This window comes from Lathyrus oleraceus, chromosome 6, assembly GCF_024323335.1.
Source record: "Lathyrus oleraceus cultivar Zhongwan6 chromosome 6, CAAS_Psat_ZW6_1.0, whole genome shotgun sequence".
In the NCBI taxonomy this organism is placed as follows: Eukaryota; Viridiplantae; Streptophyta; class Magnoliopsida; order Fabales; family Fabaceae; genus Lathyrus; species Lathyrus oleraceus.
The window spans coordinates 285,842,392-285,914,480 of record NC_066584.1 but is presented as its reverse complement, the minus strand read 5'-3'; the positions used below and the strand labels follow the sequence as shown (position 1 = coordinate 285,914,480).

The 72,089-nt window shown below is 36.5% G+C and overlaps 2 protein-coding genes and 2 long non-coding RNA genes across 6 annotated transcripts; 3 read left to right on the top strand and 1 right to left on the bottom strand.

Annotated features, from left to right (window-relative positions):
- Nucleotides 1–45,722: 45,722 nt before the first annotated feature.
- On the top strand, nucleotides 45,723–65,542 carry LOC127095780 (40S ribosomal protein S3-3). Of its 2 annotated transcripts, none has more exons than XM_051034421.1 (6): nucleotides 45,723–45,889; nucleotides 45,968–46,115; nucleotides 46,376–46,547; nucleotides 47,478–47,532; nucleotides 47,619–47,750; nucleotides 65,085–65,542. In XM_051034421.1, the coding sequence occupies exons 1-6, from the start codon at nucleotides 45,860–45,862 to the stop codon at nucleotides 65,295–65,297; spliced, it is 750 nt and encodes a 249-aa protein (XP_050890378.1). In that variant the 5' UTR covers nucleotides 45,723–45,859; the 3' UTR covers nucleotides 65,298–65,542. The 2 variants fall into 2 exon arrangements, with proteins under 2 accessions (XP_050890378.1, XP_050890379.1); XM_051034422.1 differs by lacking the exon at nucleotides 65,085–65,542 and adding an exon at nucleotides 47,859–48,207.
- Nucleotides 53,421–55,738, bottom strand: LOC127095781 (uncharacterized). The gene is made up of 4 exons (XR_007792683.1): nucleotides 55,292–55,738; nucleotides 54,395–54,559; nucleotides 53,989–54,197; nucleotides 53,421–53,875 (listed from the first exon to the last, which is right to left on the bottom strand). It is a non-coding gene; the product is annotated as an uncharacterized LOC127095781 (long non-coding RNA).
- LOC127095782 (uncharacterized) lies at nucleotides 55,741–59,504 on the top strand. 2 transcript variants are annotated; one of them, XR_007792685.1, is made up of 4 exons: nucleotides 55,741–57,900; nucleotides 58,019–58,755; nucleotides 58,841–58,931; nucleotides 59,015–59,504. It is a non-coding gene; the product is annotated as an uncharacterized LOC127095782 (long non-coding RNA). The 2 variants fall into 2 exon arrangements; XR_007792684.1 differs by having other exon boundaries at nucleotides 55,741–58,755; nucleotides 59,015–59,500.
- On the top strand, nucleotides 60,931–63,892 carry LOC127095779 (pentatricopeptide repeat-containing protein At2g32630). Its single transcript, XM_051034420.1, has 2 exons — nucleotides 60,931–63,288; nucleotides 63,503–63,892. The coding sequence occupies exon 1, from the start codon at nucleotides 61,166–61,168 to the stop codon at nucleotides 63,080–63,082; it is 1,917 nt and encodes a 638-aa protein (XP_050890377.1). The 5' UTR covers nucleotides 60,931–61,165; the 3' UTR covers nucleotides 63,083–63,288; nucleotides 63,503–63,892.
- Nucleotides 65,543–72,089: the final 6,547 nt, after the last annotated feature.

Here is a 72,089-nt window from a genome sequence, read left to right as displayed (position 1 = left end):
GTGGTTCCAATGGCCACCTTTGCCAAAGCTTTTCATAAACATTATCTATTATGTTTGAGTTATCATAATGGTTGATGTAAACCTCACCTTATCCTTAGTGATTGGACTATAAGTCTTCCATACTTATTATAGGGTGGATCCCTCACTAGTATGTTGAAGCTCTCCTCACATGGTGGATTGTTGGTTTAGGTTGAGTTTTCTCCCTTTGATAACAAAAGACCTTAAGGATTTTGTCCAAATCAATTCACCAACTTATTTTGAGATTTTTACCCCGAACTACGAGGTTTTAATCCTACCTTTGTGATGGTACGTAGGCAATGGGTTTATCCATTCAAACAACAAAAATTGTAAATAATTTGTATATTCTTTTCTCATCTCCCCAATCATGTCTGCACAAAGATTTTCACAAATACCAACCTACCATACAACATTTGCAAAAAGGGCTCCCTTAGAGTACTAAGGATGTTTTGGGTGCTTAAAACCTTCTCATTGCATAACCAACCCCCTTACCCAGATCTCTAACATTTTTATTAGTTTTTGATTTGATAAAACTTCTCAATTTTTGTTCGCTTTCTAACCTTTCCTTTGGATAAATAGAAGTGCGGTGGCGACTCAAATTGTATGATTTACTTTTGATTTAGTCAATAAATCTAAAGGTAACAAATACCCCGCTACAGAGAAGATTGATGATGAAGATAAAGCTTTGAAACTTACATGGTCTCTTCCATCTTCCTATGAGCATATTAAACATGTTTTGGTATATGGGAAGGAAACTTTGAGTTTTGAAGAAATTGATAGTAAAATTATTTCTAAAGAAATAAGATTGAATGGTGAGGATAATACTTCATCAAACTCAGTGTTGGTTGCTAGATGAAGGTTTTATGTGAATAAAGATAATGAAATGAGTGCGAGATGTTGGAAAAGTTGGAGATTTGGCATGTAAAGTATATGTGTCATGATAGGGCATCATCTTAGAAAAGCATTGAGTCAAATGCTAACAATGTTTCCCTCGCTATGGGAGGTGATGATCTTATCTGAAAATTGAGAAATGTGTCCTCGTGAAATTTATGTTGCTATGGAAATGGACGAGTTATTGCTAGTGAATTAACACACGGGCATTGGTGCAAAGTGTGTTATGAGATTATGTTAATGGTTGAAGAGCTTCCTGCCAACATAGAAGTTGCACCATAAAGTTTCAATCTGGATTTTCACATGTGAAAATTCTTGAAGTGGTTTATCTTCAAGTGAAGTATACTATTTTTTAGTACGAGTATAATAGTTTTTAAAACTATGATTGTCGGTGAAGACAATGTGAAAATTCTTGGAGTGGTATAACTTCAAGTGACTATACTCTTTATGATGGATTATGATTTTCGATGAAGACAATGAAAGTTAACGTATTATTTTCAATCAAGGTGGAGACTGTTGGAGTTGGTTGAAAATATACATGTTGAAGAAGTCTCACATCGTTGTTTTATGAAGGAATAGGGATTCCAAGGATATATATATAGGATTCAAGTTCTTCGAAGTTCCACATCACTTTGTTATATGAAGGAAGAGGGAGTCAAAGGCTATATAAAGGATTCAAGTTCTTTGTCGTAAGATGTACCTGTCAAAAACACTTTAAGCTTGTATTTGACTTTTAATATTTTCTCTTATACTCTCATGTTAGAGTCATGTGAGGGGTGGTTAAATATTTTCTTTGGAGAATGCGGGTGTATTAGGGTCTTAGGTTGGTTGAGGACAGTCTATGTGTTGTAACAATTTTCACATATTGTTATTATTTGGTTGTCATTTGACAATAGTCGTGGTTTTTTCTCCAGTATTGGAGTTTATGCGTTAATCTCCCATGTTGTTATTATGTTCCTATTTTTTCTCTATGCATTTATTTTTTACCTAACATATGTTTGGTCCTTGCATGGTACACCTCATTGCTTTCTAAATAAATGACACTTTGACTGTCACAATGCAATTGAATTTCACTTTGCTCAACACTCGATTCTCTCATAAATCATGTTAACCATAAGGCTGAAGGGGAAGAGCGATCCAAAACGCAGCGGATTTAAAAATTTCTCCTTTAGTGATCCTTAAGAATGTGCATGATCAGTGATAAAATCGTTACCTCTTGTGGCGATTGAATCCTTTGATGCAGATCTACAGAGTAATCACGAATGTTGAATGGTGACAACGCCTCTACTCAAACCACACGAACGAATTCCTTCAATCTCAATGCTAGCTGCTACGAATGAAGGCTTTGTGTGTGTGTGTGTGTGTGTGTGAGAGAGAGAGAGAGAGAGAGAGAGAAACGAAATTTCAACTGCACAAATGCTTCTGCACAAGGGTTCTATTTATAGAACCACTTGTGTGGGCTGCAAGCTAAAAAGCCTACTTAAGTGTATGTTGCCCATATCTTATGATATGCCAAAATCACTCAAGTGTCTGGTACCTTACCATATTTTCTATTCTACTTAAGTACACTGTACCTTACGATGTTATATAATTCACTTAAGTGCATCGTACCTTACGGTGTTCCTTAGTTACTTTATCTCTCATCAATCCGTCCTTTTGTGTGTGACCCCGTAGGTTTTCGTGACATTAGAAATTATATTAAATCACGTATTTAACATAATAAACAGTGAGCGATATCTAGAAACACATCATTGTTACCCAAGACACGAAAATGTCATGTGATATGACAAATCCTTTTGTGATAATATTTATGTGTATAATTACCCTTTTTCCCTTATGTCTATATCGAACACAAGGCATAGACCGTGTCATCCTTGTCCAGTTCAATATTGGGCCCGTAGACATTTATCCTGTTACGCAGAATGGGCAAATTCCATCTATGTCACTCATAGGCATGGCGATAGGGCGGGTCGGGGACAATTTTTACCTCCCCCAAACCCAAACTCGAATCCCAAAACAATCCCTGTTCCCCGCCTCAAACCCAAACGATGATGGAAAATCAAAACCCAAACCCGTCCCAAACGGGTTCGGGTATCCCCGCCCCCGCCACCATTCATTTAGTAAAATCAATTTTTTAATAAAAATAGTTATTTTTTCCAAAATTAAATTACATTACAAATAATAAAATAAAGCATTCTAAAAAAAATTCATACATACATTTCAAATATTTTAAATAATAAATTAAAATTAAAAGATCAAAACATTGATCACATATTTAATATTTTAAATTATCAAAAATAAATAATAATATACATAATGAAATAAATGGGGCGGGTTCGGGGTGGGTACTAGTGTCCTCATTACCCGACCCATCCCCATATTTTTTAATCGGGGAAAATCCAAATCCGAACCCAAACCCAGTCAAAACGGGTTTTACCCGTCAACTTCGGGGCGAGTTCAGGTGGATACCCGCGGGTACGGGTTATGTTGCCATGCCTAGTCACTCATGTCCCTCAGCATGCTTGGTGGAGTACCCGTCAACTGTCTTTATGGTCATCCAGTTACGGACAACGTTTGATCAGCAATAAGGCACCCGACTCTACATCTAGGGTCCATAGTTGTTTCAGGTCGAAGGGTGGTATACACCACTATCACCATGAGAATAACTTATGACACTTTGCATAACATTCTATATAGTATTCTCATTGCGGGTCAATCTAGTATAAATATTACTCTTAATATTCATACCTATGTTTAAGACTTGATAACTCCTTATCCATGATCCATGAGATGTGATCATCAGTATATATACATAATAGTCTTAATGTTTTAATATTATCCCACTTTACAATAAATATCGACTACAGATACTTTAAGAATAGTGTCCTTATGTTTAATGTGATCTCATGATTAAGTCACACTTGATACATTAAACGGATTAGCTATTCTAGAGACTTTATTAAACAAACATAATAAAGAAAAAGCCTTTTATTATTAATAAATAATTCGATACAAGTACCAACAGTATTGGCCTCTAGGGCTTACACCAACAATCTCCCACTAGCACTAGAGCCAATCAGGCATACCCTAATGCCCATAGATCTAGTATAGCCATCATGTTTTTGCTGCGCAAAAGGCTTTGTCAGTGGGTCATCAATATTGTCAAGTGTAGGTACTCTACATATTTTCACATCTCCTCTATCTATTATCTCTCGAATGAGGTGATAACGCCTAAGTATGTGTTTGGATCGTTAGTGAGATCTAGGCTCCTTAGCTTGTGCGATAGCACCATTGTTATCACAATAGAGACCATGGGATCCACAATGCTAGGAACTATGCCAAGTTCACTAATGAACTTTTTGATCCAAACAGCTTCCTTTGCTGCACTTGAGGCAGCAATATACTCGACCTCAGTTGTAGAATCAACAATTTTATCTTGCTTTGAACTTTTCCAACTCACAACGCCACTGTTTAAGCAAAACACATAACCAGATTGCAATCTAAAGTCATTCTTATCTATCTGGAAGCTAGCATCGGTGTATCCAATTACAGCAAGCTCTTCCTAACCTCGATATATCAAGAATGAGTCCTTAGTCCTTCTCAAATACTTAAGGATATTCTTGACAGCTACCCAATAAGCATCATCGGGATCATATTGGTACCTACTTGTTGCACTTAAAGCATACGAGACATTTGGTTGAGTACATAACATGGCATACATGATAGATCCTATTGCAGATGCATATGGAATCTTATTCATGCGATCCCTTTCTTCCTTATTTGAAGGGGATTGTATTTTTGATAGACACAAGCCATGTTGCATAGGTATGAATCCTTTCTTGGAATCATGCATATTAAAGCATCTCAGCACTTTGTCTATGTATGTACTCTGACTTAGGCCAAACGGTTTTTGTAATCTATCTCTATAGATCCTGATTCCTAATATATAGGTTGCTTCACCCAGGTCCTTCATAGAAAAGCATTTCCCCAACCAAGACTTTACTTGTTGTAGGGTAGGGACATCGTTTCCAATGAGTAATATGTCATCTACATATAATACCAGGAAGACAATCATGCTCCCACTAACCTTCTTGTAAACACAAGGCTCATCTTCATTCTTGATGAATCCATATTGTTTTACTGTTTCATCAAAACAAAGATTCCAGCTTCTGGAAGCTTGCTTCAATCCATAAATTGATCTTTGTAACTTACATATCTTTTGGGCTTCTTCTGGTATGTCAAATCCTTCAGGTTGTGTCATGTACACATCTTCAAAAAGATTCCCGTTAAGGAAAGCAGTTTTGACATCCATCTGCCATATTTCATAATCATGATATGCAGCGATAGCAACTAAAATCCGAACAGATTTAAGCATTGCAACTGGTGAAAAGGTTTCATCATAGTCAACCCCATGAATTTGTTTATATCCTTTTGCAACCAGTCTTGCCTTATAGGTATGTACCTTACCATCCATGTCAGTCTTCTTTTTGAAGACCCACTTGCATCCTATAGGGTTAACTTCTACAAGAGGCTCTACCAAGGTCCAAACCTGGTTTGTGTACATGGAATCCATTTCAGAATTCATGGCTTCTAGCCACTTCTCAGACTCGGGACCAGTTATGGCCTCTTGGTAGGTCACAGGCTCATCTTGATCCATGAGTAATACATCACCTTGATCAGTTATGAGATATCCATATCTCTTAGGTAGGTGACGTATCCTGCTTGACCTACGTTGGTCTTGTTCTACTTGAGCAGGTTGCTCTTCCACAACTACTTGTGTTTCCTTCTCTAATTCCTCCATAGGTATATCAATGCTTTGTGATTCTTGAATTTATTCAAGCTCTACTTTCCTCCCACTGATTCCTTTGGAAATAAAATCCTTTTTTAGGAAAACTCCAATTCGAGTGACAAACACTTTGCCCTCAAAAGGATTGTAGAAGTAATATCCTCATGTTTCTTTAGGATACCCCACAAATAAGCATTTGTCAGATTTTGGCTCAAGCTTAGTTGAAATTTGTTGTTTCACACAAACTTCGCAACCTCAAATCTTCATGTAAGACATATGTGGTTTCTTACCATTCCATATCTCATATGGTGTCTTCTCAACCTTTTTGGATGGAACATGGTTAAGTGTGTAAGCTGCTGTTAATAGTGCATGTCCCCAAAAGGAGTTTGGAAGATCGGCGTGACTCATCATAGATCGGACCATGTCTAACAAGGTTCGATTTCTTCTCTCAGATACATCGTTCCATTGGGGTGTTCCAGGAGGAGTAAGTTGGGATAAGATCCCACACTCTTTCAGATGGTCATCAAACTCTAGGCTTAAATACTCACCACCTCGATCTGATCGAAGAGTTTTAATATTCTTACCTAGTTGGTTTTATTCTTGAATTCCTTTAACTTTTCAAAGAACTCTGATTTATGTTTCATTAAATACACATAACCATATCTACTGAAATCATCAGTAAATGTGATGAAGTACTGAAAACCTCCTTTGGCTGGTATGTTCAGTGGTCCACATACATCAGTATGTATGAGGGCCAAAAGATCATTAGCTCTTTCACCTTTTCATATGAATGGAGACTTTGTCATCTTTCCAATTAAACAAGATCTGCATGTCTCATATGATTCATAATCAAAAGATTCCAAGAGTCCATCTTTATGGAGTTTGGAAATGCGTTTCTCACTTATGTGGCTTAATCGACAATGCCAAAGGTAAGTTGGATTGAACTCATTAGGTTTCATCCTTTTAGTATTAATGTTATAAGTAGGCATTTCAAGATCAAGGACATATAGTCCATTGTTCATTTGTGCAGTAACATAGAATATATCATTCAAATAAATTGAGCAACAATTGTTCTTTATTATAAATGAAAAACCAAACTTGTCTAAACAAGAAAAGAAAATAATATTCCTGCTAATCGCAGATACATAATAACAGTTCTCTAACTGAATTATTAAACCACTAGGTAAAGTCAATACATAAGTTCCTACGACTAAAGTAGCAACCTTTGCTCCATTGCAAACTTGTAGGTCAACTTCACCTTTTGCCAAATCTCTACTCCTTTTTAGCCCCTGCACATTATTACAAATATGAGAACTGTATCCAGTATCTAATACCCATGATGCAGGAGTAGATAAATTAATTTCAATAACAAAAATACCTGAAGTTGAAGTCTCTACTCCATTCTTCTTATCTTCCAGGTACCTTGGGGAGTTTCTCTTCCAGTGTCCGGTCTTACCGTAATGGAAGCAGGTGTCTTCCTTTGATATGCCTCCACTAGGCTTCAAAGTAGAAGTTGTGGGTTTGGGTTTGGAAACTTCCTTACCTTTCCCTTTATGAGCCTGCTTGGTGGGTCTTTTGTTCTGTCTCTTTCCATTTCCGATCATCAGAATGGACTTCCTTTTTGACTTCAGATTCTGGTCAGCAGTTCTTAACATGGCTAGCAGTTCAGAAAGAGATTTGTCCATATCATTCATATTGAAATTAAGGACAAATTGACTGAATCTATTTGGAAACGATTGCAAGATCAAATCAATCGCAAGTTCCTTTCCGAGGGGAAAACCCAACCTCTCAAGGTTCTCCATATACCCAATCATCTTGAGCACATGGGGACCTACAGGGGCTCCCTCAACTAACTTGCCTTGAAAAAGGGCTTTTGAGACTTTAAATCTTTCATGTCTTGCCTGATCTTGATAGAGCATCTTCAGGTGTTCGATCATATCGAACGCTGCCATGTTCTCATGTTGCTTTTGCAACTCTGAGTTCATGGTAGCCAGCATGAGGCAAGCAGTTTCATTGGCATCATCAACATGCTTCTTATAAGCATCTCTTTCTACCTTAGGTGCAGAACTAGGAGGTTCCTCTTCAAGAACAGGTTTCTCCAAGACATATAGCTTTTTATCATGTTTGAGGGTAATCCTCAGATTTCGGTGTCAATCCATAAAATTTGTCCCAGACAATTTTTCCTTATCAAGGATTGATCGTAAAATGTTGTTAAAGGTGTTTGTTGTCATGGTAATCTACATGAAAATAATGAAAATATAAGTATCAATAACATATTTAATTAGGCCTTTAATTAAATATGCTCCCACTATTTTACTCAAAACAAATGACCCTCACCATTTGATTCGGAAAATCTCGTTGGAAGATTTTCTAGTGGGTCGAGATCAACATTTCACTTTGTTTTAAGTCCGCGTAGGCGGATTACACAAAACTAGGTTATTTAGGTAGGAACTCCTTCCAATTGTATCTAATATAACTCTCGAATATTTTAGTTGGGTGAATAACTCCTTATTTCAATCCATCACATGGATCATTTCCAACTCTTGCTTCTAAACATATATAATCTTATTATAATTTGTTTAGTTAAGTTTGACCCATTATTTTAGCATTTGGATATTACAATTATCCCATCGCACCTTACTAATATAGAATATGCACCTCGCGTAAGCGAAACCTACATTATTCGATACTAGTCTTTATGAGTGTTAAAACTTGGAAAGCATAAACTTAATATTTAATTTGAGGAAATTTGCAATTTTTCGGATCTCACCGACTTATTTATCATATAAATCGTCTCTCACATGCATCAACATATATTCACATGCATCAACATATATAATGAAACAGTTATGGCCCCTAGTGCAATTGTTCTCCCAAGCCAATGAGAGAACCTAAGCTAACATAATAACGATCTAAGCTTCTCCAAGCAAGATCTTCAAGGTTGTCCTCCTTTGATATTGTATTCTTCTCTTTCTTCATAACATTACATTACATAAAAGAAACTCATTTTACATACGAGGGAATGAGATGAGAAAAGAAGTTACATTAAGAGATTAAAAGAGAGGCACGATACGCAGGTCGTATTTTAAAATCCCAAAACAAAATAAAGGAAAACTAAGGCCATAACCGATCACCACAAGACAGTAATAATAAACACATTATTATTATTAATTTAAATTTTTTTAATTAATTAAAACCAAATTAAATTTTAGCGACCGATCACACTACGCAGAGTTAGCCGAGGGTTCCACTGCCCGGTCAGCGGACGGGGGTCAAGGGGGCAGCGCCCCCTTGCGGGGTTGTTAGGGGCGGCACCCCGACGCAAATTTTTTAATGAACAAGTCATTTGAAATCGACGTTGTTTTTCGCATCAACACTTAATAGTGTAAAGCACAACTCTTGCGCAGTCACAACCCTAATTGTATAACTCTTTAACAACACAACCCTTGTGCCGTCATGAACCCTAATGTACCAATTTCAGACCGTCAAACACACCTCGATTGTTAATTAAGTATAATTGATCAATATGTCATTGCTTCACCATACTAATGTCGGATCAAGAAGCAAATGATCATTGATCTCTCAAAGGAAAACAATCATTAAGTGTTTGAATGAACGAAACAGAAACAATATAACATATATACCGTATTTTTCATCAGGATTACTTATATCATATATATAACTTGATCGATCTCAATTGCGTAACCTATGGACGATCAATGTATTGCGGCTTTACCATACTAACGTCGGATTACAAAGCATAGTCAACATCAATCATCCAAATCATACAAACACGATGCCAAATTTAATTACTCGTTTATTCTTTGATTCATTCTGTCTTTTTATTGTATTAATACATAAAATAAATAGCTATCAGATGCATGGTTTCGTAAGTGGCTCTGATACCACTGAAGGAGAAGAGTAATCCAAAATGCAGCGGAATTTAAAAATTTCTCCTTCAGTGATCCTTACGAATGGGCATGATCAGTGATAGAATCATTACCTCTTATGGCGATTGAAACCTTTGATGCAGATCTACAGAGCGACCATGAACGTTGAATGGTGACAACGCCTCTACTCAAACCACACGAACGAATTCCTTCAATCTCAGTGCTAGCTGCTACGAATGAAGGCTTTGAGTGAGTGAGAGAGAGAGAGAGAGAGAGAGAGAGAGAGAGAAATGAAATTTCAACTGCACAAATGCTTGTGCATAAGGGTTCTATTTATAAAACTACTTGTGTAGACTGCAAGCTAAAAACCCACTTAAGTGTATGTGGCCCATCACTTAATTATATTAAATCACGTATTTAACATAATAAACAGTGAGCGATATCTAGCAACACATCACTGCTACCCAAGACATGAAAATGTCATGTGATCTGACAAATCCTTTTGTGATAATACTTATGTGTATGATTATCCTTTTGCCCTTATGTCTATATTGAACACAAGGCATAGACCGTGTCATCCTTGTCCAGTTTAATATTGGGCCCGTAGACATTTATCCTGTTATGCATGATAGGCAAATTCCATCTAGGTCACTCATGTCCCTCAACATGCTTCATGGAGTACCCATAAACTGTCTTTATGGTCATCCAGTTACGGATAATGTTTGATCAGCAATAAGGCACCCGACTCTACATCTAGGGTCCATAGTGGTTTCAAGTCGAAGGGTGGTATACACCACTATCACCATGAGAACAACTTATGACATTTTGCATAACATTCTATATAGTATTCTCATTGTGGGTCAATCCAGTATAAATATTACTCTTAGTATTTATACCTATGTTTAAGACTTGATAACTCCTTATCCATGATCCATGAGATGTGATCATCAGTCTATATACATAATAGTCTTGATGCTTTAATGTTATCCCACTTTACAACAAAGCTCGATTACGGATACTTTAAGAATAATGTCCTTACGTTTAATGGGATCTCATGATTAAGTCACACTTGATACATTAAACGGACTAGCTATTTTAGGGACTTTATTAAACAAACATAATAAAGAAAAACCTTTTATTATTAATAAATAATTTGATACAAGTACCAAAAGTATTGACCTCCAGGGCTTACACCAACAAAGGCTTCTTTAGTAGTGTCGCATCCTGCGAAAAATCAACCGGCGAGCTAAAAACAAAACACACACAGAGCCGCCACTGCGCGTTATTTATCCCAAGATAGGGAAAGGAAACGCTCAGAGAAACCTGGAAAGACATGGTCTCGCGACCAAAGAGAAAGGGTAAGGGAGTCGGTTACGCAAGGGGAAGGTATTAGCACCCCTCACGTTCGTCGTACTCGACGGGATCCACGTCCTAGAATAAAGAATAGGTTGCTAAACATCACACACACACGGGGAACGCAGGTGGGGTTAAGAGGAACGAGCTCGATAAGGTATCGCACCTTATGCCTACATATCTTGTCTGGAACAAGAATCAGAGCCACTGTAGTTCGGCTTACGCACGCCAAACAACACAGAACATACAAACAAACAAGAGTGGCAAACATGGAGCCCGACAACCACTGAATGGAATTACGTCGGCATCCGAACCAAAACACACTCAAAAGGGCAAACGTGGAGCCCGACTGCCAATCACTGGGCTTACGTCGGCATCCGAGCCAAAACACAATCAGACAACAAGTAAACACACGCAAAAAAAACAAAAGGTTGCCCGGAGTGGTCTCGCACGACCACCTGCCTACATACCTTGTCTGGAACAAGGATCAGGGCGATGTAGTTCCCCTGAAAGGGACTGAATTGCTAACCAGAAACCGGGGAAAGACACGACACTAGGGAGCTGAGACTCGAGCCTAATGTTGTCATGCAAAGTCACCCTAAGTTCAGGTTTCTACCTACTTGCATCAGTGCGATCTAATCCTAACCAGGAAAGAAGAAAGCATACAAGCATACATCATATATCAAATGAGAACAGGCATCTCAAACAAGCATGTCAATCAGAGATTCACAGAGCACACGCTATAACCAAACAAGAGGCTCAATCAAAGGGGTTTGACCGCCGAAGCGAGTCGTCTGTACATGGTTTTGATTTGCTCTTAACCTTGCCATTACGAGGCTAAGGTGAAGCAGATGAAGAGGTGAAGTGAGGATCAGACCTCACAGCTCATATCCCTAACCAGGGAGAGCGTCTGACAAATGAGCATGGGTCCAGAATGGGGGAACCCTTCTATACTCGATGACTCTGACACAATGTGCACTGCACAGATCTTGGGCTTTTGATCTCAATGCTACAACCATGTAATGGGAGCAAGGAGAAGACTCAACTGAATAGTGGGGGGTAGACTGCGTACCCCTACCTTCCACCAATTGCCTTATTTAAAGGACTTTCACCTGCTTGGGCTTAAAAATAAACAACCACAATCATTGCCTCTTAAGGAGGACTTCAGACATTTATTTGCCCGGCCCGGTAACAGCCGGGTCTCCAGACTACATGAAGTTTAGAAAGTTATACCTCTATGCAAATTGCTTTAAGCAAAGCAAAGCAAAAGTTCACAAGGAACTGAGCAACTAAAGGTACCTGGAAACAATCAAACACAGTTAGTAATCAGACAGACAAGCCATAAACAACAAGTTCAATCAATCAGTCTATACAACTCAATACACAACAAAGCAAGCTCAAAGCTTAAGCCCAAGCTTCAAAACCTACAAAACAATGTTATGTTAGTGTACAAACATCAACAACACCAATTAAAATTGATTTGGATCATTCTCCATAAGCATTGCTTTTCTTGTCCTGAAAAACCAAGCAAACATTAGCAACTAGACCACTAGGCCAAGCCTAGGGTCCAAAACAAGAAAAATCCTTAAACAGCAAGGCATTCACAAACCAATCTCCAATTAAAGTCAAACAAGAGCAAACATCATTGGTCTCATGTTTATATCATTCATTATGCTCATGCTATGCACAAAATAAGGCAAACTAGTTCAAATGAGGCACCAAGCATATAAACAGAACTATTGCATTCAAATCCACATCAAAACAAATCCAAAAATTCTCAAATTAATTACACCTAAACAGGGGATCACCAAGGTCTACCATGTCAAATTTGAGCTCATTTGGGCAAATGGAACCATGTCAATGAAAATCAACAAAAACAGACACAATTTCATGCTTCAAACCACAACATCAATGTATACATTCACTTCAAAAATTCATAACTCAATGAAAACAATAAAGAAATGGATGAGACCAAAACAGGGAGGTCCTAACATGTGTCTATTACAAGCATGCCAAATTTCATGATCATACAATATAATGTGAGCATTTCTCAATCAATCTACCAACATGTATCATATGAGCTTGCAATTGTGACCAACAGAGATGAAAAATCATGATCAAATTGAAAATGCAATGTAAAATTCCACAAAAATTCTCATAGCTTCCTAACATGTTAACTAAGCATCATGCAAAATTTCAATCAATTTCAACATGTATAGGTCACTCAAATAATTCCAGCAAATTGACATCAAGAGGTGTGACACAAATTGTCACACCTAACTTCCAAAATTCATAACTACATGACCAGGTATCAAAAATGCATGAAATTTACATGGAAATAAACCTCAGCCAGTCAACAATCATCACAAAAATTGCCAAGAATTTATTTTACAATATGTGCATTTCATGAATCAATTGGCAAAGTGTAGCAAAAATGGATACATGTGAAACAAGCCTATGCCAAATGGAATTTCTACCAAGCACAACTTTGACCAATAGGTCAAAAAAGTCCTAAAGTCAACAAGGAAGTCATAGAAAAAATCTCCATATTTTTCTGAATTTTCTACTATTTTTTATGCATTTTTTAAGGTGTTAAAATATTTGTTAATAATTAATTAAAATTAATTAAAATGCCAATGGCAGTTTTGTAATATTGCTTGGCGCGGGAGGGAAACCTCTTATTCAAATTTTTAAACAATTTTTTTGGATCAAATGCGCTTCCAGCTTCATCTTCAACCAAACCTTTTCCAGAATTTCAGAAAAATGACGAACACAAAACCATCATGGAAATGAGCAAATGAGCAACCGTTCGAACCGTCTCAACCTCTACAATCCAAATATGAACCTCATTTTAACCAATTCTTCCTATGTTCTATGGATCGAGCAAGTTAGGGTTTGTGTTCATAACTTCAAACCTAGATTTCTCAAGCTACAGTTAATCATTTTCTAAACCACAAGCAGCATTAGAACCTACGTTTCATGCTCTTTCTAACGCATATAAGCATTAATAGAATCGTGACGGTCGAAAAGTTGACATACCTGCTACGGCAGTGCTTGTGCGCGCGGCTTTCACGTGTTTCAGCTCCAAACAGGTGAGCTAGGATGATTAAGAAGATGTTTGATGCGCTTGCTTCGAGTCCAGGTTGCCTCTAATGCCTCAAATCACGATTTGCCATGAACGGATGAATTTTGGACAGCTGCGTTTTCAAGCTCTTTAAGCTCCAATCTCCAAAACAGTTTGAGAAGATGATTATAGGAGTTGAATGCAAAAGAAATCTCGAAGATTGGTTGAGATTTGAGGAAGATTGATGGATTTGAGGGTTTGGTGTTCTTGATGAAAATTGAGAGAATGTGAGAGGTTTAGATCTGAATTTTGGTGAAAATGAAATTTCGTTATGATTAACAAGTGTTTAGGTTTATATACATGAGCTTAATTATCCCTTAATCCACTTAATTAGCCAAAAGCATTATTAGTGTAAATGGTAATTTGTAAGAAAGGGCAAAAATGTAATTCCACTATGACAGCTCATGCCACCTGTTTTGACAGCACATACACCTTCCAATTATCATATGTGAGCTGTAGAAACTTGCCTCATGCTCATTGGTTGTGTAATTCTCAAATTCACCTTGTGTTTGCATTTTGTCCATTTTCACACTTCCATTTTTCAAGCCAAATCTCAAACCATGAAGCCTAGCCATGAAGTGATGATTCCAACACATTTCAAATGCCATTCATGAGGTGTTGCAAAAATCCCCACTCAAAAATTCCAATTATTTTGAGAGTTGGACAATTTTGCCCCTGATCCAATTCAGCTGTCCAGTTGAAAAGTGACTTTTTGCCTTGGCCATTTTAGGGAAAATCCAATTATGCACCATGAAAGTACATGTCAAATGGAGTTTGTGCATATAAAGAACTTGCAATTTGGACAAAGTATGTGGAAATTATGGCCTCCTGATTACAGGTCATTTTTGAATTTCACTGAGCCATAACTTTCCAACCATACATTGGATTTTCAAGTTCTTGGACTTTTTGGAAAGGTGAGAACAAGATCTACAACTTTCATGTTGAACAAATTTTCATTTGAAGCTTCCTTGGACACGTGGCTTTGAGGTCAAAAACTTTCCATTTTTGGAAACTTCAATTACAAGTCACTTTCTATTTTTGGCAGTTTTTGTCCTGACTTGATTTTCTTCATTTTTAAGCTTTGAGATGCCATTTAACACTTGTTCCAACATGCATGAAGTAGGTCTAACTCATTTTCACCTCCACATCCATCAGATCATGTACAGTTGACCACAGTTGACTTTTTCAACTGACAGATGAATCAGGCAATGCATTGATCAATTTAAGCTCCAATCTTCAACTGAAATGCCTCAAGGGTGATACCCTAGCCTCAATAAGCACAATATAATCAAAGAATGAACCCCATATCCTCCATAAACCCCATCTCCTGATTATGCCCTGATTGGCCCAATGCAACTGATTAGGGTTGACCAGTGGTCAAAACCCTAATCTCAAGGAATATGCTTCAACACTTGATTCTTCTGATGATATCCAACCATGATGATGATGATGTATCATTGCAATCAATATGAAGACCAACATCCTTGAAGAATCATGAAACCCTAATTCACAGCCCAATCCTCAGATGGCCAATGATCAGTCAATAAACCCTAGGCTTGCACTTAGACTTCTCCATCTTCTGATCAAGACTTGAGAAGATAGCTTGCACAATGTAACCACATGATATGCAATATGAAATGCCTAATGCCCTAAAATGAAATGCAAATATGTTAATGCTAGTCCCAAGAGAGGAGGGCAAATTTTGAGGTGTTACAGCTGCCCCTATTCAATCCACTGTGAACCTGTCGATACGAAATAGCCTCAGCTTTCGGATGATCAGGATGAAGAGTGATTGAATACCAAGAACAGACGAATAATTTGCACTCTGATGGGATAATAATTAACAACGCCTGTCAGCATCGGCAACGAAACAAACTCAAAACGTCGACCTGGATACCCAAAATAAATGGTAACTCAGGGATAACTATGGTCTGATCACCACACATCCACTCACGATTATTATTCTCTCTTTTTATTCTCTTTTTTTTTTTTACTTTTCTTGAACCCCGAAATTTTCTTTTCTTCTTCTTGGTCTGAAAACCACTTCGGTCTGACCACCGGGACACTGGCCTGAATACCACAAGTGCTTCAACCTGATTGTCGGAAACTTCTTCGATCTGAGCATCGGAAACTGGGCCTGATTGCCGCCTCGGTCTGATCACCGCCTTGGTCTGAACACCGGAAAAAGTACTTCAACCTGATTGTCGGAAACTTCTTCGATCTGAAAATCGGAAACTGGGCCTGAGCGCCACTTCGGTCTGGATACCGCCTCGGTCTGAACTCCGGAAAACTGGTCTGAATACCACAAGTACTTCAACCTGATTGTCGGAAACTTCTTCGATCTGAGAATCGGAAACTAGGCCTGAACGCCACGTCGGTCTGGACACCGCCTCGGTCTGAACTCCGGAAAACTGGTCTGAATACCACAAGTACTTCAACCTGATTGTCGGAAACTTCTTCGATCTGAGAATCGGAAACTGGGCCTGAGCGCCACTTCGGTCTGGACACCGCCTCGGTCTGAACTCCGGAAAACTTGGATTATCATTCCCATCTCCGCTCGACAGAAACCTTGATGCAACATTACCTCTCAAACGGTAACCACAGCTTGAGACTAACACATGCTTTTAATGATGCATGATCGATTTTTCCTGCGTAATGCTCCATAATTATGGAAATGCTACGCGACCATTTATTTTTCCATGCAATATGCCATGCTATTTTTCACATGATGAATGCACAAAAATAAAAACATCCCCCTCAAGGGACTCCTCTGGGGAATACGAGACTCTCTGCTGAGGAACTCGTCACTGCTCCAACTCCACCCTGCTGGGGAATAACACTGCTGCTGGGAAATAGGCAACCCTTGCTGGGGAAGAACCTCCTTTGCACCCCATCCGCTCGAGAAACTGCTGGGGATAAACACCACCAACACTCTGTGGGGATACAACAGTCTTTGACTTGTTGAGGACATCAATCCTGACCCTGCATTGGGAAAACCCTCACAGATACCTGTTGACTTCACTGGGGAAACACTCACAGAGACTCTGCTAGGGGAATAGCAATCTCCAGACTCATCTGGGGAAACACCACTCTATCACCTGCTGGGGATAACCATCCTGACCCGGCTAGGGAAACGCATACTACTCCGCTGGGGATACCCATGCAATCCATAGGTAGAATCAGCTCAGCTGGAGATGCAAAAATCCGTCCGCTACGGGAACTTGTTCAACCCACTGGTAGGATGAACACTGCTGGAGATATATTTCATTGAAACCCGCTCCACTCGGGGAACTGCTGGAGATATATTTCATTGAAACCCGCTCCACTCGGGGAACTGCTGGAGATATATTTCATTGAAACCCGCTCCACTCGGGGATCTGCTGGAGATATATTTCATTGAAACCCGCTCCACTCGGGGAACTGCTGGAGATATTTTCTTTGCAAAAGACCCGCTCCACTCGGGGAATAGCAACCTTCAGGTCTGGCAACTGAGGAAACATCGTCTTAACCTGTCCGGGATAACCATCCTGACTCGGCTGGGATCCACAGACCTTGGATCTGCTGGGGAGCTAGTCCTATGACTCTGCTTGGGGACCTAGCTGAGGAAATGAGAAAAGTTGGTACAGAACACCCGTCGACTCGTCGAACCACGGTATCCACCTCCCAATCTCGTATCGACCTTCCACTTTTGAGAATTCCCAGACTCGTCTGGACCTTTTCTGCTCCATCATCTTGTATTCCAAATCGTTCCGCGCTCGACGAGAAACGTACTCCTGGGATTTATACAGAATTTTCAATCTTTCGACTTTGAAGAGTCTTCTTGATTAATTCCAAAGGTCGTCGGACGTCTCGACGTCTCTCACTGCTTCTCTACCCATCCATTCGTTTCTGGTCAAACTCTGCGGGGAATTTCTACAGACTTCCAAATCTTCCGACTTTGAAGAGTCTTCTTGATTATCATCAAGGATCGTCGTACGCCTCAACGTCACTTCGTCGTTTTTCATTCATTCGTTCCTGAGCGAACTCTCTGGGGATCTGTTACAAAGCTTCCACATCACAACATGCAAGTGAGTGAAAATATCCAACAGTTCCTGCAAAACAGACCGTTAGATAAAACCGTGCCCCAGGCGTGTCAAGATTTCAACACTTGGGTCACTCAACCTTCCAAATAAGATTTCAAGCTTTCAATCTCATAAACATGCATTGGAAGGGACCTGTATGTCTTAAAAATGCAAGATTCTTTATCAAAAATATCTGGATGTTTTTGCAATCAAAGCGGTTATGAAAAACAAAAACAAAATTATTTGACTGAATATGCATTTTATTGATTAGAAAAGTGTGTGGCTCAAATGAGTAATACAAAAGGAAGCAATTCCTGAAAAGAGGTAATTGCGCAAAAAAGGAAAAATCTATCCTAATGGCAATGTGAAACCCGTGATCTCATCAAGTTCCAACTCGGTTACACCCCATATGTCCTCAGACTCTCCATGCTTTCTGCCTTCTGAACAAGACGCTTCTGATTGATCCTTACCGGGTATTCATGTTGCTTTAACCAAAGCGCAAACGATCATGCTGGACGCAGTTGTTCGTTTCAATCCCTCTCTTTCCTGGACCGCCCTTTCGGATTTTCAGTCCACCGGGATACCCATTTTTGCCCAAGTCGCCTTTTCAGGTTCTCGACTTGCCGGGTGTACAGTCTTTCATTTTATCCCTAATTTTTGCCCGAACCTTTCTTTCTGTTTTTTGGTTCGCCGGGATGCCCATTTTTGCCTGGACTATTTTCTTCTTTTCGTCCAGTGGGTCAATTATACGAAGTATTTTTTAACTGCGTCCGCATTCACAGGGGATGGAAAATCCTCGCCATCCATGGTCGTTAACAACAAGGCTCCACCAGAGAAGACCTTCTTGACCACGAATGGACCTTCATAATTCGGTGTCCATTTGCCCCTTCGATCGTTTTGAGGAGGAAGGATCCTTTTCAGCACCATATCACCTACGTGATATACCCGAGGTCGCACCTTCTTGTCAAAAGCACGCTTCATCCTTTGCTAGTATAGCTGCCCATGACAGATGGCTGCCAGCCTCTTTTCCTCTATCAGGCTCAATTCTTCATACCGGGTCCTTACCCATTCAGCCTCTTGCAACTTCACGTCCATCAGGACTCTCAAAGAGGGAATCTGAACTTCAACCGGTAATACCGCTTCCATCCCATACCAATGAGAAAGGACTTTGCCCCAGTAGATGTGCGCACCGACGTGCGATACCCATGCAACGCAAACGGCAACATTTCATGCCAGTCTTTGTAGGTTACCACCATTTTCTGCACAATCACACCGTCGGTGCATTCAGACGTTATCCAGGCAACAACAGCTCATTCACCTTAACCTCCCCATCAGACATCAGAATCCGTTCGGATTCAGGGTCAGGCCCCTCCTCCGAGATCGGTTACTCTCAATCTTTCGATTTGAGTACCTCGAGATGCCCTCATCAGGGAACTCAAACTTCATCGGTTGATAATCCTCAATGGGTTGCAGAGAGATGTAATCAGACAACACATCCCTTGATTGCTTTCTGAGCGGATCACAAATCAGTCAACATTCTTTTGCTCTCCCGCCACTCGTCCGGTCGATGCTGGCTTCTCAAACACATACCCGATCGGATCCATCTCGGAAATCCACAAAGTGGCATGAATCAGCATATACTGTCTCAGTCGGCGAGCAGCCTATGCCAAAGTACAACAAGTTTTCTCCGAGCAGTGAATGTATTGTTTCACAGTCGGTAAACTTTTTGCTTAGGTAAATTGCATGCTCTTTTCGACAAGACGCGTCATGCTGACCCAATACACCTCGTAGACCCCTCGAAGGCCGTCAAGTACCAGATTAACAGTCTCTTTCCATAGGGAGGCATCGGAATCGGAGGTTCCTGCAACTTAATCTTTCATTTTTTCAATGCCCCTTGGCAATCCTTATTTCACCTGACCGTTTGATATCTTTTCAACAACTTGAATATTGGTTCACACGTGGCTGTTAGATGAGATGTGAACCATGACAGGTAGTTCAATCTATCCAGGAGACCACGAACCTCTCTTTCCATTCTCGGTTCAGGCACATTTTTTTTTTTTTTTTTTTTTTTTTTTGCAGGATCAACCTCGATTCCTCTCTTACAATGAACCCCAACATCTTACCGGACCACACTCTGATAGTGCACTTATCTGAATTCAACCTCAGTTTGAATTGTCTCAACCAGTCAACCGACTTGCCCCGGTCAGCCAGATGCCCCACTTCCATATGGGACTTTGCTATCATGTCATATCATTCGATTTCATGATGAATCATATCATGAAACAAAGTCACCATGGCTCTCTGATAAGTAGTACCGGCGTTTCGCCTCTCTAGAGGACAGTCTCCTTTCCATGGTAGCTGATACACAACGACATCGGTACCCGGCCCTGGCATATCCTGACATGACCAGGTGAAGGTATCCACATGCTCTTTTCAACCGGACTACCATTCTGCTCTCGACTTGCCCCTGAAGCGGCTCCAACTTTCACTTCCTGACCTCGGTGGTGCTTGGAATAACAATCTCAACTCGCTCCTCAAGCGGCTGAATCACCTTCTCCTCTTGTTTCAACAACCTGGCTAATTCCAGCAGATCACAATCTTCTTCGCCTTCTTCTTCAGCAAGATAGATCGGTTTGTCGAAGTCATATGAGGGGTAACCAAATTGTTATCAACGAGATCCGGAAACTTGTTTTTGAAGTCGGAACGAGACAAAACAAAAGGATAAAAAATGAAAATAAACATTGCCATTTTTATTTGTTTTTAAACTGCAAAAATAAATGAAAAACAGGGAACACCGCTTTTTTGACTGAAAAACATCCATTTATTAATGATGCAGAAAATGCAAATTTAAACATGAGGTGGCCCTTACAATGGACCATTACGTGTCGGGCAGCACATATGGCTTTCATGCATATAAACTGAAAACAAGAAATTATTACTCTTCAGGACGAGTGTCAGTGATGATCTTGTTTAAGCCTTCCAGCTTCCTGGTACGCACGGCTTTATCCAACCATCAAACCTGCAGTTACTGTCATTCTCTTCCCCCATCACACAGACGTGATCCGAATCTTCAGCAATTGCACTTACCATCGCCTGACCATGTGCCGGCATGGGATTAGCATTAACATTTGGAGACGGTGCAAAGTTAATAGCCTTGGAGTCCACCAGGTCCTGGACAACATTCTTGAATGCTCTACAGCCCTCAATGTTATGCCCCGGTGTTCCAGAATGAAATTCACACTGGGCGTTCTCGTCATAGTTAGGTGGCCTCTGATCTGTTCTCATCGGAACCATCGCCCTCGGCTGAACCAAACCAAGATCCATCAACTTTTTGAACAGAACCGCATAGGTCACGGGTGGCTTGTCAAAATAGCGATCAATCCCTTTCCCTTTCACCTGGTACCTGGCTCTCTGTTGAGGTGGCTGACGTTGCTGTTGCTGTTGTGCAGGCTGATTGTCAGCAGGAATAGTTACCGCAGCGGTGTGCTGGTAGTAACGACCCCTACCGTGCCCTCTCTGGGCGTACACAGCACTCGATTCACCCTCATCCTTGTGCTGGTCATTACCAAAAGATTTCTTCGGTCCAGATGACGAAGCGTTTCCTTGCATGTTCCCCATCTTCAGCCAGTCTTCAATCCTCCCCACCTTTTCGGCAATTACTTTCTGCCCCAAGGCGAACTCTTGCATGACATGAATCAGCTCTCTCATCTTCTCTTTCAGTTCGAGGATGTCGGCGTTGGGAGGATCCATCAGTCTGGGAGTATTGCGCCTGGTGTAATATCTGTGAGGGCGTGTTGAGTGCAAAGGTACGGTTCTGCGAGCACGAGCAATGATTCCTGCAAAACAGCAAACAGGTTAATATGCATGAATGCAACGTCTATCCATATGAGGAAGATTCTGTCCTGGATTCTGGTTTCATCGAGACAGATAACATTTCACCAATAACAATTTTGACATCCAGATGTCTCTCAACCAGATTCTCAATCAATAATACTCCCCATATGGCTAGACATAGGTTCGATGCAGATGAATGCAAAATGAGAATGATGCAGATGAATGCAATGGGCCATCCTCCAAGTCATCTGATCATCTGTTGCTCTGAACCACAACTCGGATCCCTGGACTGATCACAACCATCTGAAGTCTGACTAACCACAAATCCGACTCAAGGGTTCCGAAATAAACGGAAGACTGATACACCATCATCATCATCTGACAATCTCTGAGCAGATACCCATCATCATCTGAATCGGCCCGGGGAATCCTGAAATAAACGGATCCCCACTGATAAATAACTCGGCCCGGGGAATCCTGAAATAAACGGATCCCCATTGATAAATCACGGACAGCACTCCGGCGCCTCGGCAATAAATGACCATAATTCCGACTTATAAATAGAACTCTGATCCACAGAACAAAAAGTCACCACCTGAGTCACCATCTGAAAGAATCACCCTCCCCTCACAGGCAAATTCTAAACAGGTCATCCTAAGGCGGATAATAGTCTCGATAATCGGGCAGAGATACTCAATGGGTTTGCCCTTTCGGGTGTGCCATTGTAGCTCCCTTAAGATCGTCTAAACCAAAGATCCGGGAAATGATCGGTCACCAGAGTCAACAACTCAGATGGAGTAACTCAAACAAAGCGGAATATCCACAGAGATGAGCACTACCAAATGAGCCTCGTCCGGCTTGTGGTATGTCACGTTACAACATCATGCTGATTTAGCAAATGAGGAACGTGAGACCCACACTAATCCTAGGTGTATACTCGGGCCTGGGTTTTAGCCCCACTCAGAACACCCACCCCAAACAGAAGAACCACCTGCACAGAGGACGGCAACAACATGATAGTATGATGCATGCAGACATTAATGCAAATATAGATACACACTGGTTAGAATAATAAATGCAATAAATAACACAAAACAAGCAACCTAAACTATCCTAGAACGCTAGGAAGGACTCGCTTAGGGACGATGGACCAGCATAGGTCTACATCGTGTCCCCAGCAGAGTCGCCAACTGTCGCATCCTGCGAAAAATCAACCGGCGAGCTAAAAACAAAACACACACAGAGCCGCCACTGCGCGTTATTTATCCCAAGATAGGGAAAGGAAACGCTCAGAGAAACCTGGAAAGACATGGTCTCGCGACCAAAGAGAAAGGGTAAGGGAGTCGGTTACGCAAGGGGAAGGTATTAGCACCCCTCACGTCCGTCGTACTCGACGGGATCCACGTCCTAGAATAAAGAATAGGTTGCTAAACATCACACACACACACGGGGAACGCAGGTGGGGTTAAGAGGAACGAGTTCGATAAGGTATCGCACCTTATGCCTACATATCTTGTCTGGAACAAGAATCAGAGCCACTGTAGTTCGGCTTACGCACGCCAAACAACACAGAACATACAAACAAACAAGAGTGGCAAACATGGAGCCCGACAACCACTGAATGGAATTACGTCGGCATCCGAACCAAAACACACTCAAAAGGGCAAACGTGGAGCCCGACTGCCAATCACTGGGCTTACGTCGGCATCCGAGCCAAAACACAATCAGACAACAAGTAAACACACGCAAAAAAAAAAAAGTTGCCCGGAGTGGTCTCGCACGACCACCTGCTTACATACCTTGTCTGGAACAAGGATCAGGGCGATGTAGTTCCCCTGAAAGGGACTGAATTGCAAACCAGAAACCGGGGAAAGACACGACACTAGGGAGCTGAGACTCGAGCCTAATGTTGTCATGCAAAGTCACCCTAAGTTCAGGTTTCTACCTACTTGCATCAGTGCGATCTAATCCTAACCAGGAAAGAAGAAAGCATACAAGCATACATCATATATCAAATGAGAACAGGCATCTCAAACAAGCATGTCAATCAGAGATTCACAGAGCACACGCTATAACCAAACAAGAGGCTCAATCAAAGGGGTTTGACCGCCGAAGCGAGTCGTCTGTACATGGTTTTGATTTGCTCTTAACCTTGCCATTGCGAGGCTAAGGTGAAGCAGATGAAGAGGTGAAGTGAGGATCAGACCTCACAGCTCATATCCCTAACCAGGGAGAGCGTCTGACAAATGAGCATGGGTCCAGAATGGGGGAACCCTTCTATACTCGATGACTCTGACACAATGTGCACTGCACAGATCTTGGGCTTTTGATCTCAATGCTACAACCATGTAATGGGAGCAAGGAGAAGACTCAACTGAATAGTGGGGGGTAGACTGCGTACCCCTACCTTCCACCAATTGCCTTATTTAAAGGACTTTCACCTGCTTGGGCTTAAAAATAAACAACCACAATCATTGCCTCTTAAGGAGGACTTCAGACATTTATTTGCCCGGCCCGGTAACAGCCGGGTCTCCAGACTACATGAAGTTTAGAAAGTTATACCTCTATGCAAATTGCTTTAAGCAAAGCAAAGCAAAAGTTCACAAGGAACTGAGCAACTAAAGGTACCTGGAAACAATCAAACACAGTTAGTAATCAGACAGACAAGCCATAAACAACAAGTTCAATCAATCAGTCTATACAACTCAATACACAACAAAGCAAGCTCAAAGCTTAAGCCCAAGCTTCAAAACCTACAAAACAATGTTATGTTAGTGTACAAACATCAACAACACCAATTAAAATTGATTTGGATCATTCTCCATAAGCATTGCTTTTCTTGTCCTGAAAAACCAAGCAAACATTAGCAACTAGACCACTAGGCCAAGCCTAGGGTCCAAAACAAGAAAAATCCTTAAACAGCAAGGCATTCACAAACCAATCTCCAATTAAAGTCAAACAAGAGCAAACATCATTGGTCTCATGTTTATATCATTCATTATGCTCATGCTATGCACAAAATAAGGCAAACTAGTTCAAATGAGGCACCAAGCATATAAACAGAACTATTGCATTCAAATCCACATCAAAACAAATCCAAAAATTCTCAAATTAATTACACCTAAACAGGGGATCACCAAGGTCTACCATGTCAAATTTGAGCTCATTTGGGCAAATGGAACCATGTCAATGAAAATCAACAAAAACAGACACAATTTCATGCTTCAAACCACAACATCAATGCATACATTCACTTCAAAAATTCATAACTCAATGAAAACAATAAAGAAATGGATGAGACCAAAACAGGGAGGTCCTAACATGTGTCTATTACAAGCATGCCAAATTTCATGATCATACAATATAATGTGAGCATTTCTCAATCAATCTACCAACATGTATCATATGAGCTTGCAATTGTGACCAACAGAGATGAAAAATCATGATCAAATTGAAAATGCAATGTAAAATTCCACAAAAATTCTCATAGCTTCCTAACATGTTAACTAAGCATCATGCAAAATTTCAATCAATTTCAACATGTATAGGTCACTCAAATAATTCCAGCAAATTGACATCAAGAGGTGTGACACAAATTGTCACACCTAACTTCCAAAATTCATAACTACATGACCAGGTATCAAAAATGCATGAAATTTACATGGAAATAAACCTCAGCCAATCAACAATCATCACAAAAATTGCCAAGAATTTATTTTACAATATGTGCATTTCATGAATCAATTGGCAAAGTGTAGCAAAAATGGATACATGTGAAACAAGCCTATGCCAAATGGAATTTCTACCAAGCACAACTTTGACCAATAGGTCAAAAAAGTCCTAAAGTCAACAAGGAAGTCATAGAAAAAATCTCCATATTTTTCTGAATTTTCTACTATTTTTATGCATTTTTTAAGGTGTTAAAATATTTGTTAATAATTAATTAAAATTAATTAAAATGCCAATGGCAGTTTTGTAATATTGCTTGGCGCGGGAGGGAAACCTCTTATTCAAATTTTTAAACAATTTTTTTGGATCAAATGCGCTTCCAACTTCATCTTCAACCAAACCTTTTCCAGAATTTCAGAAAAATGACGAACACAAAATCATCATGGAAATGAGCAAATGAGCAACCGTTCGAACCGTCTCAACCTCTACAATCCAAATATGAACCTCATTTTAACCAATTCTTCCTATGTTCTATGGATCGAGCAAGTTAGGGTTTGTGTTCATAACTTCAAACCTAGATTTCTCAAGCTACAGTTAATCATTTTCTAAACCACAAGCAGCATTAGAACCTACGTTTCATGCTCTTTCTAACGCATATAAGCATTAATAGAATCGTGACGGTCGAAAAGTTGACATACCTGCTACGGCAGTGCTTGTGCGCGCGGCTTTCACGTGTTTCAGCTCCAAACAGGTGAGCTAGGATGATTAAGAAGATGTTTGATGCGCTTGCTTCGAGTCCAGGTTGCCTCTAATGCCTCAAATCACGATTTGCCATGAACGGATGAATTTTGGACAGCTGCGTTTTCAAGCTCTTTAAGCTCCAATCTCCAAAACAGTTTGAGAAGATGATTATAGGAGTTGAATGCAAAAGAAATCTCGAAGATTGGTTGAGATTTGAGGAAGATTGATGGATTTGAGGGTTTGGTGTTCTTGATGAAAATTGAGAGAATGTGAGAGGTTTAGATCTGAATTTTGGTGAAAATGAAATTTCGTTATGATTAACAAGTGTTTAGGTTTATATACATGAGCTTAATTATCCCTTAATCCACTTAATTAGCCAAAAGCATTATTAGTGTAAATGGTAATTTGTAAGAAAGGGCAAAAATGTAATTCCACTATGACAACTCATGCCACCTGTTTTGACAGCACATACACCTTCCAATTATCATATGTGAGCTGTAGAAACTTGCCTCATGCTCATTGGTTGTGTAATTCTCAAATTCACCTTGTGTTTGCATTTTGTCCATTTTCACACTTCCATTTTTCAAGCCAAATCTCAAACCATGAAGCCTAGCCATGAAGTGATGATTCCAACACATTTCAAATGCCATTCATGAGGTGTTGCAAAAATCCCCACTCAAAAATTCCAATTATTTTGAGAGTTGGACAATTTTGCCCCTGATCCAATTCAGCTGTCCAGTTGAAAAGTGACTTTTTGCCTTGGCCATTTTAGGGAAAATCCAATTATGCACCATGAAAGTACATGTCAAATGGAGTTTGTGCATATAAAGAACTTGCAATTTGGACAAAGTATGTGGAAATTATGGCCTCCTGATTACAGGTCATTTTTGAATTTCACTGAGCCATAACTTTCCAACCATACATTGGATTTTCAAGTTCTTGGACTTTTTGGAAAGGTGAGAACAAGATCTACAACTTTCATGTTGAACAAATTTTCATTTGAAGCTTCCTTGGACACGTGGCTTTGAGGTCAAAAACTTTCCATTTTTGGAAACTTCAATTACAAGTCACTTTCTATTTTTGGCAGTTTTTGTCCTGACTTGATTTTCTTCATTTTTAAGCTTTGAGATGCCATTTAACACTTGTTCCAACATGCATGAAGTAGGTCTAACTCATTTTCACCTCCACATCCATCAGATCATGTACAGTTGACCACAGTTGACTTTTTCAACTGACAGATGAATCAGGCAATGCATTGATCAATTTAAGCTCCAATCTTCAACTGAAATGCCTCAAGGGTGATACCCTAGCCTCAATAAGCACAATATAATCAAAGAATGAACCCCATATCCTCCATAAACCCCATCTCCTGATTATGCCCTGATTGGCCCAATGCAACTGATTAGGGTTGACCAGTGGTCAAAACCCTAATCTCAAGGAATATGCTTCAACACTTGATTCTTCTGATGATATCCAACCATGATGATGATGATGTATCATTGCAATCAATATGAAGACCAACATCCTTGAAGAATCATGAAACCCTAATTCACAGCCCAATCCTCAGATGGCCAATGATCAGTCAATAAACCCTAGGCTTGCACTTAGACTTCTCCATCTTCTGATCAAGACTTGAGAAGATAGCTTGCACAATGTAACCACATGATATGCAATATGAAATGCCTAATGCCCTAAAATGAAATGCAAATATGTTAATGCTAGTCCCAAGAGAGGAGGGCAAATTTTGAGGTGTTACAAGTAGCTTCAACTGTTTCCATATAATATACTTAAATTGCCAACATGGTCACTAAGGATTGAACCAATGATTTATAACAAATAGGTTTTCCTGCTAAAGTAAAGACACACCCTATTGTAGAACTCATGTCATTCATATCTTCGACATGGTTTGAATCAACATATCATACAACTAAAGGATAACCATTTCACTACTAAACAAGATACCATAAATCATAATACCCTTCAAGTAAACCTCCAGGTGTTGGCCTAATTGTGAAAGCTTGGGTCTTGAGAATATGATCCTCTCAAGGTCTCAAGTTTGAATTCAGTTAGGTGTAAACAATTCATATGTTGAGCCAAGTCCATACAAAGCTTTATTTTGCCATTAAATGCCCTTTACAAGTGGTAACTGGGATTGGTCCCCTTAGATTAGTCGTTCGCAAGATCGGATACCAAGATTTCAAAAAAAAAACTCAAGTACATGAAAATCCACTTGATTACTTCTTAGTGGTGCTCTCCTAGTTCAAACATAAACTTACAAACTTGACTTATAACTTGCACCAAATAGGGTATAGAACAAGCCATAACATACATTAAACAACCAACAACACTAGCATAAGAGGCCTTTGACATATAATCAACTTTTGCACATGTCTTTGAACACCAAACTAGTGAGAGCTTAAAGTGATTCACCAATGGAGTATTCATAACCTTCTAATTACTCATGTCCAACTTACCTCACGCCTTTCTAACATAGATCTTATAAGAGAGCCATGGATTTCCATGTAAATTATTAGTAGCAATTAATAAATCATCAACATACAATAATATGAAAATAAAAGAGTCATAATAAAGGCTCGTAACATAAACACAACAGTCATACTCACTCCTTTTGTAGCCAATAATAAGCATGTATGAGTAAGAGCATTTATATCATTACCTTAAAGACTACTTTAAACCATACAAAGACCTCTTCAAGTTACAATTTAGTTTGTCGTGTCTAGTGTCGTTGAGTCCCTCTTACCGCTCCATGTAAATTTGCTCATCTAGATTATCATAAAGAAATGTCGTCTTCACATCCATCTGCCCTAAATGCATGTCTTAATTGGCTATCAATGCTAACACTACCCTGATAGAAGTACATATGGAGATCAAAGAGAAAATATTGTCATAATCAACCCCATTATGTTGTGAGTAGGGATGGGAATAAACCATGTCGGCTTATAGGGGCCTATAACTTGGACTATTTAAGTTTGGCCTGGTCTAACCTATCTCATATAATAAAAAGTTTAGGCTTAGGCTTTTTTAAACGCCTATTTAATTAAATAGGTCGGACTTAAGCTATTAAAAAAGCATACAAAGCCTTTTAAGTTCGTCTATATATGCATATTTATTAGAAAAATAAACTAAATATTATATGACATGTCGTGTTGTTTATTTAAAAAATAGGTAAAATAAACTATTTGAAAGTCTTAATGTGAAATAAGCTTTCCAAATAGACTTTCATGCTAGACTAAAATTTTAAAAAGGCTAAACCAGGAAAAAATCCTATAATAAGCCATAGACCAGGCTCATACCTTTTAAGACCTGACTTACTCTCATCCATAGTTGTGAGTACCTCGTTTGTTACAAAATGGACATTAAACTTTTCCCGTTCTTTTTGTGTTACTATTGGTTTTATCTTGAACACTAGGCATGACAACATGGCAGGTCCAAGACATTTTTTACCTCCCTTAAACTCAAACCAAAATCCCAAAATAATCCTCGTTCCCCGCCCCAATCCCCATAGGATATGGAGAATTAAAACCCAAACTTGTCCCCAATGGGTTCGGGTATCCCCACTCCACCACCATCTATTTAGTGAAATCAATTTTTTTAATAAAAATATTTATTTTTCTAAAGTCAAATTACATTACAAATAATAAACTAAAAAATATCAAAATTTTCCATACATGCATTTTAAATATTTTAAATAACAAAGACAAATTAAAATAACAAAATATTAATCATATATTTAATATTCTAAATTATCAAAACTAAAATAATAAAGTACATAATGAAATAAACGAGGCGGGTTCGGGGTGGGTATTATTGTCCCCATATTTTTTAATTGGGGAAAACCCAAACCCGGATCTAAACATAGTTAAAACAGGTTTTCCCGTCAAATTCAGAGCGAGTTTGGGTGGGTATCGACGAGTATGAGTTATGTTTTTATGCCTATTGAACACCCACTTACAGTTGATGACTTTTTTCCCTTATGAAACTGAACAAGCTCCCATGTCTAGTTTTTCTTGAAGGATTCCATCTCATCCACCATTATACATATCCACCAATCTTTCTCCTGGCTAGCTATATCCACTCGAAAAGTATAAGGGTCTCCAGAACTAGTAAGAAATGCATAGGTTGCCAAGTCTTCATACTCATTTCTCTTTAGTGGCTTGCTTGAATGACACTATCGATCATGTGCACATATATAATCATGTACTCCATCTGAAACTTTAGGTTTATTGTCAATTTCAACATCAGATCTCGGTTCTTCCTATTGTTTAAGCACTACATGCATATTGTTCATTTGTGGCAGATCAACATACACCTAAATAACTTGTTTGCTAGAAGTTTCTCCTTTAGATGTTGATAGATTTATTGTAATTTCTTGCTTCAACATTAACTGCTCATAAAAAACAATATCTATGTTGATTACTGTCATACCCCAAAATTCACCCTACCTTTCATAATGATCATCTAGGTCATTAAACCTAATCATTTGCATATCATCATAAGCATTCATTTCATTTGCATAAGCATGGTTCAACATAAGAAGACATGTGACTTGAATCCAGAGTTTTGTGCTTGTACCTAGTGAAAAATAGGGTTTCTCAGCAATATGAGGGGTGACCCCTAATCAATCCCTAACTTGGAGATAACTCTTGATGTTTGGATAATATGCCTATGTTTGGTGTGTTAACTGTGGCCTCTTGTGAAAGCAAAATCGTAGTTTGGGGATCCATACTTGACCATGAGGGCCCCTAACCCCAATTTTATCCTTCATGCCACTATGACTTGGTTCTCTTACTTGATCAAGTTTCACTCAACCTCTTGTGCATAGTTCATGCTTGTATGTCCTCTTACTCCTGATCCCATATACTTCATGATTCCCACATGTACATTGTATGTTTGTCAATGTCCATTGGTTTTGGAAGCAAGGTCCTGGTCCCACCATCTTTATTAGCTACTAGCCTTAGTCTTTCACTTGGCTCTTCTTTATACCTAGAGTCTAGTTCATAGCTTACCTAGGCCTATTTCATCCGGTCAATACAATTTCATGGCATTATCATTGCTTGGTGTTTGGTCATAACTCATCTTGTGCCATTCTTTCATGTTTCATTTGTGGGATTTTGATTCACCAATGGCCAATGTTCATTGCTTGATTCATGTTATTATGTTCATTATTCAAATTCAAGTCATGGTCATAGTAAGGTGTTCATCCATTTCAAAACCTTGCATCCTCTTCATTTTTCAATTCTTGTTTAAGTCAGGCAATGGTTCATGTTCAAATTCATTAATTCAGTTCAATATCAAAATCAAGGTCATTCATTCAAATTCCAGTCAAGGTGTTAATTTCATTCACAAATAACAAATTCCACTTATTCAATCCATTACAAATGTTCATTACATGGGGAAAATACAAAAAATAAAGGTTTGACCACATGTTGCCTTTGGTCAACAATTGACTTTTTGGTCAACTTTAACCAAAGTCAACAAAAGCCCCTTAAACCCTAAATACTCATCTTAAACCCTAAACTTCTCTCATAACCATTCAAGATGCATGGTGCCTTGTTCAAGTGTTGTCATGTGTACATGACCAAAACTTGTATTCCACAAGCTTGTCAGAGTGAGCCACAAATTAGGATTCAAAGTAATGAACACAAAAGGGAAGAACAACTATGAATTTCCATCAAAAGAAAAACCATGAGCAAACATAGGCTAATAAAATTCAAAATTCCAAGCCACAAGATCCTTGCATGCCCTATTGATTTGCTATGCACCAACAAAACCACTTGCAGCATAATGTGATTTTGCAGAATCACATGAAACCAATGCCTACACAATGTCATCGTGTCAACATTTATAGACATCATGCCAACACAAGAACTTGTAATTTAAACTTGTAAGGCAGCCATAAACATCCAAACAAATTGTGCCAGTCAAACCCTGCTGCAATCATAACCTCAAACCCACATGCAATGCTATTTCCCCCAGCCTAGCAAATAACCATTTAACTGTCAGCATAGGCATCCTGCAGTAGCGCCTGTGTAGACCTGCAGAAGCATATAAATAGACAACAACAAAAAGCAAGGCATCATAAACAAAAGTGAAACCTATAGAGAAAACATGGCAAAGATGTTGAACCATATGGCAATGTGGCAAATCAAGCACATTTCAGAGGGCACACCACAATCACATGTTGCAGAAAACCATCAGGAAATGGACATTGAACATGCTGCAGAACCACAATCTCCTTGCAAATCACTATGTCCTGCTTCACAAGACCATTATGCAAGCAATCAGCAGCTGAACCATTCATCAAGTCAGAATTGCTGCAAGCCTTGAGACTATGAACTGCTACACCTAAGTCAGAATGCACATGAGTAAAATCTGTAAGCAAACTATCAAACTGATCACAATTAAACCAAAAAAAGGGCAATGCAAACTCAAAACCATAATTACTTGGTGCAGAATCACAGGAAACCAGGGTTGCACATCAAGGTCAATAGAAGCATGGAATACAAGCCAAGTAAAGCAAGTCCATTACCAAATGTTCAAATCTAAACTGGAATAAAAAAAGTGCAAATCAATACAACACCACAATTCCAAGTGCAAACTTCATGTATCATGCAAAACCCAAGTATGCAATGCATCAGAAGTAGCCATACAAAATTGATTCAAACATTGGCGCACCATAGTAAACTAACAAGCATCATGGTAAGCCATCATCACTTACCATGAACCTGCAGCATTCCAATACAAGTTAGGAACCAACCATCATCAAGCAGGCATGAACATGTGCATTAAAGTTCACCTCACCAAAACATAGGCTAGCCAAATTTGGACAAAGAACCAAGATCTACATTCACTACCAGCATTGCTAACAAGCCTGCAAGTGCATAAGTCAGAAGAATATAAACCCAGTTACATCATAATGCAAAATCAATTCCAATGCAGTACAAATGAGGCTATAACCCAAGTTGCAGTACAACAACTAGCTAAATAAGTGAACCACTTCATAAACCTAAACCAAGTTTCCTACAAGATGAACCAGGTTCATCACTTATAGCAGTTCAAATGGCTAATGAGTTAGGTACAAATGATCTTTCCATTTTATTAGCTAACACCCTGCAAAAATGTCAAACCAATCCAAGAAAACCTGTTGCAGGATGTACATTCGAGCTTGCATCCAACTCACACCAGCAAGAAGAGATCGAAAACAAGTCACAAGAATTATTGCCAGCTCATTCAATGTGGCATAGGGATTTCACGTAACCTTATTCCAAATTAAACTCACATTTTATTTTCAAAAATTCACCTATTTTCCAGCTGGATAAAAGGCAACAAACTCACACTCTAATTCCCTAAATTACCCTATCTTGGATCCCTATATAAAAGCAACCATTGCCCAATCATCAAGGCTCTGAAAAATCAGCATTTCTCTGACACCTTTTCCACTCACTTGAATACTCACAATCTCACTATGAAGTTCTATATTCCTTCAATCTCATAAGGATAAGAAGCTTGAAAGAAGGGGAGGAACACTAAGGAAGAAGAACGAGGAGGAAATACAAGTACTTGAGCACTTCCGATCACCTTCTCTAGCGAGGTAGAGTTTCAACTTCCATGGTTTCTTCAACTGTGCATACTCTAAGACCCCAATTTTGACCCTAAGACCCCTCATGCAATTACATCATAAGCATTAACATTGGGATCATATCTTGGCATCCTCCTTACCCCTCTTTCATTGGGTTTGTTTTGGGAGAGATCACCAAGCATTTTGTGATTATATCATACTTGTATATTATCATTTTACTAACTAAAATACCAAAAATATGTCTTTGCATTTGCTTAACTCTTTTGTAGGAAGGGCATGATCATATTGATTCATCAAGTCCACATCTAGGGTTTTGAGACCCTCATGAACAAAGAGTACAACTAAGAATTAATTCAAGAGTGGTTATGAATATCATATATGAGTCCCAATGATCTCTACATGCTATATTGATCAAGTTTGCTTCAAGAGTTTGAGGGTGATTTGCCTTGGAAACCCTAGTTTGACTGGGTATCTTGAGTAACTTCTCCAACAAGCTATCTCACCAATTGATAAAATTTATCAAGGGACACTTAAATTTTTTTTATCATATTATGCATATATGATATACCATGATCCAAGAAAGTCAAGAAGATTGGAAGTTAGCAAGTTGGTTGATGGTGGTTGGCCAGATGAATTCATCTGATCAAAACTGGGTCTCCCTAGACCCTATCTCCTACAATTTTCAGCATATGAAAATGATTCCAAGAGAAAACTTACTCTAAATGACATTATAAACAACTTTCATGTTTATACCTATATCTAGTTTTGCTTGTAAAATCATTTTCTATGTTGAAACATTATAGGTCATTTTGTTTAAACCCTAATTTGAAAGTCAACTTCCCAAGGCCATAACTTGCTCAATTTTTATGAGATAAAAGATTTCCAAGTTGCACAATAAAATTAAATATGTCTAATTCAACTTTGATGTTTGGAGTGGGAGCTAATTCAACTTTCTTGAGCATGTGACATGAGGCTACATTATAGGTCACTTTTGACCTATACCATTGATCAAGTATTTTTTCCAAACTTTAAAAATGCATAACTCTATCATTTCAAATCCAAATGACATGAAATTGGTTAACATTTTGAAGGTCTTTGAGAGATATACAACTTTGATGAAGATAATTTTCTCATTTGAAGCTCCTATAAAAAGTTAAGCAAGGTGGAATATTGAGACATATGGCTTGACACTTAGAAAAAATTTGATATGTCAAATTTTTCCAAACTTCCACCTCAAATTTCTCCAAGTTCCAAGATCCAAATGAAAAAGTGTTCAACATCAAACTTGATCCTATTGATCTCACCTTTCCAAAGAGCTCAAATTAATTCATTTTGAATAAGAAATGTATAGGCTGCACATGGCTTAAACAGGTTGATATCATTTGGCATGGATCAATCTTCAAGCATCCATGTACATGTGCCTTGCAATCTAAGCTAACTTCAAACCATCTGATATGCAATTTTGGACCTTTAGCTATCATTTCATGGGCCTATGCGTGCCCATGCACCATTGCATCATCATGTGCCAATTTTGGAAAGTGGAAGTGAGTGTGCAAATATCACTTGATTCTTCTATAAATAAAGCTTCATTTGCTCAGAATTGAGGGGACCATTGCGCCAACTTTGATTCCCCATTGAAAACCCTTCACTCTCATAGGATAAACTTGGAAAATTCATTTGAATTTGAGCTTGAATCTCCACTATTTTGGAATTCAATTCTCCAAGAGTCCATTGCTTCTAAACCTTTCCATTCTCTTCCTGCAAGCAATTGAAGCGAGTCCAAGCACAAGCCAGATCAAGATTCATCGTGTTCAGACCTCCATTTAAGGTAATTTGCAGAAATTTTTAACTCTTCGATTCTCTCAATTCCTTGCTCAATTCCATTGATTCTTTGGTTGTCTGAAGTCCTACCAATGTAGGCAAGAAAATTGAGTTGCTTTGAGGTCAAATCGAAGCAACTCAGTTCATGTACCTCGATTTTCAATTCCACATATCTCAATACATTTGGAATTGGAGTGAATGGAGGTCAGATTCAAGCTCAATGCCATTTTTTCTTCAAGATCATGTCCTTGTTTTTCTTTTTGGTGATGGTTCATCTTGACCAGTCCGGGGAGTGCCACCGGAGAAGATGACCGGAGCTCTGGCTCTGGCGATGACTTGGCAAGGCTGAGAACCACAAGATCCATCCTCTACGTTTTAATCTTGATCATTCCTTGTAATTACCATTGGTACAACGCAGTTGACTATGACACATGTGGAACGCGCTTTTTGGATCATCAGATCTACCACCTCAATTAATGAGGGAGATCAGATGGTCCACGTATTTTTGAATTTCTGATATTTTGTTTTAATTGCATTTTCTTCAATAATTCATATTAAATTCAATATTGATCCAAAAAATATGGGACTTTCACAAAAAAAAATCAAATATTTTTCTCTTTCATATTCTGAATTAAAATTATTTTTTGGATCATTATTAATATTTTTCATGAATTAATTGATTTTGCATTTGTTTTTAATTGTTTAAAAATATTTTTAAATGTCCAAAAATTATGAAATTTTTTCTCCAAGGTCCTTTGACCTTGTTTGACTTATGATAAATCTCATGGCCATTTCTTTGGTGTTTTGATTAGATTTTAAGATTTGGACAAAACATATTTGAATTAAATGCACTATTTTATTATTTTTAATTGAATAGACATCATTTTAATTTTGTTGACCATTTGTATTTACTTATTTGAGTTTGCTTGTTTGTTGATTGGCCTTGGTCAAGGTTGATTTGACTTTGTCCATTCATTTGTGATCTCATTCATCCCCTTCCCACTTCATCCCATTCCTCTTCTTTATCCATTCATTTCATTTGGCCAATGACATCTCTAAATCTTAATGCTAGTTGATTGAAAAATTGACATGAGTATGGATGAGATTATGCCATACCTTTTGCATATTCTTTTTGTGTGTGGTATGTTTCATGAGCATAGTTCATTATACTATGTCTCTAACATGCATTAACACCAAAATTATATTGCCCAGCCTCAAATAGTTGTGACTTCTACATAAGTCCAATTACGATTGCTTAACATAGCGTTAAATTTGTGACATAAAATGCATAAGCATTCTAGTTAGTGAGATTGTAAGTCTCCCCTCTTTCATGGTATTGTGTGGAAACTTGACCTTCTTTCCTTCCTTTGGAAGATGTTTTGGTTCAAGGATCTATGCTTGTGATAAGTGGGTTGAGTGTTCTCCAAAGAATGTCTTGAAAAAGTAAAAGCAAAGCAAAACTAACTCCTAACTTACTAACCATTAACTTTTAATTTCAAGCTTTTACTTTAATGCAATTTATTTTTAGCACTTTATTTCATTTGCCATTGTTCATATCATTCTAATTGTTTATGTTAGTGCAATTTTCACTTTGTGTATTTGGGCCATATTGTGTGATATATTTTGTTTGTATATAATTTGTGTGTTTGTGTGGTCTTTGACCATTAATATACATAATAATCATAAAAACCATAAAAAAAACTTTTGAGTGGACTGTTGGTTTGATCTTGGACAAATGGACTTAGAATCTAGGCAACCTCCCTAAGCTAAAGGACTTAGCCAATGCCAATTTGTGAAGAACCAAGTGCTAGCAATTTGAAAATTCATCTGATACATCTTTGAAGATCTCTCTAAGAGTTCATCTGCAACATGATCATTGTGAAACTGTCATTTTGAACTTGTGAAATTCATCTGTTACATGGGCTATTTTTGAAGAAGATCATGGAATGGATAAGCTTGGATGAGGCCATCTTTATTTGATGTATTTCTCTTCAAGATAATATAATTGTGCATTTGTGTGTTGTTTGATTCTAAAAGTCCAAGGGAATTCTGGGTTTCTATTGACATACTTGTCTATTGGATTGCTACCCATTTGGTTAGATCTTTTCAACTCTAAACTTTTAAATTTTGTGCATAGGGTAGTCTCTTCATCTTTCCCCTATTTCTTTAATTTCAAAATCTCTCCCTCCATTTTCAAACTCTTCTTTGTATGAACTATTTTTGTTCTAAAACTTTGACCATTTTTTTGCAAAAAAGGTAGAAACTTTGGCCTTATGCCATTGCATTTTCAAACTTATTTTCTTGAATCAAACTTGTGAACAAACTTAACAAATATTTGACTTAAACTTTCAAAAAGCCGAAAAGAACTAACTCATTCTAACCATTTTAGGTCTTTGTGCCTTTCAAACTTAAATTTTGTTAAAATCAACACACTCATTTTGAAATTTGTAGCACGAACTACGAGGTTTTGATCCCTCATTTTTATGTTGGTACGTAGGCACAAGTCCAAAGATCTTGTCAAACACAAAAATATAATTAATAAATTCTTTTCTCATCCCCCCATTCTATTTATTTGTAAACATCACTTTGTACAAAATACATACGCACATAAAAAGGGTTCCCTAGGAGTACCTATGACACTTTGGGTGCTAACATCTTCCCTCTATGTAACCAACCCCCTTACCTATGATCTCGAATTTTTATTAGTTCTTATTTGAAAACTTCTTACTACTTGGGTTTTGTTTGTACTTTTCCCTTTTCCCTTGGAAATAATAAAAGCACGGTGGCGACTCTTGTTAATTGATCTTTAGCTTGTCAATAGCTTGATGATCATGAATTTCCCGCTACAGATACCACCATGTAGGGCAAGGTCTGGAGAAGCAAAGCCCCATGACTAGAGGCTCTGATTCTCCTTCTTCGGCATTTAATTTTTGTTAAAAAACTCTAGGATTCTTAAATTATTCTATTTCGATTTGAATTTTGTTTGATGTTTCTGTTTATTTGGTGGACGGATTTGTAACCTTGAGATGGAGACGATTCTATTGGTGGTCTGGTGTTATAGTTTGAGCTCCACCACGACCAGCGATGAGGCTGCTCCGGTGGTTCATTCAGAATGGAGTCTTCATTCAGAACAGAGTCATCATGAGGAACACGTGAATTTGATCAGTAATATGACCATGTAGATTTGGATCCTTTAGCCTTGGGCATCTTTCTATCAGAGGCCCAATCCTTTGCTGATTGCACTATTCTTTAACTACTGCACCCCCATGTAGGGAGAACAAGGCTAGTGGGCCTTGGAGTGGGCCTCAATCCCCTTTTTCTGGTTTCGCACGCGTGGTCCATTGGTGCCCCCCTTCAGAGTGGGCCTTCTCATTCCCATTCCATTGGAGGCTCATTCTGGTTGCTTCTTTTATTTTATTTTATGCGTCCTTTTGTTAATTGCAAGTTGATTAATATTAGAGTATTGTTTGATTTTATTTTAGAATTTTATTTTAGAATATTATTTTAGATATTGCTTGGATCTTTTTGAATTGATTTTTGAAAAATATTTTAGATATTGATTTTTGATATTATTTTAGATATTGTTTTGATCTTTTAGATTGATTTTGGAATGTTGTTTTGATTGATTTTGGAATGTTACTTTAGGTATTGTTTTTTTGATATATTTTTAGAGATTGATATTTTAGACTTAATTCTAGTTATTTGTTTTTCTAGATTTAATTATAGTATTGATTTTAATTCTCTTATATTTCTCTATTTCTTTTTAATCCTAATTTCTAATTTCTAACATCTAACTCCTAACTTTTACGTTTTCGCATTCCAATTTCTAACTTTTTACATTCTTGTACCTAACTTCTAACATTTAATTTTTTGTCATATACTTACTTTGCCTTTACTTTGCTTTATATCATATTGTACATTCATCATTATTATTCTCCACTTCATCTTAATAATCAACTAAAAAGTGGACTAAACATAAAAAATGGAAAAGATAAAAGAGACTTGATTAAGACCTAAGCAAGGACTATGAACTATGGATTTATAGAACTCTTTTAGGACCTTTGCATTGAACCTTTAATCATTGATTGACCTAAGCATGATTTGGAGTATTTTGGACTTTGTGATCTTTTATTACAAGGGAGCACTCATGGAATCATCCACAAAGAAGAAAATGAGCTATGTTTGTAATATCATTATGCTTTTTAGTTTAGGACACAATGCACGCACAAGACTTTCTCTTGGGCTACCTTATAACGAGCCCCTTTATTTCTTGCAAGTCCCTTGTATTTTTCATGTATCCCTCCCCCCTTTTGATGTACTTTTTACTCGCTTTTCTTTGTCTTGTTATTGCTTGCTAGCTAATTATTAGACCTTAGGATCGTTCACCATTTCACCATCAATAAACAAACCCTTGATCCAACGCCAAGCGGTATTTTCTCAAACCAAATTCAAAAACATAATAAAATACAATTAGGATTGTACGCCACAAGACTTAAGTGGTAAAGAATGAATGAGAATGGAACTTTCCTACACTCATTCAAAGCGCTTTGAACATAAGACGCTTGACTTGGTAGTTCAAGATATTCACCTTTATCCATAGTCTTTAGTGCAATTCGAAATCAAGAACATTCATTTCAAAAACCTAAGAACAACATCAACCCATCAAGCCTTTTGTTTAAGCCTTAGGGAATCACTTCGAAAACCTTTTTTCAAGGTATAAAATGAACAAAATAAACAAATATTTTGTATCCACGAATTACAGGGCTCTGATTTCTCACTTCAACAAGTGAGCATACGTAGACACGAGGACCCAAATCATTGGCGAGCACACTAATTAAAAATCCATCTCCAGTCCGCAAACCTTTAGCAAGTAAACATTAAGATAACGATACCCATTCAAGTGTAGGCATCCTAGATTATTCCCATGGAGTACCATGGATGTTAGGGGTGCTAATACCTTCCCCTTGCATAACCAACTTCCGAACATATTTGTGGTTGCGATGACCATTCTTTTGGGGTTTTCTCGATATTTTCCCTTTCCTTTGGAATAAATAAAAACTGATGGCGACTCTGTATTTTTCGTGTAGTGACAACTGACGACTCTACTAGGGACTCTTCCCTAAGCAAGTCAAGCCTAGTCTAGGTTGCTTCCTCGCATGTGTGGGTGTTTATCGTTTTGAATTGCTTGCCTTATTTATTTCCTTTTGCTTTAAATTTTCATTGGATATCTGTTATATGGTCTTATGCCATGGTATTGACAGATACTACCCTGATTGCGAGAAACCTCGTGGAAAAGACTCTCTACCCAAGTCTAGAGTGGAAACCTGAGATATGAGAGGTTGAGTAGTATGGGCCACCGAGAAGCTTTTCTCGTAAGGGTCGATACGAGAACCTCACTTGGAGTAAATTCTTTTGAGAATGTTGACAACCGTCAAACTTTTAGCGTAAGCGATCAATATTTTAATTAGGATTAATGACTCTAAGGACCATTGTAGAACATTGAACCTTTGGCCAATTAAGATGGATGATCGCGTAATGCGGGTCCCCGAGAAGCTTTTCTCGCGAGGGTCGGTACAAATATCTCACTCAAAGTAGATTTTCTTGATGGAGTTGCCGACCGACATGCTTTTACTATAAGCGACAAACAATCAAGGAAGTCCATGACTTTGATACCTTTGTCTAAAACCAAATGTTGATGGTCGCGTAGTGATGGTCCCCGAGAAGCCTTTCTCGCGAGGATCAGTTCGAAGATCTCACCCAGAATATACCTATTTGATGGAGTTGTCGACATACATGCTTTTGCCATAAGCGACAAACATTCAAATGAATCAATGACTATGGGGTTCATATCTATAACCCTAGACCACATCCGATGAGATCTCTAATATGGAAAGCAATCAGCGTTATCCTCCATCTGTACCTCGAACATGTGATACTATGCTTGCTTGTGTGTTTAACTTGTGAACACCATGCTTATGCACCGTACATTCATGCATTCATACATTCATGCATCATACACATAAACAACACAACAACAAAGCTATTAGTATCTAGTATTTATTGCATGAAACTACAAGGCTTTTTGCTAAAGCAATCATGAATCCTCTTGTCATGAAAAGCACATTCATATTCCGGTACTAAGAACCTCGATTGGACAGTTTGAAAGCTTTAAGCTCCGAGTTGGCGCCTGTAAAGTACAAATGTTGTGCAGCTTATGGAAACATTCTGGACCTAGTGAACGAGAATGTGGACTATGGAGCCCTCACTACATTGGCTCAGTACTATGACATCCTGTTATGTTGCTTCACTTTCCCAGACTTCCAAATAGCTCCCACTTTGGAAGAGTTTGAGAGAATCCTGAATCGCTTCATCAAAGATCATAACCCGTTCCCAAAGATTGAAGAAGACTTCACTATGCCCAAATTAGCAGTGGTATTGGTATTGGCGTAGGTGAACTAGCAGCCAGTTGGGCTCCAAAAGGGGTTGACAAATGGTTCACAAGGAAGTTTTTGAAAGGTCATGCTTAGAAATTTGCTAAAAAAGAAAAATGTGAATTTTGTATTGCGGTATTGGCATTGTTGATTTATGGGATTGTCCTATTCTCAAACACCGACAACTTCATAGATCGTTCGACAATAGAGGTTTTCTTATTTGGCAACCCAGTGTCATTCCTCCTGGCAGACTTCTACCACACCTTCCACACTCGCCACGAGAAAAAGGGCGAGACTTTCTTATGTTGTGCTCCATTATTGTGTATATGGATGAAGACTCATATGCCACAAAAGGGTCCCTTTGTATCCAAAGATCTCCCATGGTGTCAGAAATTTGCATCACTCTCCGTCGGTGTCATCCAGTGGTACAAGAGGGAATGGGAAACCCAAGAAATTATCCTCAGATGTGGAGGATTTCCAAACGTACCCTTGGTAGGTACACATGGGTGTATCAATTACAATCCCGTGTTATGCATGAGGCAGTTTGGGCATGCAATGGATGGTCCTCCTAGAGATGAAGACTTGGTTCCTTTTGTTATCAACAATGTCGATCCACTTAACCCTGCTGTAAGGAAAATGAGAAAAGCTTGGACGAAGATTGTCAAAAGTGGTCCAAAACTTGGGAAGAAGAATGTCACCACCAAATAGCCATATGTGTAGTGGGCAAAAGAAAGAGCCCAAGTAGCCAAGATCCTTTTCTACTTTAAGTCCTCATCTCTCCCTCAAGTACCCGAGTCTGAGCCAATCTTACAAGAAGATATTGATAAACTTACTAGTAAGATTAGTGAACTTGAACTAGAGAACACTCTCTTGCGACTCCAAATCATCAAGGAGGAAGCAAATGGGTGATGACTTGGAAGACGAAGACGAGAAAGTAAAAACCTTGTATGAAAGTAGCAAGAAGAGAGCTATGGAAGAGAAAGGAAAGAAGGAATGGGTCAGTGGTGCTCTCTTAGGAGCAAATTCAGAACTCAATGGTCGTAATAATGAATTGAACCGAGCTTGGTGCGTTATCCGAGACTTGGAAAGGACTCTAGAGTTGTCCAACATGGACAAGAAGAGTGCAAGAGAATACTATGAAGCTCAAATCAGTGAGCTAAGGAAGACCATCAAAGAGTATCAGGAACATGTCTTCCGTGAAAGATTGGAAAAGGAGAAGATACACCGAACTTGCCTTCATGAGAAGTTCTAGGTGGGAAGAGCCCAAGAGAAAATCCAAAGTATGAAGGCAAGCATTATTGATGAAGCCTACCAAGAGTTAAGGAATAACTGTCTGTATTGGGAAGATTCCTATAGAAAAACCGAAGGTGTTATAGTTGAAAGAGACACCATAATCAGGAACTTGCAAGGGATCCACACAGAATGAAAGAACAAGTATGCGAATATGACAACTCTGACTAACTACGTTCTTCAGGATTTCCCCGACATGATGAAAGAGGCTGATCTGATCATGTGTCCAGAGAACACTCATCACCAAGTCTACAACTTTGTTAAGTTCTATAAGAAGACTCTAGTCGAGCTAATCATTGATGTTGAAGCTCTTCGAAAGTCTCAGGGGATCATATTCCAAGTCAACTTGTAGTTTGTATTTGTTTTAATGTAAAAATGGTTGTCTCTTTAGTTTGCTTGTACTTGTTGTGTTCAAAGAAAAAATGAATGAATGAATGAGATTTTATGATTCCACCTTGTGTGTGCTTTTATTTTTTATTGTAATACCAATTATCTAAATTTTCTCGCAATAAATAACACGACAACTAAGAGCTTTGCCAAATAATAATAATAATAGTAATAATATTAAAACTAAATCATGCATCATTTTGCATGACACAAAAGCAAAACAAGAAACTTACCACTTGACATTTTTCCATCCAGAAACAACAAACTAACTTCTCAACATCGATACAATACCTGAAGCAAGCAAAAATCACTCATGGATCAGCTTGAGCAGAACCAGAGCGCTTTGAGGGAAGAAATGTTTGGTACGCGTGCCCAAATGGGGCAACTGATGGAGACCATCCAAGCTGTGACCAAAGGCCAAAAAGTTATTGCTAGGGGTCATGAGGAACTTCGCCAAGCCAATCAGAGGGTTACTATTGACCTGGCAATCCTGTTGTACAGATCCCTGTGGCCCCCAGGGGGCGTACCTCCAAATATGGGAGGAGGTCCGGTGAATCAGAACACAGTCAATCCTCCCGTCTTCGAGGTGGAGGATCAAAACGATGCCTTATTCAATCCTAGAGATGAATCGGTCTATGATGCTTTTGGACCAACCAATGCTGAGATACAAAGGAAGTTCTGTGCCATAGAAGAAAAGATGAAGACTATGAAAAAAATAATTTTATATATTTATTAAAACAATATTATTTTCTTTAGTTTTAAGGGCACAAGTAAACATTATCCTAAAAATGAAAATCATAATAATAAATAAGTTAGGAGGGTTTTAGTTATAAAATATTTTAAAATTTAAAGATTTAGGGCCCATTTGAAAAGGTTTTAAAAAACAGTTTTATGATTTTTTAAAATTGAAAAACAAAAAACTTGTTTGATACATTTGTTTCTCAAAACTATTTCTAAAAACACTTTCAAAATCCAGTGTTTTAAAATCTAAAAAACTGAAACTATTAAAATATGTTTTGATTTTCAATTTTCAGTTTTACTTTTTAATTTTCAATTTTCAATTGAGGTAAGTTGGAAAAAAAATACGGTTTCATTAATCGGATTATAGTAATTACTTGCAATATTTTTTAATTGTAATATTTCACTCTCAATCTATTGTTAATCCTCATATATTGTTAATGAAAATTAAAATTCTCACTCTCAATTATTCTCTCTCTAATTAATCCTCATTAAGTGAATAGTATATTTTTATACATTAAATGAATTGTGCATATATATTCAAACCAACACTCAAATATAATTTTTATACATTAAGTGAATTGTATATTTTATCATTAATTATTAAAAATATTTTAATAAACTTAAATGTATATTAGCTGAATTTTAATATTTTCAAATAATATATCGCAATTATTTTTATTTAGTAAAATAGATTTTTAAAATATAGAATATCAAACAAGCTATATTGTCCTATTAAAAAAAACAGTTTCTACAAATTATACTATCAAACATATTTTTTCACTTTTTAATTTTTAAAATAGTTTTCAAAAATTGAATAACCAAATCAATTTTTTTTATTTTATTTTCTCAAAAACAAATTTACAAAATAGATTTGTAAAACAGATTTTAAAAACTAAAATTGAGAATAGATCCAACCACCCTTAATTAAAAAACTTTGTTAAGTGACATCTAAACATTTTTTTTGATAACAAAACAATTAAACCTAAAAAGAATACTAAAATAATTTTTAATCATAAGTTAAAGTAATATCATATCATCCGTCGATTGCCTAAATCTATTTCCACCGTTGGATCGATCAAGCCATCCCATTGTCCCATATAAATTCCATCCTTAACAATTTTTCAGCACTCATCAAACACTAGGGTTTTTGCTGTAGCTGTTCCTTTGTGCCCCTCTTCCCTTCCATAGCTGCGGATTGCAGTTTTTCTTCCGTTTCTCAATCATGGCTACACAAATGAGCAAAAAGCGAAAAGTTAGTGCCATGATTCGTTAATCGTATTCGAATTCATCTCTGTTAGAAATTCTTAATTTGATTTGATTTGTGTTGCAGTTCGTCGCAGACGGAGTTTTTTTCGCTGAATTGAATGAAGTTTTGACCAGAGAGTTGGCAGAGGATGGTTATTCAGGTGTTGAGGTCAGGGTTACCCCGATGCGCACTGAAATCATCATCAGAGCTACTCGTACCCAAGCTGTTCTTGGTAAGTGGTTTCATCAATCTTCGAATTTTAACTGATTTGGTTGAATCTCAATATATGATATAATGATTATAATTGTTGGTTCTATACATGTTATATGATAATGTTATAAATGGATTTATGATTTCTGTTTTATGTTATACATGATATGATTTTTGTGTTATGTTGGGTTTTAATCTTCTGTTTTATTGGGTTTTAATCTTGTTATATATGAAATGATGTATAGTTTTTGTAGTTTGATTTTGGATTGTTATGATATTTAGGTGAGAAAGGAAGGAGGATAAGAGAACTTACCTCAGTGGTACAGAAGAGGTTTAAGTTTCCCGAGAACAGTGTGGAGCTTTATGCTGAGAAGGTTAACAACAGAGGACTCTGTGCCATTGCTCAGGCTGAGTCTCTTCGTTACAAACTCCTCGGGGGTCTTGCTGTCCGCAGGTAACTACAGAATATGTTGTGGGCTTTTAATTACTGATTTGTTTGTCAAATGAATCTCAAAGTGCTATATATTGATGTACTGTGGCAATTTGATTATTGAAAGAGTCTATGTTCTATACTTGAATTCCAAAACTATTGGAGAAACTATTGGAACTGAATTTTTCTTCCTTCTATTTGTGAATTGGTACCACTATATTTGATTATGTTTGCCATGGTGGAAAGATGGTTGATTTTATGCTATGATTTATCCAATAGTGGAATCCCATAATTTATGCTGTAACCTGCAGCCAGTTAAGCTTTTATAAGAAAGAAAATATATATAATAAGGGACTCATGTTTCTTTGATTTTGTAATTTTTACGGAGTACTTGTGAGATTAAATTGCGTTCTGCATCTTTCTTTGGGGACTATAATAAGTCTTTAGCTTGATTTACACTAGACTTCCTCACAGTGGAGTCTAAACTTACATGGGTGTTGTTCAAATCTATGTGTGACTACTGGTACTTTGATTGAATATTAGGTAGGTCACTTGCCATTTTTGTAGCACGATTTTCTCTTGTTCAAAACATTACAGACCTTTTCCTCATAACACGTTGTCTGCTTATTGTCTGACATCTGACTCTTGTTTTATATTGATCTGTACGATTGAATTCATGTTTATATTTTATTCCTATGTTCATTGAATAATTTAATTGCACTAAGTTTCCGTTATCATGGTGGTGGCCTACTTTTTGGGGAATGTATGTGCTATAGTTCCAAATCATAAGTCTGTCTTTCTATAACAGACACATTTCCATTTTCCAATGACCGGTGTTAATTTCAAGCGGTGGTAGCTTAGAAATTTGGTTTTTTATTTTCTTAAATGAAACAACTATACCCTTTGTATGTTTGCGACAACACAATAAACTGTATTGTTATCTATTTGTTTCAGGGCTTGCTATGGTGTTTTGAGATTTGTCATGGAGAGTGGTGCCAAGGGTTGCGAGGTTTGTTATACTTAACAACTCTAAACTCCTGTTTGTTATGGTGCTTTCTATAATGACTGGTTGTAATTGTTGTTTCATTTGAGTAGGTTATTGTCAGTGGAAAATTAAGAGCCCAAAGAGCCAAGTCCATGAAGTTCAAGGATGGTTACATGATTTCTTCTGGACAGCCAGTCAAGGACTACATTGACTCTGCAGTGAGACATGTGCTCCTTAGACAGGTTTGCTTATGATATACATACCTGAATGATTTTCTTGTGCTGTGCTGACAACATTTGAAGTTATCATTTGCCTGTATCACCGATAATATTTTCCTTTTTGTGTTTCAGGGTGTTCTCGGTATCAAGGTAAAGATCATGCTTGATTGGGATCCTAAAGGTAAGCAAGGTCCTAAAACTCCCCTCCCTGATATTGTCACCATTCACACTCCAAAGGAAGAGGAAGAGTATATCCGACCTGCTGCTGTTGTGGCAAATGATATCGAAGTCCCTGTACCAGTTCCGGTTGCTTAAAATGTTTTGATTGCTTTGAAGTTTTTAATTAGCTAAGCACATGGTTTGACTCTTGTTACATTCGATGTTGTCAAAGACTAGCCTCCCAAATTTTGTAGTTTCAGACTGTTCTAAGAAATTGTTACACTCAGTGGCAAGTATTTTAAGCATTGATTGTTTTTTTTAATACCCATGGCTTAAACAGCATGTTTTCATTTTTTCTTGAGCTAATAATAAGCATTTTGGTTTAATGGACAAATTAGTTAAATGGTGTAGTAAGAAAACTATTGTGTGCTTGAATCTTCAAAGAGATTCCTGTTGTATATTCTGAATTTTTGTTGTTGCATAAATAATGATTTCTCATTTTGTCATCTATAAAGCAGACCGGCTTCTCTGTGCCATGTTTGTGTCGGAAGATGACTAAATCATATTATGCCATTTACATGTTATTAATTCTCATGAAATCCTTTTGTATTCATGAGTTTACATTATGGGCTACATTTTCAATTTTGTGCTATATGTCATGGATTGTGGTTTGGCTTATAGTTTTGTCATTTACAAAGCAAATTGGATCTCTTATGTGCCAAATTTGTGTCGGAATTTGACTAAATCAATTTATATCCTCTGTATCTTCCTAACTCATGGATTTTTATTTTATTCATTCATGGGTTTATGTTGAGGGATAATACATGTTTATAGCTATTTTCTAATTGTCTGGCTCTCTATCTTAATCTTAAATTAACTTCAAAATTAGATAGGGGTGACAACAAAATAAACAAAAAAAATAGATTGAATTGTGATTTAAATTATGTAGGTTGCTGACATAACAGTTATAAACCAATTGAGATAAATGGAATCTGGTTTCATGTATCCAACTGAGATAAATGCAATATGGAATCTGATTTCATGTTTTCAACTGAGATAAATGGAATCTGGTTTTAATAATTCTTGTTCTAGTAGGATTGTGGCTGAAACAAGGGTAGGATTTTGGCAGATTTTACTGAAACAAGGGTGGTTTATAACGGTTTTGATGTAACTTATTTTCGGCATCACTTTGATGCTGTAAATTTTTCTTATCTAAACAGAAATGAGAAAAAAGTTCTTTTAATGCTAACAACTTTAATAGATAAATCTTAAAGTTTTAAATCTCATCCTGCCTCCCATCCTAACCTTTTAGTTTTATACTTAGCGGGTTGGACCGAAAATCGTAGATGAAGTCATACATAAGCATACCGCATCCAACATTTGTATAACATACACCTAAGATTCAATCCCAAACAATACATCAAATAACATTCATCATCCCATTATGTTTTAAATTTTGTATAGAATTGGCTGGTTAGACCGAAAATTGAAGATTAAGCATGCCACATCTAACATTTGCACAACATACACCTAAGATTCAATCCCAGACAATACATCAAATATCATTCATCATTTTATCACAAAACAATAACAAAAGCAAACAAGTCAATTTATGTTATTAATCAATCATCATTTTATCACAAAACAATAACAAAAGCAAACAAGTCAATTCATGTTATTAATCAAATTCACCCATTCACATCATTACATATAATTTCAAGTATTATGTTTCTTTACAAAATCCATCTAAACCATCCAATACATGTCAAATAATAAAAAATATATCATTCACATTTATCACACATGTAACATACATCCCTATTATGATTTTTTTTGATAAAATATTAATCTACTGTTATTAAAATGAATATCACGTTATAGATGATGTTTTTAGCTTTGTAACGGTCCAAACGGCATCTCAAACGGAGTTACTGTTCAAAAGTTATTGAATTTAGTTTCATAACGGTCCAAACGGCATCTCAAACGGAGTTGCGGTTCAATAGTTTTTCTGGTTTTCAATAGCATTTTTGTAACAACAGTTTTTCTTGTTTTGACAGTATTTTTGCAACAATATTTTTTTTGGTTTTTGACAGCATTTTTAATAATATAATAATTATTAAAAATAAATTAAAACAATTCAAATTCACCAATAACATGAATTGAAATTATGTATGTGAATTGGTGAATTTGATAAATAACATGAATTGGTGAACTTGCTTTATGTTATTGTGATGAGATGATGAATGATATTTGATGTATTGTTTGGGATTGAAGTCATATTAGGTGTATGTTGTGCAAATTCTGGATGTGGTGTGCTTATGTATGATTAAGGGATTGCGATCGTCTTAATTGTATGAGTCTTATTGTTGTTGCACACTTACACTAGCATGAGTATATGAAAGAGGCAATGTTGGGTAATCTAGCGTAGATTATTTGCTTGTCCCAAACCAACCGTCGAATGGGGTTTGAAAGCTTAAGGCCGAATCGAGCTTAAGAGGTGGTTATCTAGTTTATTTGAGAGACGTTCGGCAAGTCGGAAATGATAACGGATGAGATCCACTTGCACATCGCATTGAGTCGCATGTGTCAGTGTGAATTGTCGTTTGTGTGATTATGTGACATGATTTTGGTAGATATGCATATACGTGGATTTTAGGTGATCCATTTGATATGAATTGTTGATGTGATATGTGTGCATATTTGTGATATATGTGATGAAATGGTGACTTGTATATATTACAGAATCATGTGAAAGTTGTATACATATTTGATGATGATTTGTAAATGATGATGGGTGATAATATGTACATGAAATCGATATGTGATGAACTATGACTTTTGTACATCGTTTAGTATTTATAAATAAATACTTGTGGATTGTTGAGCCATGTCGTATGATGATAAACATGTGATTCTTTAACAAGATGATATGATGCATGTTTGTATGAAGCGTGACGAATTCTAATAATATATGTATGTTTGTTATACATTTCATATTATTATGTTTTTCTATAATGATTTGAATTCTCTCCCTTCTGTCGGAATGAACCAATGTTTTAAAAACTTTATAGAATTGGTTAGTTGGACCGAAAAGCGAAGATGAATCTAGTTTGATGAATCTTTTAAAATTATTAATGAGTCAAAATTGTTAATGAGAATGAACCAATGTTCTAGTTCTACACTTAATTAAACTAGCTTATTTAATAAAGTGTTCAATTGTAAGTTTCACATAAATCTCTGTGTTCTGGAAGAAAAAAAAAAGAGATTTGTAATAGCAAAAATATTAAATGAAATTGATTTTTCTTATTTTAATAAATGGTAATAATAATGAAAAATAGTGTAATAAAGGTAATAATAATTTTCTTTTGATTTTTTTAAGACAAAATTACATGAAAAATAATAATATAATAATTATTAAAAATAAATTTAAAAATTCAAAAAAATTAAATATAGAAACTAAAAAAGTAAAAAAATTAATTTTAAAATAATTTAAGTGAGGGTAAAAATACAAAAAGAAGAAAAACTCTAAAAGTGAAGAAAATTTAGAATTTCTTTTTTTAAAATAATCAAGTTTTTTAATTAAATTTCTAAAATAACCATTATTTAAAAATATTTACCAAAATAAATATTTTTCTAAAAACATGTAACGTAGACGTTAAGTGCATTGATGCATCCAATGAAAATATTATTCATATGTGTCACTGGCATTGACGCGTCTATGTCTATGATGCCACTAAGAGTGGCGCATGCATGTGTATGTGCCATATGTAATGGCGCATGAATAGTCTACTGTACCAACCTTTAGTACGGTCAAACACTGTGACCACATGTGTGTTAGCTTTGGCCGTTTTTTTAATGAATTTTATTGAAACATCACTGAACAGCTACCCAAATTGTAACACTGAACCCCATTTGGAATGTCTGATCTCAAACAGCGCCCATAGCCTAAAATAGGTTGCTTGTACTAAAACGGTTATTGGTAGGTTTCAAATGCCTTTGAAGACAAAGTTTATCGATTCCACAACATTTGTTGTCATATGGCTCCATCGTTGACCGTTGTCGTATGCCTTAGTCCACTGCTCTAATATAATATTGTCGATCCACCTTATTACATCTGCGTTTGACAATCTGATGTCTTCACGGTAATGTTTAAAGGAAGATTCTGTTAATGCATACCCTACATTGACAACCTTATTCTGTAGTGTTTTGTCTTTGATCTCCTGCATGAAACTTTGAGCGATATGTCTAATGTAGTAGACATGTGTCGAAGGAAGATCCTGTAAGCCATTATCAATGTTTTTATAGGCATTCACAATTGATGGGTGTCTGTCTGAGATCAAACATAAGTTAGGTTGAGGAGCAACGTCCAATCATAGATTTTTTAGGAAAAAACTCCACCCCCCAACAGTCTCTTCTTCAACTAGTGCAAAGGCGATTGGAAAAGTGTTGTCGTTGTCATCTTGTGACATTGCCATCAATAGCGTTCCTTTATATTTTCCATACAACTATGTATTGTATCCCAAAAATTTCCCTCCCCTTTTCATCTTTTTATACAATCCTTGGCTTGGGAATCATCGACAGACATTCATATTTCATTCATATGCATCATTCATCCATCAAGTTGATCGTTGTAGATTCAAAGCTCTTGGCCTACTAGCTAGGGTTTGTGTGTGGATCAAAGCTTAAAGGTATGACATTGGCTATTCAGCTGATCATAGGGGATGTGAAACCCTAATTGATTGGTCTTTGAAGCATGAATTCAATAAGATCTCATCAGGGTACTCCTCGGGGATCTCAAACCCTAATTCCCTGATGATTTGGTTATGAGGCCTCATGGATATTCTTCGGGTCTTGTTTTGGCTATCAAAACCCTAATGAAGGTCTCATATATTGGAGATTTGATTGTGAAGCCTCTTGATTGATTCAAAGACCTTGATTAACGGGATATGTTTCATGGAAACCCTAATCAGGGGGGGGGGGGGATGTGGTCCCATGCTCTTGTGGGTGCCCCCTAACCCTAATTTCATCTAATCATTCCTTTGTGGCTTGATTCTTTTGATGGGTCAACGTTCATTCAATAACCTTTGTGCATGTTCATTCATGTTAGTCTCTTGCTTTTGATCCCATAGACTTCATGCTCCCACATGTGCATCATATGTTTGTGTCCCTTGGTTTGTGCCTAAGTACATGTTGTGCTATATCATCTGACCATCTTCATGCCTAGTCCCAGCCCTTGCCTTGCTCAACCTATTATCATCTGGTCATTGTTCATTTCATTTATTGCCATGTCTCTATTTCATGCTTGTCATTAATCATTTAAGCCATTGATATGCCCTTGGGTTCATGGTTAATGGTTCATTCACGGGCCTCTGCTTTGATTCTATACCACTATATGTCTTAATTCAATCCATTTTTTAAGTCATATTCATTACAAGTCATGTTTAAGTTAGTGCACTTTAATCCAATTTCAAGCATGTTCATACAATGGTCCATGATATTCAAAGTTCCATACAAATGTCATGTTCATGATCAAGATTCATTCAAATCCAATCCATTCCATTCAAATATGAACAAATGTCATTCATTACAAGTCATAAAATGTCCATTACATGAAAAAACTACAAAATGGGGTGACTTTGACCAAGTATTGACTTTGGTCAACAATTGACTTTTTGATCAACTTTGACAAAAGTCAACCCAATCCCCCCAAAAGGGTCTTAAAACCCTAAAATCCCATCTTAATCCTAATCCTAATCTCCAATTCCCTTTTAACTTTTTGGCTTTCCTTTTGAACATGTTGCTCCAAAATTCAAACTTGATGCCATTATATCTTATGCCATGTCCAACCAATACCAAGTGCAAAACCATATACATTACAATGGCCTGTAGAATTCATGTAAAATATCAAGCATTTCACAAGTACTGCACCATAGCAGTAGCATCCATATAATGCATTAGGCCTAGCATATTTCCATAGCAACTTAGCAAACCTAAACACACAAACTCAAGGTCAGAATGAGGCAATGCACACATTGCATAACACGTAGCATAACCATTGCCAACATCAAAGTCAGAATATGAAATGAACATGGGTAAACCTCACCTTGCAGAACCTAAACAAGGAAGTATCAACAATGCACAACATGATTAAACCTACAAACCACCAATAGAACCACATCAGCTACTGCAATGAAACTATGACGTAACCTACTGCAACCAAGTCATTGGTGCACACCAGAACCACAATGCATAGTTGTTGTAGGCCAAGTTCAGACATGAGCCCAATCATGCTAACATTGCACAACATCATGCCTGCAAAAAAACACCAGAATGCCATCAAACACCTTGCATCTCACCAAGCCAAGAATTATGCAGGATCATACCAAGTGCATAAAACCAAAGTCAGGGTTGCATAAATACATATCAACACAGATCCTGCTACAACACAACATAACCTTGCAGGAATAAGCATCAAATGAACATGAACATAACATAAACTGCATCAAAACCTGAATTGCACACAAACATGACCTCTTGCTGCAAACCTTGGTCCATCATGATGCAATCACCACCTACTTGCACATAAGCCTTGACATAAAGTTTGTTTTTCCATGTACCTGCAACACATCCAAGCAACAAGGTCCTCCAGCAAGCCATGGCCAAAAGCATTTCATCTTCGAGTTGCATCAATACACGACAACACTTAGTAAATCATACAAGCAATAGAAACAATCATACCAAGGCATAGCAGGCCATATATGAAATCGAGCAGACCATTCACATTCAACATAATAGTTAATATCCATCACATTTCAGTGCATACAACATCACATAGCAGGGCATTGCAAGAAATAATTGAGCAATAACAATTTTGAACTACCATCTGGTAAATCATTTTTAACACTAAGAAAATTAACCTGTACCATCTAACAATTATCACTGAACTGAACTTAACATTCCACACTAATAGAATTTTGCATTTAATAACTAACATTTGCATTTCATTTTGAATTTCATTTCAATTTGACTCTAATAGCTTTCTAATTTCTAACTAACTAAATGACATTTCAGCTGCATTTGTATTTCATTTCCTAACTAAATATGAGATCCCAACTCTATAAGTATCGGTCACTCAATCTCAGATTCATAAATCAACTTTTCACCACTCTCATATTTTCAAGCTTGATTCTCTCTCACGTTCCCTCATCGATCCCTCATTTAGAACTCCTTCGACATACTCATTAAAGCTTCACCTTGAAGCTTCATAAGAGTAGAGCTAAACCTCATCCACTATTATCTTTTTCTCTCTCGAATCCACAACTCAAACACGCAAATTAGGAAGCTGTCAGAAGAAATGACGAAGAAGAAGATTCAATGGTTGAAACAGAAAGATTCAGAGGACCTACCTAGAATTCCGGTGACTTTTGCGTTTACTCCACCGGTGAGTTCTCCTGTTCTTTCACTGACTTCTTTAGATCTTGTTACGGTGATGTAGAACTAGGAGATGAGGTTGAAATCCCCAACCCCTAGGGCTTTGAATCCTCGTGGATAGGGTTTAACTGATGAATTGAATGTTAGGGTTCTTGGAGATTTGGTTGTGGTTTTTGATTTAGACTCGGAATCTAGAGAAATGGTTACAATATTCATGATGAGGAAAGGGAGACGAATCCGATTAGGGGTTCAATTTGCATTTTGGTGGCCACCGCCGGCGGAAGCGATTTCCGGCACGGTGGTCTTATGTTGAACGTCCCTGAGATGATGAATGTGTAAACCGGTGCACTCATTTTAATTGAAATTTTAAATTCAATCTTGGCATGTCAATTTCCCATATGCCAATTGATTCCACTGCTGACTCGTTGTACCATGTGTGGATTTCCATTATTTTATTGACCAAGCTTCTGATGGGCCTTGTCACGTTGGGCCCTGAACCAATTCCTGACCATCACTCTAAATCTAGTTTTGCACCCCCAATCTGCATTGAATTTCCATTGGCCTAACACCTAGGGCCCAAGCACATTCTGCTTTGCATACCTTGTATAGGGCCTGTACCCCCATGTTTAAGCCCATTTTTATTAATCTTGTTGTTAATTATTTTTTAGCTTTTAATTAGGCCAATTAGGGGATTTTAATTAGGATTAACTTGATTAGAATTTTAGAATTCAATTAGAGTTAAGATTTTAATTGTGTTGGAATTATTTGTTTAGTTTGAAAATTAGGTAATAAGGATAATTGATCTTAATTAGATTTTAACTTTAGAACTAACTTTCTAATTGAATATCCATATGAATTGACTCTTTTAACCCTAAGGTTTAGTCATAGAAATTCATGATCCCTTAGAGTAAGGTTTGATTGAGATTAATTGATCTTTTAATCATTGTTTTTCATGTGATATTTACTATTTGTTGTTTAGTTTGATCTTAACACTTGCATGATCCATTAGCTTAGGGTTTGTGAATATCATTTGACCTTTAGATTAGGTTGTAGATAATTGACCATTAAATCAATCCCTTCGATTTAAGTTGATCAAAAGAAATTTTGATTAACTAAATCCTTTGATTTGTGTATAACCCCTCAGTCTATTCAAGTGATCTAAAGTCCTTTGATCACTTGATAGGACTAGTTCCTGCAATGTTGTAGATCTCAAGGCCTCAAGTTCAAACTTTCAACCAAGGCATCCCAGACAAATCAAGTAGTGGATTATACAAGACACATTAAAGGTGTTTTTGTAAGAGTTTATCAACCATGATTCAAGTTGTATGTCATGAGCCTTAAGTAAAAAAGAATGATGAGAGTGGAGAATTCCAATCCTTGTCTAAGGTATCCTTGGGTATGAGACGAATAACCCAGTTGCTCAAGGTATTTGCCTTTGTTCATAGATTTTAGTGTAATTTGAATTAAATGATAAATAAAGTCTTCATCATCACAAGGAGCAACAAGGATTCTTCTTCAGCAACTTGAAAGTTATGATGAGAATCACATGCGATGGGCCTTAAGTAGTAAAGAATGAATGAGAGTGGAGAATTCTATTAACTTATTCTAAATATCTTTGGGTACGGGACGAATGACCCAGTTACTCATCGTATTCACCTTTACTTATAAACTTTAGTGTGGTTCATATCAAATGACTGCCAAGTTTTCTTCATCTTGCATTATCATATATCATTTCTCTTGCCTCAGTCTCTTGATGTCTTTGTTCCATTCGCAGTGTGTTGAACTACGAAAGCTCTGACTTTCTCATTGCACGGTGAGAATACGTATGCACAAGGATTCAGATTCTCCGCGAGCTACCCTATTTATTAATCCTACCTTATTTATTAATCCTACCCCATTCAATGATTCTTAATTCTTCACCAATCAATGCCATCTTTTTGAGATCTAATATATTTCCCTTTGATTCCATGCACATCCTTTTATGATGATTTAATTGGAGTCCACCTTGTGAACTAAAAGATGTTTTTTTTAATGTCAAACACTTTATTCCTTATTTTTTGGACAATACACTTGTTTACTCTTTGGTTCAGAGTTCATTCCTTCATGGATCCAATGTACCATTCTTTGGTTTCAAATTGGTTGTTCCCTATAATGATATATTATTCCTTGTACCAGACAACACTTTCTTGTGGGTCCCATACAAATCCTTTAAGGACGAAATAGTCAGAGTCAACCTTGTAAACCACAATTGATGGTGTCTGTTTGAGATCAAACATAAGTTAGAATGAAGAGCAATGTGTAACCGAAGATTTTTTTAGGAAAAAACTTCATCCCCCAGCAGTCTCCCCTTCAACTAGTGTAAATGTGATTGGAAGATGTTGTTGTTGTCATCTTGTGCCATTGCCATCAGTAGCGTTCCTTTATATTTCCCGTACAACCATGTACCATCAATTTGTATAATAGGTTTACAGAAAGCAAAACCTTTGATGCATGGTTGTCAGTAATAGATACTCAAACAAACAAAATCTCGCTATTGATCATGGGTGATGAACATCGAGGAACAATCAATAATATTGCAACATTTGTAAGTTATTACTTATTCTCAATTGTTTATTACTTATTCTTAATTATTTATTATTTCCTAACAAAGTGTCTATTGTTTATTACTTATTTTTACTTATTTCTTAATTATCTTTTGTTAGGACCCAAAGAGATTTCGATGTCGTTTACATGAATATGTACCACACAACCCTTTGATAGAACCGTATCTACGAGCATGCAGTTTTTGTAATCTACTCAACATAGTCTCATACTCAGTTGATTACAAATTTATTCTTGATTTGGTAGAAAGATGGAGACCTGAGACCCACACATTTCACCTTCCTTTGGGTGAGTGTACCGTCACACTTGAGGTCATTTGCATGTTGTTAGGTTTACCTATCGATTGTAAGACCATAAATGGTAGAGTTAACCAAGGTAACTCTATATGCGATGAATGATTGAGGGCCCCTTTGTGTGAAGACACTACTACGTGATAGACTTCAGGTCAACTTAGGGGTCAAGGTATTAATTTAAAATATCTTAAACAATATTATTCAAGTATAACATTAAACGAAGAATCTACTAAGTATGAAAAGATAATTAAAGCTCGTTGTTATATTAAGGTTTTATTTGGTAATTTTTTATTTCATGAAAGTACTGGTAATGCGGTAAATATTATGTATTTGCTATTGTTACGAAACATAAATAAAGTAGGTAAATATAATTGAGGTTTAGCTGTTTTGTCCCATCTATATAGTTCGTTGTGTAAAAATGGCCACAAAAAAAATACTTATGCATTTTATTCTTACGTCTATTTGCTACAAGCATGAGATTGGTCAAGAATGTCGTCAATCACTCCAGTCAACGAGAAGCCATTCACATTCCCATATGCAACAAAGTAAGTTTATCTTAAATCTTCTAATTTTTTAGACTTTATACTATAATTGACTGTAACTAATATATTTTCAATCTTTTCGATATAGGTGGTCAGTTAAGGGGATGAACTACAATAGATATCCCAAACACGTTGTAGTAGTCTATCGCAATCTTTTAGACCACATTGGACCAGACACTGTATTATTACTAAACAACTCTACTTTTGATTTTAAAAAATTATCCAATTACATATCTTCTAATCATGTCGAATTCTTATACAGTTTATCTGGAGGTTGTATATGGTATTGACCATTAGGTTAACCATGATAATGCTGCAGTTTAGATAGCAAAAACACCAATAATTCGGTTCACTATCATGGAGATGAACTAGAGTGATCGTGTGAAACTACAGTTTGACATGCAACAACAAATTCCAGAACCTACGACGTGTTTGGGAGATTGACATCAACAAAGACCCAATCAACGACCACAAACCACCTAACCATAACGACCTAACTACGACAACATGAGCCCCGAACTCAATTACGGCAGCGCCGTTGGCGACAACCTCTGGCTATTGAGGAGAAATGATGACAAATTTATCAAATACCGTTGGACCTTCCACCGAACCTTCACACTGGTCACCATTGGATTATGTCAGCACTCAAAGACCCCAAACACCTCAGAGAAATCGTGGGAGACCTCGAAGGCAGACTAATGCACCGGGATGTGGAACAGGGGGCGATTCAATTGGGCAGATCATTATTTTTCTTGTCAATTGTTATGTATTTTAGCTTTATATCATAATATTAATAATTATTTTTCATTTACCTATTTATTTTATTTATTTCAATTTTATATAAATATAACATATAAAAATAATACAAAAAAAATATTCAAAGCATGCGCCGCATGCAATGGCGCATACGCTTCATGTCATAAAGTATGCGTCAATTGCATTGCCTTCATCTGCATGCACGCGCCATTGCTATTGACATCTAAGTTCAATGTCAACATTGGACTGGCACATGCTTTAGAGGGGTGCATGAAAATTGGTTATATTGATAAATAACTTGAAATGGTGGTTATTTTGGAAATTTAATTGAAAAACATGATTATTTTAAAAAAAATAAAAAATTCAATGTGTGAAAACATTTCTTTTATTTATATAAAATTATTAAGTTAAAATATTTAATTATCACATTCAAAGCTTAATCAAATATAAAATAAATAATTAATGTAAATGGATTCTAACCTAACATAGAAATATTTTTTATTTTATTTTATACCATGAATCAAAATATTTGACTTTTATAGTTTTTAATTAAAACAATTTCCAAAAATAAAATAAATCATAAAAAAATAAAAATTAATTAATAAAATAATATAATAGAAAAATGAAAATTATAATTAAAATTAGCCCTTTTGACTTTTTAACTTTTTTTTAATAATCACAATGTATTTTTTAAACCTTTTTTTAAATATTTTTTTGACTAAAAAGTGAAAAAAAAATGAAAATTAATTATTTTATAAAGAATACATATTAATAAATTGAAAATTAATAATAAAATGATAATAAATACTTTTATTTTTATATTTTTAGGTTAATAATAACAACGATAATTATAATAGATAAAAATATAATAATGTTAATGGTAAAAATTTGAATAAATCTAGTAATAACAAAAATAATTCTAATATAATTCTATTGTTAGTGAAAAAAGATGTTAATAATATAATAATGCTAATAAAATAATCTTAATAATAATAATAATAATATAATTCTAAAAAAAAAGATGCAAAACGTATAGAAAAATAAAAAAAAGAGAAAAATACTAGAGATGTGAAACTCAAACCTAAGACCTCGCCCTTGTAACTCATTACACATAATCTTCTACCAATCGTACTATCTCATTCATTCAAGATAAAATGATACTAGAAAGTATATGAAGGGTGGATAAAATTTGGGTACGACAAGTTGCTCTTCCCTTCTATGTGCATTCTCTAAAAAAAAAAAAAAGTTTTCTAAATATGCAAACCATCTTTTCTTGTACATTTTTTTATATGTTGTTATAAATGCTTTAATCAATTCTTTACATAATAGATTGTTTGCATTTTATATGAAAAAAAAGAAGTAAGATTCTTCTTTTAATTAAAAAAACTGAAACTAATATTAATGATCAAATTTCTAGTTTTAAGCACAAAAGTAAAAAATAATGATCTCCTAAAAAAAAGTATTTGAAATTAGTATATCATATTTTGAGGGATATATAGCCAAAAAAAAGGGAGTATGAAAACCAAATTTCATCACCGCTGCATCTAACAAGCTCTCTTGGATTGAATAAACCATCAACAACTATAACAAGGTCTGTGTAACCATCTCAATTTCTCTTCACTCAATTTTTCAACACTGTCTTTGTGAAACCAAAACAATGTGTTCCCAGAAAACCCTTTTGAGAATTTTCAACAAAGGTGCGTCTCTTCCTTCAAATTCAACTAACATGAACCAACATGAACTTGCTCGTAAAATTACTCACGTCCTCATCAATTCAACTAACTCCAACTATTTCAAACTCAGTAACACTCAACTTCGCTCCATACTTTCCTGCATCACCCCCCATGTTACTTACCGTGTTCTTTCCGACCCTATTCTCCAACCTCATTCCTATTTACCCTTTTTCCACTTTCTTAAAACCCATCATTCCAGCATTTCACTCAAACCTGATCTCAAAGCCCATTTGATTCTCTTTTCTAGACTCTTAAAAGCTCGGAAATTCGCCACCATGAAGACTATTTTGAATTCCCTAGTTACAGATTCCGAATTTCCCTGTCCTGTTTCGGGTATTATTGATTTGGTTGATGAATTTGAGCCTCATTTTGTTGAGAAGCTTTGTGATATGTTGTTTAGGGTTTGTTCTGATAATAGGTTGTTCCAAGAGGCAATTAGAGTTTATGATTATGTCGAAGGAAAGGGGTTGGTGATAGAGGAGAGGTCTTGTTTTGTGCTTTTGCTTGCTTTGAAGAGATGCGCTGAGGTTGACTTATGTCTTAGATTCTTCCGCCGGATGGTTGAGTCTAATGGAATTGAAATTAGGGTTCACTCTTTGACACTTGTGATTGATGGGCTGTGTAGGAGAGGAGAGGTTGAGAAAGCCAAGGAGTTGATGGATGAGATGGTCAGTAAAAGCATTGTGAAACCGACTGTGTTTACTTATAATACATTGTTAAATGCGTATGTTGGAAGAAAGGATCAAAAGGGAGTTGATGAGATACTAAGGTTGATGGAGAAGGAACATATTGTTTTTAGTGTGGCTACTTATAGTATTTTGATTCAGTGGTATTCCAGTTCTGCTGATATTGGGGAGGCTGAGAAGATATTCGAGGAAATGCGTGAAAGAAATCTAGAAATTGATGTTTATGTCTATTCGTCGATGATAAGTTGGAATTGTAGATTAGGAAATATGAAAAGGGCCTTTGCGTTGTTTGATGAGATGACTCAGAGAGACATTGCTCCTAATGCACATACTTACGGCGCCTTGATTGGTGGTGTGTGCAAGGCAGGTCAAATGGAAGCTGCGGAAATCTTATTGGAAGAGATGCAGAGTAAGGGAATTGACCTAAATATAATAATATTTAACACGATGATAGATGGCTACTGCAAAAGAGGAATGATGGATGAAGCTTTGAGGCTGCAAGCCATCATGGAAAGGAAAGGATTCAAAGCAGATGTGTTTACATTCAACATTCTTGCAAATGGGCTCTGTAAATTGCATAGGTATGACGAAGCCAAGTGTACTTTAAATTCAATGGTAGAGAAAGGAGTGGAACCAAATGTTGTGACTTTCACTATGTTTATCGAGATATTTTGCAAGGAAGGAAACCTTGCTGAAGCCGAGAGGTTCTTTAGGGATATGGAGAAAAGGGGACAAGTGCCTAATATTGTTACATATAACACTCTTATTGATGCGTATTGCAAGAAAGAAAAAGTGAAGCAAGCACATTCGACAAAATCTGAAATGATAAACAAGGGGTTATCGCCAGATGTATATACATACACATCGCTAATACACGGGGAATGTATTGTTGGCAGGGTAGACGAGGCGCTTAAAATTTTCAATGAAATGAGGTTAAAGGGGATAACTGGAAATGTTGCAACGCATACATCAATTATTTCAGGATTATCCAAGGAGGGGAGAGCAGATGAAGCATTTAAGTTGTATGATGAGATGATGAAAATGGGCCTAATACCTGATGATAGAGTTTTCGCCGCACTTGTTGGTAGTCTTCACAAACCTCTCATTCATGCTGGTCTAAAACAAAATGAATATGAGGATCTGAAGCAGAAGTAGACACTTCTGGCACTTCACTAGGGTCAAATGTATGTTAGTCAAATGCACACAGGATGGAAGTAAAGAAAAGGGTGGGTAAGGGTGTAAGAGATTGATGATCTTGTCCTTGAAGCTCAAGCAAGAAGACCTGTGTGTAGGGGAAAGTTGATCTGCAACACCAAATTAGAGCTTGGAAAGATAGGAAGATGTGCAAAAATCTGGTCTCGGTAATATACAAACCTTCTCTTTTTCTTGTAATTGGTTGCACAGTATCACTTGACAAGGTTATTCTTTGTTGGCATTCAATATTTCATGTTTGCATTGAACGTAACTGAAGTTTGATATAACTGTAACCCTGGCATAATTTTAAAAGTTTCTTAGAATATAAGAAACTTGTGTTTATATTCCTGTGTTTATACTGTGTACAACATTTTTGTCCAGTTATACTTGGTTAGCTCGTAGAATCTGCACTATCAATTTCAGTGATCTAGCTCGCCAGAAGGATCAATTTCAGTGTGATAGATATGGCAAGGTGTATAGGAGGATACATAGGAAGAGAGAGCTTTATGCTGAGAAGGTTAACAACAGAGGACTTTGTGCCATTGCTCAGGCTGAGTCTCTTCGTTACAAACTCCTTGGTGGTCTTGCTGTCCGCAGGTACATACAGAATTTGTTGTGGGCTTTTAATTACTGATTTGTTTGTCAAATGAATCTCAAAGTGCTATATATTGATGTACTGTGGCAATTTGATTATTGAAAGAGTCTATGTTCTATACTTGAATTCCAAAACAGAACATGGAGAAACTATTGGAACTGAATTTCTTCCTTCTATTTGTGAATTGGTACCACTATATTTGATTATGTTTGCCATGGTGGAAAGATGGTTGATTTTATGCTATGATTTATCCAATAGTGGAAACCCATAATTTATGCTGTAAGCCGCAGCCAGCTAAGCTTTTCTAATGAAAGGCAATATATAATAAGGGACTCATGTTTCTTTGATTTTGTAATTTTGACGGAGTACTCATGAGGTTAAATTGCGTTCTGCATCTTTCGTTGGAACTATAATAAGTCTTTAGCTTGATTTAAACCAGACTTCCTTACAGTGGTGTCTAAACTCACGTGGGTGTTGTTCTCATCTACATGTGACTACTTGATACTTTGATTGAATATTAGGCAGGTCACTTACCATTTTTTAGCATGATTTTCTTTTGGTCAAAACATTATGGTCCTTTTCCTCATAACTTGTTGCTGCTTACCGTCTGACCTCTGACTCATGTTTTACGTTGTTTTGTAAGATTGAATTCATGTTTATCTTTTTATTCCTATGTTGTTCCTTGACTAATTTTATTGCACTAAATCTCCATTAGCTTTAACATCATCTAGTATTAAATGGCATAATTACTCTCCAACTATTGTTTCATGGTGGTCGTCTACTTTTTGGGGAATGAATGTATGTGCTCGGTTCAAATCATAAATCTGTCTTTCTATAACAGACACATTTCCATTTTCCTGTGACTGGTGTTTATTTCAAGTGGCAGTAGCTTAGAAATTTGGCTTTTTGTTTTCTTAAATGCAACAACTATACTATTTGTAAGTTTGCGACAACACATAAACTGTATTATTATCTATTTGTTTCAGGGCTTGCTATGGTGTTTTGAGATTCGTCATGGAGAGTGGTGCCAAGGGTTGCGAGGTTTGTTATACTTTAACAACTCTAAACTCCTGTTTGTTATGTTGCTTTCTATAATGACTGGTTCTAATTGTTATTTCATTTGAGTAGGTCATTGTCAGTGGAAAGTTAAGAGCCCAAAGAGCCAAGTCCATGAAGTTCAAGGATGGTTACATGATTTCTTCTGGACAGCCAGTCAAGGACTACATTGACTCTGCAGTGAGACATGTGCTCCTTAGACAGGTTTGCTTATGATATACATACCTGATTGATTTTCTTGTGCTGTGCTGACAACATTTGAAGTTATCATTTGCCTGTATCACTGATGATATTTTCCTTTTTGTGTTTCAGGGTGTTCTCGGTATCAAGGTAAAGATCATGCTTGATTGGGATCCTAAAGGTAAGCAAGGTCCTAAAACTCCCCTCCCTGATATTGTCACCATTCACACTCCAAAGGAAGAGGAGGAGTATGTCCGACCTGCTGCTGTTGTGGCAAATGATATCGAGGTCCCTCTTCACATAATTTTTAAAGTTGGCATCAGAATGTTACGAATTCATTACTAGCCTCGAACAAAAAGTTATATGCAGGCGCTGGAGACCTTACACAATATCTGCACTAAAGCTTCAAAAAATACAATCTAGTACAAAGTACCTATAACAAGGCCTTGACTAATGCAATTGTTCATAGTATTGTTCGTTCTTGTTGTTTGCAAACTAACATGTTCAAATAATAGTATTCAAATTATACATAGAAATGAAGACTGTATAAATTAATGATTGAAATTCTTATATAGAACATATTTTGAATATACCACACAATATTTATAGCTTAGGCCAGTAAGTTTATATCAACATTTACTCTATGATTATACTTTTGGCCATCTCTTTAAGAAGTTTAATTTTTTGTACCATCCAACTCCATTATTTCACAACTGCAATCTAAGTTTAAAGGAACACCTACATTTTTTAGATGATGTTGTAGTTGAACTTTCATCAAATTTCTTATTTTCACCCACTTATTTCACATTCCAATTCTAATTTTCTATATCTTATTTTTCCTCCATAACGACATCTCATCTTGTAATATTCACTTCTCTATCGAGTATATGTAAAACTTTTCTTGTACATTTTTTTATATGTTATAAATGCTTTAATCAATTCTTTACATAATAGATTGTTCTACATTGTTTGCATTTCATATAAAAAAAGATAAGATTGTTCTTTTAATTAAAAAAAAAAAACAAAACTAATATAAATGAGAAAATTTCTAGTTTAAGAACAAAAGAAAAAAAATGATCTCCTAAAAAAACTGTATTTAAAATTAGTATATCATATTTTGAGGGATATATAGCCAAAAAAGGGAGTATGAAAACCAAATTTCATCACCGATTGCTTGTGTTTGGGCTGGACTAATGATCCCATCTGCCCATGACCCGAAGCCCAAACCCCAAAATTAGGGTTTACAGTCAGTCTTATTCGGCGTGTATGCATTGCAATCTCTTCTTTTATAAGTATCGCAATGTTTCAATTTCATATAACAAACCCTAAATCACTCTGATAAAAACTCTGCTCAAACTTTCTAACTACTATCTTCTTCCTCTTTATTTTGATCATTCTTATTAAGTTAATATTCATATTCTTCAAAGAGATTCCTGTTGTATATTCTGAATTTTTGTTGTTGCATAAATTATGATTTCTCATTTTGTCATCTATAAAGCAGACCGGCTTCTCTGTGCCATGTTTGTGTCGGAAGATGACTAAATCATATTATGCCTTTTACATGTTATTAGTTCTCATGAAATCCTTTTGTATTCATGAGTTTACATTATGGGCTACAATTTCAATTTTGTGCTATATGTCATGGATTGTGGTTTGGCTTATAGTTTTGTCATTTACAAAGCAAATTGGATCTCTTATGTGCCAAATTTGTGTCGGAATTTGACTAAATCAATTTATTTCCTCTGTTTCTTCCTAACTCATGGATTTTTATTTTATTCATTCATGGGTTTATGTTGAGGGATAATACATGTTTATAGCTATTTTCTAATTGTTTGGCTGTCTATCTTAATCTTTAATTAACCTCAAAATTAGATAGGGGTGACAACAAAATAAACAAAAAAAAAGATTGAATTGTGATTTAAATTATGTAGGTGGCTGGCGAAACAGTTATAAACCAACTGAGATAAATGGAATCTGGTTTCATGTATCCAACTGAGATAAATGCAATATGGAATCTGGAATCTGGTTTCATGTATTCAACTGAGATAAAATTCTAATTCTAGTAGGATTTTGGCTGAAACAAGGGTGGTAGGATTTTGGCAGATATGACTGAAACAAGGGTGGTAGGATTTTGGCAGATATGACTGAAACAAGGGTGGTTTATAGAGAAAAAAATTCTTTTGACTATAACAACTTTAATAGATAAATCTTAAAGTTTTAAATCTCATCCTGCCTCCCATCCTAACCTTTTAGTTCTATACTTAGCTGGTGTTAATAGGAATGGACCAATGTTTTAAAAACAGAATTGGCTGGTTGGACTGAAAATCGAAGATGAAATTATACATAAGTATCCCACATCCCACAACATACATCAAAGATTCAATCCCAAATAATACATTAAATAACATTCATCATCTCATCATGTTTTAGTTGGACCAAAAATCAAAGATTAAGCATACCACATCTAACATTTGCACAACAACACTTAAGATTCAATCCCAAACAATACATCAAATATTATTAATCTTCTCATCAAAACACAATAACATAAAGCAAACAAGTCAATTCATGTTATTCATCAAATTCACATCATAACATATATAAGTATAATGTTTCTTTACAAAATCCATCTAAACCATCCAATATTTGCCAAACAATAGAAAACATGTCATTCACATTCATCACACATATAACATACATGAATAAAATGAATATCATGTTATAGATAATATTTTTAACTTTGTAACGGTCCAAACGACATCTCAAATGGAGTTACTGTTCAAAAGTTATTGATTTAGCTTTGCAATGGTTCAAACGACACCTCAAATGGAGTTACGGTTCAATAGTTTTTCTTGTTTTTGACAACATTTTTGCAACAATAAATTTTCTAGTTTTTGACAATAATTTTAATAGTATAATAATTATTAAAAATAAATTAAAATAAATTCAAAGTCACCAATAACATGAATTGAAATTATGTATGTGAATCGGTGAATTTGATGAATAACATGAATGGGTGAATTTGGTGAATTTGCTTTATGTTATTGTGATGAGATGATGAATGATATTTGATGTATTGTTTGGGATTGAAGTCATATTAGGTGTATGTTGTGCAAATGTTGGATGTGGTATGCTTATGTATGATTAGGGGGTTGTGATCGTCTTAATTGTATGAGTTTTGTTGTTGTACACTTACACTAGCATGAGTATATGAAAGAGACAATGTTAGGTAATCTCGCGTAGATTATTTGCTTGTCCCAAACCTAACGCCGAATGAGGTTTGAAAGCTTAAGAGGTGGTTATTTAGTCTATTTGAGAGACGCTCGGCAAGCCGGAAATGATAACGGATGAGATCCACATGCATATCGTGAGTCGCACATGTCAGTGTGAATTGTTGTTTGTGTGATTATGTGATATGATTTTGGTAGATATGCATATAAGTGGATTTTAGGTGATCCATTTGATATTAATTGTTGATGTGATATGTGTGCATATTTGTGATATATGTGATGAAATTGTGACTTGTATACATTACAGAATCATGTGAAAGTTGTATACATATTTGATGATGATTTGTAAATGATGATAGGTGATAATATGTACATGAAATCGATATGTTATGAAATATGACTTTTGTACATCGTTTAATATTTATAAATGAATACTTGTGGATTGTTGAGCCATGTTGTATGATGATAAACATGTGATTCTTTAATAAGATGATATGATGCATGTTTGTATGAAGCGTGGCGAATTCTAATAATATATGTATGTTTGTTATACATTTCATATTATTATGTTTTTCTATAATGATTTGAATTCTCATCCTTCTGTTGGAATGAACCAGTGTTTTAAAAACTTTATAAAATTGGTTAGTTGGATCGAAAATCGAAGATGAATCTAGTTTGATGAATCTTTTAAAATTGTTAATGAGTCAAAATTGTTAATGAGAATGAACCAATGTTCTAGTTCTACACTTAATTAAACTAGCTTATTTAATAGAGGGTTCAATTGTAAGTTTCACATAAACCTCGGAGTTTTGGAAGAAAAAAATGAGATTTGTAATAGCAAAAATATTAAATGAAATTGATTTTTATTATTTTAATAAATGGTAATAATAATGAAAAATAGTGTAATAAATGTAATAATAATTTTCTTTTGATTTTTTAGACTAAATTACATGAAAAATGAAAAATATAATAATTATTAAAAATAAATTAAAAATTCAAAAAAATTAAATATAAAAACTAAAAAAGTAAAAAATTTAATTTAAAAATAATTTAAGTGAGGGTAAAAATACAAAAAGAAGAAAAAGTCTAAAAGTGAGAAAAATTTAGATTTTTTTTTAAATAATCAAGTTTTTTAATTAAATTTCTAAAATAACCATTATTTAAAAATATTTACCAAAATAAATATTTTTCTAAAAACATGTAACGTAGGCGCCGAGTGCATTGATGCATCCAATGAAAATATTATTCATAGGTGTCACTGGCATTGACGCATCTATGTCCATGACGCCACTAGGAGTGATGCATGCATGTGTATGTGCCATATGCAATGGCGCATGAATAGTCTACTGTACCAACCTTTAGTACGACCAAACACTGTGACCACATGTGTGTTAGCTTTGATAGTTTTTTCTTTAATGAATTTCATTTAAACATCACTGAACAACTACCCAGATTGTAACACTGAACCCCATTTGGAACGTCTGATCTCAAACAGCGCCCCTAGCCTAAAATAGGTTGCTTGTACTAAAACGGTTATTGGTAGGTTTCAAATGCCTTTGAAGACAAAGTTCATCGATTCCACAAGATTTGTTGTCATGTGGCTCCATCGTTGACCGTTGTCGTATGCCTTAGTCCACTTCTCCAATAGAATATTGTCGATCCACCTTATTGCATCTTCGTTTGATAATCTGATGTCTTCACGGTAATGCTTAAAGGAAGGTTCTGTTAATGCATACCCTGCATTGACAACCTTCTTGTGTAGCATTTTATCTTTGATCTTCTGCATGAAACTTTGAGCGATATGTCTAATGTAGTAGACATGTGTCGAAGGAAGAGCCTATAAGCAATTATCAATGTTTTTATAGGCATTCACAATTGGTGGTGTCTGTCTGAGATCAAACATAAGTTAGCCTGAGGAGCAACGTGCAATCATAGATTTTTTAGGAAAAAACTCCACTCCCAAACAATCTCTTCTTCAACTAGTACAAAGGCGATTGGAAAAGTGTTGTTGTTGCCATCTAGTGCCACTGCCATCAGTAACGTTCCTTTATATTTTCCATACAACTATGTATTGTATCCCAAAAATTGCCCTCCCTTTTTCATCTTTTTATTTAATCCTTGGCTTGGGAATCATCGGCAGAAATTCATATTTCATTCATATGCATCATTGAACCATCAAGTTGATCGTTGTAGACTCAAAGCTCTTGGCCTGCTAGCTAGGGTTTGTGTGTGGATCAAAGCTTAAAGGTATAACATTGGCCATTCAGCTGATCATAGGGGATATGAAACCCTAATTGATTGGTCTTTGAAGCATGAATTCAATAAGATCTCATTAGGGTACTCCTCAGGGCTTTCAAACCCTAATTCCTTGATGATTTGGTTATGAGGACTCATGGATATTCTTCGGGTCTTGTTTTGGCTATCAAAACCCTAACGAAGGGTTCATATATTGGAGATTTGATTGTGAAGCCTCTTAATTGATTCAAATACCTTGATTAACGGGATATGTTTCATGGAAACCCTAATAAAGGGGGGGGGGGATGTGGTCCTATGCTCTTGTGGGTGCCCCCTAACCCTAATTTCATCTAATCATTCCTTTGTGGCTTGATTCTTTTGATGGGTCAAGGTTCATTCAATAACCTTTGTGCATGTTCATTCATGTTAGTCTCTTGCTTTTGATCCCATAGACTTCATTCTCTCACATGTGCATCATGTGCTTGTGTCCCTTGGTTCGTGCCTAAGTACATGTTGTGCTATTTCATCTGGCCATCTTCATGCCTAGTACCAGCCCTTGCCTTGCTCAACCTATTATCATCTGGTCATTGTTCATTTCATTTATTGACATGTCTTTATTTCATGCTTGTCATTAATCATTTAAGCCATTGATATGCCCTTGGGTTCATGGTTAATGGTTCATTCACGGGCCTCTGCTTTGATTCTATTCCATTATATGTCTTGATTCAATCCATTCTTTATGTCATATTCATTACAAGTCATGTTTAAGTTAATGCACTTTAATCCAATTTCAAGCATGTTCATACAATGGTCCATGATATTCAAAGTTCCATACAAATGTCATGTTCATGATCAAGATTCATTCAAATCCAATCCATTCCATTCAAATATGAACAAATGCCATTCATTACAAGTCATAAAATACACGAAAAAACAACAAAATGGGGTGACTTTGACCAAGTATTGACTTTGGTCAACAATTGATTTTTGGTCAACTTTGACCAAAGTCAACCCAATCCCCCAAAAAAGGTTTTAAAACCCTAAAATCCCATCTTAATCCTAATCCTAATCTCCAAATCCCCTTTTGACTTTTTTGATTTCCTTTTAAACATGTTGCTCCAAAATTCAAACTTGATGCCATTATATCTTATGCCATGTCCAACCAATACTAAGTGCAAAACCATATACATTCCAATGGCCTGTAGAATTCATGTAAAATATCAAGCATTTCACAAGTACTGCACCATATCAGTAGCATCAATATAATGCATTAGGCCTAGCACATTTCCATAGCAACTTAGCAGACCTAAACACACAAACTCAATGTCAGAATGAGGTAATGCACGCATTGCATAACACGTAGCATAACCATTGCCAACATCAAAGTTAGAATATGAGATGAACATGGGTAAACCTCACCTTGCAGAACCTGAACAAGGAAGTATCAACAATGCACAACATGATTAAACCTACAAACCACCAACAGAACCACATCAGGTACTGCAATGAAACTATCACGTAACCTACTGCAACCAAGTCATTGGTGCGCACCAGAACCACCGTGCATAATTGTTATAGGCGAAGTTCATACATGAGCCCAATCATGCTAGCATTGCACAACATCATGCCTGCAGAAAAAGACCAGAATACCAGCAAACACCTTGCATCTCAC

Bases quoted from the DNA above. Each gene is read 5' to 3' on its own strand.
- LOC127095779 (XM_051034420.1), top strand. From the start codon at position 61,166: ATGTGTTCCCAGAAAACCCTTTTGAGAATTTTCAACAAAGGTGCGTCT.
- LOC127095780 (XM_051034421.1), top strand. From the start codon at position 45,860: ATGGCTACACAAATGAGCAAAAAGCGAAAA. The intron at 47,533-47,618 runs GTTTGTTATACT...TCATTTGAGTAG, and splicing joins GTGGTGCCAAGGGTTGCGAG to GTTATTGTCAGTGGAAAATT. The intron at 47,751-65,084 runs GTTTGCTTATGA...TTTGTGTTTCAG, and splicing joins GACATGTGCTCCTTAGACAG to GGTGTTCTCGGTATCAAGGT.